Genomic DNA, 72,089 nt, shown 5'->3' on the forward strand with positions numbered 1-72,089 from the left:
ATTGTAATGTTGCCTAGGATCCACCCCACGAAGTCGCCACATTCCCATTGCACGTGTTTATAGATAGGAATCAGACGCTCCCAGACCTCCCTAATCTTCCACCATTTCCTTATTACAATATGATCAGCATCTTCATCAACCTCGGGGCAGAAGACACATGTGCCATCAACAGGGAGAACTCTCTCTTCACATTGCACAGGATGCGTTGATGGTAGAAGGGCGGTGTATTCTGCCCTTCAATGGGCTTGGGATATAATAATAATAATAATAATAATAATAATAATAATAATAATAATAATAATAATAATAATAATAATTTTTATAGAGATATACACAATGTACGTAAATAAACAACTGTATATATATATATATATATATATATATATATATATATATATATATATATATATATATATATATAAACAAATATATACAGTTTATATATAGTTGTACACTTATTTCTTTGAATCTAAATGAAGTCAATAATAATTTTTTTTAAGCAAAACATATTAATCGTATAATTCATAAATACTTTTTTTTTTAAGTATAAAAATGTTTTTAAGTAATCAATTGAGTCATTTCATATGTCAAAACATTCAATCAAATAATTATCAACCAACATATCCATCACTTTGGAAAATACTTTGGGTAAAGTAAAAATAAAACAACCACTTACCGTGAAATCTTATTTTCCCAAATTTCTCTAAGTCTCAATTGTTCAAATCCTCCTCTTCTATCAACCATCATCATCATCAACAATAAAACAACACAAGATACACATAAGCACCCGTAAAATGTTAAGGTCCCTACTTGTATTCTACCCATACTAAATAAAATAAAATAAAGGAATAACACTTACAAAGCACTTGTTGAAAGGAGAGTTCCAACCTTGAAGAAGAAGAAGAAGAAAATATATAATTTTATATTGTATAAAAGTTCATGGCAATGGAGGAAAGAGGAGGAAGACAAATATAATAATATTCTCATCTACATAATTATATAGGTAGTAAACTAATCTTTATGAAATAATTTAATAGTCATTAATAGGGCATAGGAAGAGATTGGTAACTTCCCATCATAATAAATTTTGATTCCAAAATAATAAAGGAATATATATTACATATATATTATTCTTCCCACGTTACACACATTTATTTATATTATATATATACACATGCTAATTATAGAGATTATTATTATTATTATTATTATTATTATTATTATTATTATTATTATTATTATTATTATTATTTTTATTATGAGTTTGGTTTTACAAAAATGCCACTAAATTTTTTGAGGGAAAATTTTATGCCAATCATTTTGCTTTAATATATATAGAGATAGAGATAGAGATGCATGGTTTTACATGGGAAATTCGTTCATTGCAAATTTCCTTAAAATGTTTCTAGACGGTACCACTTCCATAATTATTAAAAAGTTTTTTTTCTTTTTCTTTTTATGGTTTGGAATTTACTCAATATACACTTCAAATAGTGATTGCGTGCATGTTTCTCTTGTAACCTAAAAAGAAATTTATTTTTTTGATACATTATTAGAGTATCGCAATATCTTTCAATATTTATTTTGAGATGTGACTATTACTCGGTATGTTTATTTTAAACACAAAATAGTTGATTTCTATGTATATTCTTTTTCAATTTATGGTGATTGTAGTTAATTTATTGGCAAAAAGCTAGTAAATACAAAGCTTTAGAGTTAATACATCTACGGTCTTCCGAGTATAATGATTTTGTCACGTTTAGTTCTAAATTTTCAAATTGACCATCAATGATCCTTTGACTTTCAAAATTATTACCATCCATGATCCTTTAACTATCAAAATTATTACCATCCATAGTCCTTCCCGCCCCCAGAAGGACGCGGCGTGTTAAATTAAATTTTGTAACATAATATCACGATTTTAATTCTTGTCAGCATTTTTCTGGTCGAGCTCATCCATTGCATGGTTTTTCTAGTACAATTTGCTTCTCAATGGTTTACTCTGTGCACACCCTCAACGGCCTCAAGTAGTAGTTACGAGTTTTCATTGTCACCAAAAGGTTTTATTACTACATCAAAAATAACCTTTAAAGGAAAAATAATAATTTTTCCAAAAAAGAAAAAGAAAAAGAATCTTTTACTTCTTGATTTGCAAGGACATGCAGGAGGCGAATTCTGATTCCAAACAAATGCATGGCTAAAAATATGATGAAATAAAGGAGAAGGTGACATTTCAATGATATTATGATAGTGCATTAATTCCATCTGTTTTTATTTCGTCCACTCATTTACATCACATGATTAAAACTTATGGATAAGATTCGCACCCTTCTGTAAACCAAAATCCATCTAAATACCAATATTCTTATTTTTAATCTAAGAACTCAAATGATGAGCAGATAATTAATCATATTATTTTCTTTAATTCTTTAGTTTGTGCTAATGACTTCTTGACTTAATAATGATAAGGAAGTGTTGAGATTAACAATAACAAGAAAACAAAGTTTATGTGATTAATGTATTATGTTCACATGAGCAGAGTTACTTTTTTATTAATAGTGATGATAGATTCATCCTAAATATCTACCTGTACCAAAATTTCCTGGCTCCGCTACATGAACTTGGTGAGCATAATATATATATATATATATATATATATATATATATATACATAAATGTGCAATCTAACTATCAGTTTAAGATTTTTAGTTGAGATGGGGCACATGTTTCAATTTGGTATCAGAGTCATATCAAAGGTCATGGATTTGAATGTATATCATACTATCAGCTTAGACTTTATTAAACTTTGCTGCACTTCTCCTGTTTCCGAATATATATATATATATATATATATATATATATATATATATATATATATATATATATATATATATATATATATATATTTGACACTGTTCAAAGTCTCAAGTTTTTATTCTTTCCAAGGGGAACTTGATCAGAACGCAGAACATTGATCTGAGAATTATTGCATATTACCAGCAGGGGAACTTTCACAGGGTATGTCTTACTCTTACAACAATTATATGTTAATTACAGTATTAATTAAGTTGCAATTGATGATCTCTTCACTTATGTATTATATCATTTAGCCCCTTCTTTATTTTATTTTCAGAGATCAATCAAAGCTCTCCCATGTCAAGTTTAAGTAATACAAGGAGGAGATTAGCATGTTGCAGTTTTCAAATTGATGTTCAGAATCCACTTAATGCTGGTAATAGCAATGCCCGCATGTATGTATCATGTAAATTGACACCTTAGAATTCATTATTTTTGAGTGATCAAGGAAACTTGCAGTTATTACTGTCGGTGAAAAAAGCCTGCCTAAAAAAACTGCAAACAGGTCAACCTGTTGAGCATGTAGCGATTGATATGCAACCCAACTATCAGCTTAAGCTTTTAGTTGAGATGGAGCACATACTTCAATTAACCTAACTAGATTGGCATAGTTGATCGATTGAAACTAAGAAAATCAAAACTTGTAACCTCAAGTCTACTAACTTGACTGAGGTTACCCAACCTAATAGGGTGGTTTGAATATGTTTTATTGTTTTGGATCAGGTCACAGAACACGGACACTGGATGTTCAGATCCAACGTGCGGCTCTAGAAGGCGACTGGAACACCGGCGAACGTATTCTGAGAAGCAATCGGAATTACAGTCGCGATAGGATTACGAGAAAAGGAGAGACAGTGCTTCACCTGGCGACAGCGGCGAAAAGAACAGGATTTGTGCGGCGGCTCGTCCACGTTTTGGAGGCAGAAGACTTGGAAGTGAAAAATGACGTGGGATGCACAGCTTTTAGTTACGCAGCCATGTCGGGAGTGGTAGAAAATGCTAAGGTGATGAGCGAGAAGAACGGGAAATTATGGAATATCCGGGATGAGAAGGGTGAAACGCCAATCCAACACGCAGTTGTGATGGGGCATAAATCCATGGTTGCATACCTCTGTGACATCACAGACTTCTCCGAGTTGGGGGACTGGGAGATCATTTGGCTCTTGGAAGCCACTATTCAGAATGATATGTACGGTACGTCTGATCTTGATGGGCAGGGCAGGGCCGGTATAAGGGGTCGTGTCTAGTACCTGGTGACTGGGTGAATATTGGGTAGTGGATAGTAAAGCTTTTAAGGGTCAAGTCCAGCACCCAGTCTATCTCGAACAATGTGACGATGCTCTATAGTAAAGAAATAAGTTGAGCTTTCGCTACTAGCTATAGCTTTTGGCGTAAGTGGTAAGTGCTTGATCTAACAAGTGGTATCAGAGTCAGGTCACATGTTTTATATGGGGAATTGTTGAGCAGGGCGGGTAGAAGGGGCGGCTAGGGATTGTTGGGCAGGGGCATGTGAGTGGTAAGCGCTTGATCTAACAAGTGGTATCAGAGCCAGGTCACATGTTCTATATGGGGAACTGTTGAGCAGGGCCGGTAGAAGAGGCGGCTGGGGATTGTTGGGCAGGGGCACGGGAGTGGTAAGCGCTTGATCATAACACATCTCCTTAATTTGTTTTTCCTGTAATGCAGACGTGGCAACGACGATGTTAACACAGTGTACACCTCTGACCCTAACAACGTTAGATCGGAATCAAATACTGTTGGACGTTTTAGCTCGAAAGCGTATTGGTGAGAGCCGCCGAGAAGGAATTATGGAAACATTTTTTCTTGCAACTTCTAATGTGCTTCCCACACTTTGTAAGGCATATATATAGTTCAAGTAATCTTTTTTCACATGTTTGATAAAAGGGGAATCATATCATTGTGGTATAACTTATATTAGGACCAAATATGTTTGTGTTTTGATTATATATAGTGGTCTCAAATTGGATGAAAGAAAAGTGTTTGGGCAAGGAGCAAGGCAGAAGGCTATTTGCAAAGATTTGGTCAGAGTGTACATCCTTAACCAATAGTGAGTTTCTGGAGCTAATGGGGCGTAAAGAGATACTTCACTATGCTGCAAGAGAGGGGAATGTTGAGTTTCTAGACATGATTCTTCACAGCAACCCAGACCTCTTGTGGGAGCTCAATAAAAAAGGACAAACCATTCTCCATGTTGCAGTGTTACATCGACAGAAGAAAGTCGTCCATCTTATATGCAACGTACGAGGTTACAAAGATTTCATCGTTCTCCTCGAAGACCATGACCGCAACAACGTTTTGCACTTGGCAGCCACACTGCAGGGATTGCCAAACCGCACCACCCCTTCTCAAGATCACGATCACGATCACTCAATATTGCTTAAGGTATGGTACGAAGTGTACCATTTTCGTTTACCGATCTAAATCAACCAAGAATTATCACTACTGGAAATTATGGAATTTCCGACCACTTGAAAGTGATCTTAAATTAAGTTAAAACCAAAAAGTGGTCGAAAATAGCAACAAAAGTTTTTCTGGATACCAAAATTGGTCGGAACAAGGCTTTTGGCTTGATTTAGATAACTTTCTAGTGGCCTGAAATTCCATAATTTCCAGTAGTATATATTATTATTATTATTATTATTATTATTATTATTCTAAATTTCATCTATATATTACTCTGTAAATAGCAACTACTTATTATGTTGGACGAGCGGGAGGAAGAGAAGATAATGCCACAATCACTTCTCCAATTATCCACAGCAGCCCTTCAATTTGAAAGAGAGATCTCATGGTTTAATGTAAGAACAAGATCCTTCAATTAAAAGTTTAAGGTTTATCCGATCCGCCCCTGCCAGAAAAAAGCAAAATTCCTCTGTCCTTAGGCTACACATGACAAGATAATGGAGTGGTAAAAGGACAACTGCCTTGCAAAAATCTTGTCTAATCGGTGCCTAAGCACTAGGCACTGACTGCCCACCTAGCGTATCACCATGATCGGTGGTCTAGGCGGCTGGCCGACTTGGCCTAGGCATTCTAGGCGTACTAGGCCTCCTAGGTACCTAGTCGGCCGTTTAGCTATTATTTCCTTTTTTTTTTTTCAATTGGTTATTTCATTCAAAACAATCGTTTTGAGCGAAATAATATTAAATTGTTCAAACTCTAGGGTATGTTTGGTTCATGGAAAATGTTTTCCAAGGGAAAGCATTTTCCTTAAAGTGAAGGAAAATGTTGTTTTCTAGTATTTGGTTCATGAAATTCATTTTCCATTGAAAAATGAATTCCTCAAATTTGAGGAAAACAAAATCCTTGGTTGGACCAAGGATTTTGTTTCATGGAAGATGGGAAGAAAAAGTGAATAGATTGCCTATTTTACCTTTGCTTTCTTTTTTAATTATATTACTTTTATTAATTTGTAGGGGCATATAGGTCTTTATACTCATTATTCCTTACAATTCCAAATCTAACCAAACAATAGAATTAGTATTCCCAGTAATTCTTTTTACACCAACCAAACAATGAAATTCATCTTCCTAATAATTGTTTTTCCATGAAATTCCAATTCCACTACCTTTAAAATATTTTCCGCGAACCGAACAAGCTCTAGATGCTTTTAGGTTAATATCTAATATTTTCGTATTAATTATTAAAGTATTAAATAGTTTATAATTATCAAGTCTTAAAAAATTAAAAAAATTTAAATAAATTTTTAAAAAATAAAAATACACTAGCGCCTAGGCCGATTAATCGGCGCCTAGGTTTCCCGAGCTTCCGAAAAGTGCCTAGCAATTTTTTTTGACCATGGTGCCTAGTACCCTGTTTACCACATTTTGAGTGTAACCACTACACTGTCAGGGCTCAATAATCATGCATGAGTTCTTGTACACAAGAACCAGCTGAACTGCCCGCTACATATATATATGCATCTTTAATTTCATAATTATTATTGTCCATGGATGCCAGGAGGTGGAGAAGATTGTGCCATCATCACTTCACAACATGAGAAATAACGATGACAAAACCGCAAAGCAATTGTTTTCGAAAGAGCACATGGTGTTAAAGATAGAGGGTGAAAAGTCCATTAGAGACACTGCAAACTCATGCATGCTGGTGGCGACGCTAATCGCCACAGTTGCATTTGCCGCCGCCTTCACCTTATCGGGCGGCAACGAAGACGGCACAGGAACTCCGATATTCATAGCGCAAACAACTTTTAGCATTTTCACAATATCGGATGTGGTGGCGATGATCAGCTCGATGCTGTCAATTGTAACATTCTTGTCCATCCTGATTTTGCGTTACACAGAAGATAACTTTCGTGTGGCACTGCGTAGATTGTTGTTTGGACTGGCGGCACTGTGTGTTTCGATAGGTGGGATGCTGGTTGCTTTCACGGCCGCCTTCTTTCTGGTGTATGGGAAGGCATGGCAGACAAGTCTGATCGCTGCGTTTGCGGGTGTGCCGGTTGCGTTGTTTTTGTTGCTAAATTCAAAGCTTTGGTTTGACACTATTGCGTCGGTGTTGCGTTACTAGTTTCACTTCGATTGCTTTCCAGGATAATTATGTTTTTTTTGTTTTTTATTATAAGGACACTACTGGAAATTATGAAATTTCCGACCACCTGAAAGTGATTTTAAATCTATTGCCTCAACTAAGATTTGAACCTTACACCTCCCACTTAGGGGAGCAACCCGATACCAGTGGACTACAAGCCACTTGGTCCAGGATAATTATGTTGTTGAGATATTTACGAGATAGGATTGAATTTGTGGGTTAAAAAAAAAAAAGAGATTTAGGTTTTATTTAAATAAATTTATAAGCTCCTTTGATCTTGTGCTTTAATTTATACTAGTGTTTTACATTATATATGCAATGTGTTGGATTTATGACCACAAGGTAGTAAGGCGGTGGGCCAACACAACCGTAAAATAATTTAAGGTAAAGAGAAGGAGTGCAAATTGACGGAGTAATTGCAAGAGAATTGGATTCTGAACCTCTTTCAATGTGTCCCCAGGGCTATTCTACAAGATTTACATGCCTTGGAAAGGAAAAAAAAAAAAAAAAAGAGTTAACAAATTTGTTCTTAGGAAAGCTTACTAAACTGCCATACTTATTTCCTAATACTAAAAAGGGAAATCTCGCCCATAATCTAGATGAAATCCCTAGACAATCTTCTCTAACCGCCTTTGGGCACGGCACCCGATCGGGCATACCAACCCGACAGCCCCTACGCCGGGCGGGCGGCCGAGCCCGAACGGATCCAACGCCCAACTTGGTTGCTGAGGCCCTCCAGTCTTCTCGGTAGCATAGTCAAGCTGCAAACTTTGAGCACTGAGACATGCTACTGACTGGGTACCCTGCTCAGGAGTATCTATTAATAGTCCCTCATTTTTCCGATGTTCAGCAAGGCGACGACTCGGGAAAGTAAACCTTCACAGCATGGGGGGCTCAATAATCTGAGGGTTGTTTGTGGATTGAAACTTTCAAGCATCTATGTCAATCTTGTAGTGTAGCTAAGAAATATGTTCGCCGCCGGTCGAGCCATCTCTGCCATCGTGGCGGCCCCTAATTCTTCCCAACTGGCTGGCTTCCTGGCTGGTTGCTCGAGGATGTGGTCATTAAATGAGGTGTATTCAATACACCTCCTCGTTTCCCGCCAGTTAGAATTATATTCCAATCTTTTCACCTTCCTTAACCCTAAAGTAACCATCGCGTCAGCCGTCACGTCCGCTTGCCAGCCGTTGGATGCCTGCCACGTATCACCATCCGGGCACCCTTCCTGCCCTATAAATATGCCTTTTACCTCCGCTCCACAACACTTCCACTTTCACCCCTTCTTTTCCGGCGCTTTGCTTTTTTTTTTTGCTTGCTTCCTCCGGCGACCGCAACTTCCCTTTTCCGGTCTTCGTCCCAGCTTTTCGGCCTTCCCCTAAGTTTTCGGTTGCCTTTCCAGCCAATCCTTCTTTCGCGTTAGTTCATGTCAGCGTCCTTTCAGTCCAAATGTCTTCTTATCAAACCCCTTCTTCCGCTTCTTCGCTCTGACAAGGCGTTACAATTAACTCACCGACCACCACTTCCCGATTGGCGATTGCGCTGGGACCCACCTCCTCTCACTAGAAAGAAAGAATGTGCACGTACTACAAGGCACAAAGACGTGCAATCAAAACAATTATGATACCAAAAAGGGAGTTATTCACACTAGTACAGAATGGAGCAAAGAAATTCTACTTTAAGCTACCCTTCTTTAAACAAGGGTAGTGTATTATTTTAAAAAAAAGGGCGGTGTCATAATTATAATTAAATGAATAAGAAACCGCTACCCTTTCTAAAAGAAGGGTAGCGATTTAAACAAAAAAAAAACGAAGACGGAAAGAGTTTCCGCTGCCCTTTCGCGTAGCAAAGGGCAGCGGAAACGATATTATAAAAAAAAAAAAAGATCGAAATTAAATTAAAAAAAAAAACCTAACCCTCGTACAGATCGAACGCGTTCTCCATCCTCACCGCTCACATCTCACAACCGTACCCTCACCTCACAGCCGGCCTCGACTCCCTCGATCACCTCACCGCATCTCCGGCCTCGACTCCCGGCGAGGAAACGGCGACGCTTCACCTCACCATCGACTCCCTGAGCCGTCGCTACAGTACGCGCGTTCTCCTCACCGCCACCGTCTCATCATCGATTCACCGCCCCACGCCCTCATCCGCCGTCTCCACCACCACAGTGTCGCCGCCGCTGCTTCAATCCACCGCTCCAGCCGCTGCTTCGTCCATCAAGTAAGGTTTTTTTTTTGGTTAATTTGTTTTTTGTTGTTATTTTTTATATAATTACAGTAGAATTATTCGGCTAAAACCCTTAACACATCCAGCAACAATGGCATTTACAGAATATCATAGCAACTCTTCTCTTGGGTAGTAGACACATTAGTACTGAACATAAACAAATTAAAAAGGCTACAGAAGAGTGAGTAGATGAGTGACCAAGACTGCCACCAACAGTAAGACACTTAGCTAGAGCAAGCTTTGCCTGTTTCAAAACATAGTATGTTACCCAAGTTTCGATGTGCACATACAAATGACTAAGTCAATAATGCTAGTGTGTGTTTTGTTATGCAATTCGCATTTTGTTATATGTATATATGGATGTGCAGCGAGCAGATCAGAGGTGAGATGTAGCTGGGTAAGCTAGTAACATCTAATCATAATCCTGTACCCAATCCTCCATCCTTATTAGATGTTACTAGGTGAGATGGAGCAAATCACGTACCCAATCCTCCATCTCTCCCTAGCTTATCATCATCATCATCTATCTGCTGCATATATGCGTCATTCACGCCTATATCTTTCATTCAAATGTTGTATAGGCCAGTTGGGAAGATATATGTATGTTCATCACTTTGTTTCACACACAAACTGGATCTTAGCTTGTTTAAGCTCAGGTTTTAGGACTGACTGACAGACAGATCGACTTTACTATGATTACTGTCAACTATAATTAAACTTGTTAATTAATGGAAGGTATCTGTGCTTGAACATGACAAGGGGCGTTTCTGTTAGGTGATGAACAAACTGATGGTTTCAGAGAAGGTATCTGTGCTTGAACTGTGAGCATCAACAGACCCTGATCCATCAAGTTTGATCAGTCAAAAAAAAAAAAGCGATTATGGTCCTATGTGACTACCATAAACACATGATCTGTTAATGTTGGATTTAGGTTTCTATTTGCTGTTAGTTACAAATAATATACAATTTGATGCTACATTTACCATGATCCAAGTCTCCTTCCTTTCCATATAAAAAACTGTTTGTGATTTGTGAATTCTGATTGGATTAAACCAGCCTTAAGGCACATGAATCATAAATGTCTATTATTTGGCCCCACAAATTATCAACTTTGACCTTCACAAAAGAATGATGACATTTGTACTTGTAGGTAAAACACATCAGTTTTCTCTTTTCTATTATTTGTTTATGTTTTCTATTTGTAACTACTATACATGTCATAAATCTTTTCCTGGCAATGAACTAATGAAGTACAAGTTTCTTTTAGGTAGTTACATGAATCCTTTTTAATAATTTTGATGTTTATTCAATTTTTGTTCAAATTTAACTTTCTAATGTTGAATTATTATTATTTTTATGCATAAGTTACTGCAGTTTTTGGGTAAAATTCAGTTTATTTTCCCTTTGGTCTTGTTGTTTATGTGCTATTAGATTCTTTTTGCGATAGTCCAAACATAGATTGGAATTTGTGGATGCATAAGAAGTGAGTTTTAAGTTTTGTAAGCAGTTGTTTCCCATGGAGAATTTAAATCTTTGCATGGAGAGTTTTAAGTGAGTTTTAGGCCTGCTTGGCTTCTTCTTAGGGTTTCTACTCCTCCGATGCGTTATTGATCTTCATGCTCACACACCGACCTGCTGCTCGAATTCCAGGTACCAGAAGCATTATTTCAGTGTGCGTTTTCAACTCCAGATTGCAACTTTAGGATTGGAATGGTTTTTCTTTTCGTGTTGGACGGCGGTTGTCGTTTTCGGAATGGATGGTCTAGATCTGTTGCGAGTCTTCTTTGAACCTCAGTGTGCCATTTCCATTGTAAGGTTCACATTTCCTGAATTCTTTATTGTAGATGCATTGCTCTTGCTTCGATCTGCTTATTTCGTGTCTGCCATTGTGCACTCATTCATGCCTTTTGAAGCTTTTACAGAGCTGACGTTATTATTATTTTTCCCCTGAAATTAGCATCAAAATGATGAAGGAATCATAGCTTTGAATGAATTGTTTGACGTATGAAATGCAACATTTTTTAAAGCAGATGAAACCTGGTGAGGTTGTCTGTCTTGGAATGAGAAATTTTTGCTAATTGTAAGTGAACTTTTGTTTTAAATATTCTAGACATGATTGATGGAATGAACTAGGATTTAGCATTGCCCTTTGCTTCTAGTTCTCCATAATAAGATATATTGTTTTACTGCAGTAGGTATACAAACCCATAATATCCAGTTGAACTCTTGGGCATTGACAGAAGAGATGGCACAGTACAGTTGCCATAAAGGACAGGGTTGATAAATACCTTTGAAATAAATGTGAAGTTCATAATAATGTCCTTAATGTTACATTTCCACGCGGGAATTTAATGTATTAATGTTAGTGTTACGAACAGCAACATGGGCGGGCAAGTGTGCGACTTGTGTTTTTAGTTCTGCAGCATTCTACTTTATTATTCTTCTCCCAACTTGTGCAAGTGTGCAACTTGTGTCCAATTTTGGGTGCATAAATTTTGCATCCATTATGTGGACCCTCCACTTCAGCAGTAGCCGTAATACATATATAGATTGAGTCATTGTTGAAAATTGAAAAGTTGCTTAATTAATCAATTGTTGTTACTGCAGAGCACATTTTAGGTGCATCATCGCAACACGCAAGGCTATTTGGCTGCAAAGCAAGTTTAGAGGTTTGATGAAGACGAGAGCCCAAAAGGAATGCACAGTTGCAAAGCCTCTCATCCAGCAATGATTTCTGCCGAAAACGAGAGCCCAAAAGCTCAGTTTCAGCAGCAACAGCCAGAGTGAAAGCAACTACAAGCACACAACAGCTTGGTGCTTGACTATGGCCATATTAGAAGAAGCTTGGAGACATCGCAATGTAGCTTTTCAAGTTCATCCCGTTAAAGCTCATATAAATATCAAAGACAGAAAGTTAGGCAAGTATACTCTTCAGGGATTAACGTCATAGCCATCAGCATGTATGAGCTTGCGTACGGATAATATTGTATTTATAATATAGTATGTTGATAATATTGTGTTTTGATGGTTTGTTGATAATATTGTGTTGATGGTTAGTATTATGTTGATATGTAGTATATGAATTCCGTATAGGATTTTTAAAAAATTGAGAAATTTAAATATAATAATATTTTTTTTTAATTTATAAAAAACAATCCACTACACGTAGCGGATTGTTTTTTTAAAAATATAATAAATTAATAGTATTCGCTACCCTTCTCTTTAAAGAAGGGTAGCGAATACTTGAAATAATAAAATAAAATAAGAGAATTAGCTACCCTTCTAAAATAGAAGGGTAGCGGATGCTTACATTTCCGCTACCCTTTGACAAGGGTAGCGGAAAGCTCAGGGTTTTCAGCGATCCTAAAATCCGCTATCCTTGAACAAGGGTAGCGGATAGCCCTTTACAAGGGTAGCGGATGTGCAGATCTGTACTAGTGTCAACATCATTGTTATTGAAACAATTACCCTCACAAATCCTTTGTACATTTTGATGTGTTCAACTCACAAATTTCATTTGAAAATTAGTTATTGAAAATACTAAATTCAATCATTTATCTAGGGCAAAAGATATAATAAACAATGTCTTGCTAGTATGTCAACCTTAATGGCATTTACTAATTTGTAAAAATTTTTAAGATTTGATAATTATAAACTATTTAATACTTTAATAGTTAATACTAAAATATTAAATATTAATCTAAAAAACATCTAAGATTTGAACGATTTAGGGATATTTTGCTCAAAAGGCATCGTTTTGAGTAAAATAACTTTTTTTTTTTTAAAAAAGGAAACAATAGCTAAGCAGCTAACTAGGCGACCTACTCGGTGCTTAGGTGGCCTAGTCATCTGCCTAAATCACTGATTATGGTGATATGCTAGCCGGCCCGGCCGGCCTAGACGTGATTTTTGCAACAATTCTCATTTTAAGGTGTTTATTTGGGTTACATCTAACATTTGAACGATTTAGGGATATTTTGCTCAAAAGGCATCGTTTTGAGAAAAATAACTTAAAAAAAAAAATGAATCAATAGCTAATCAACTAACTAGGCGGCCTACTCGGCGCTTAGATAGCCTAGTCATCCGCCTAAATCACTGATTATGGTGATATGCTAGCCGGTCGGCCTAGACGTGATTTTTGCAACAATGTTCATTTTAAGGTGTACGTTTATTTGGGTTTTAGAACTAAATGTCTTGTTTTGTGCTCAAAATCATCCAAATACACTTTGGAGGAAGGAAAATGTACAAGGAAACAAACGTTAATCAATTTGGAGCAAAAACACATGAAAAAGGAACACGTAGAAGCAAATTCAGAAAAATATGCAAAAGGAACGGAATAAGAGTTCATAGCATGAAGTAGTGTTACGCATGGCCGGTGACACGCTTGAGCGCTGCCCGTGCATTAAGCACTAACATAGCCTACCTTCCGCACGAGCATACTGCACCCATGCCCTGCTAGTGCATCCGCAAGGGCAGTGGCACGCCCATGCGGGTGCACGTGTGCCGAACCCTGAAAATCCACTATAAATAAATCTTTTTCCCCTTTTGTATAGAGAGAGCCACTAGAGGAAAACAGTAGCAGTATGAAATTCCAATTTAGGTTATTTTCTTTATTAGGAAAATTGTAAAAAATGCCCCTCTATAATATGCTAATTATCAATGTCACCCCTGAATTATGAGTGGTGTAAATGCTGCCCCTCAATTATCAAAACGGTGCACATATAGCCCCTCCCGTAACAAACATGTGGTTTCCCGTTAGTGTACGACACCGTTAAGTCGGAGTAAATATGTAATTTAGTTGTTTTTCCCTCCTTCGATTCGAAGTACCTGCGATAGACAACGTGGGGGAACCACAGTTCCGTTACGGGAGGGGCTATATGTGCATCATTTTGATAATTGAGGGGCAACATTTAGACCACTCATAATTCAGAGGTGACATTGATAATTGACATATTATAGAGGGACATTTTTTTACAATTTTCCCTTCTTTATTTCTTTGTCATTTCATTGTTACTACATTGTTATCTTTAAATATTTTGTATTTCTTACTCTATATTATCTTGTTCTTGTGTTTAATAGCTTTACCTTGTGAATCTTTATTTGTTTGAAGGATTATTTCTAGTTTGTTTCCTTAATTAATACATTTTATGATGATGTTATTTATGAATGTTCTTGTGCTTTGTTAGTTTATTATGAGTGAGTAGAGTAGTTTAAGGGTTGAATAGTGGTGTTTGTTGTGTTTGATGCCTATTTAATACTTATTTCATACAACGGTTTGAAACCCGACCTAGGGTCTTCTGTAGTGAAATTTTGTGTGTGTTAGTGTTGATGTGTTTGTGCACAATCTTGCCAATACTTGTCTAGTATGGGATTTTGGCAACCAAATGAGCAAGGAGTCCATGAGTATTCACACCCATAGACTCGTCTCTCAACCATTAATCTCCCTTAGACCACCCCACTTACGAGAGTAGAGAACGTTTAAGCCAAGGTTTAGACTACTCGTGCTTATTAAGAGGAACTGGTAGCTTCACGAGAGTGAGACAACCCCCGTGTTCCGATTCGGCCAAACATTGGATCACAAGAGTGCCTTGTTAGTATACCGAATTGGTGTTACGTTGGTGAATCATATCTTTACTTATATTAAGGAATATTTCTAGTTTATTTATTTAATACATTGTTGGATGATGTTATTTATGAATGTTCTTGTGCTTTGTTCTTTTATTATGAGTGAGTAGAGTAGTTTAGGGGTTAGATAGAGGTGTTTATTGTGTTTGATGCATATTTAACGCTTATTTTATACGGGGGATTGAAACCCAACCTAAGGTTCTTGTGTAGTGAGATGTTTTGTGTGTTAGTGTTGATGAGTTTGTGCACAATCTTATTAATACTAGTCTAGTATGGAATTTTGGCAACCGAATGAACAAGGAGTTCACGAGTATTCACACCTTAGGCTTGTCTCTCAACTATCAATTTCCCTTAGAGCACATCTCACGATCTTCAGGTTCACTTACGAGAGTAGGGAACGTTAAAGGTCCAAACTAGTCGTGCTAGCATTGGTAGCATCACGAGAGTGGGACAACCCCCGTGTTCTGATTCGACCTAACATTGGATCACGAGAGTGGCATGTTAGTATACTGAATTGGTGTTGGTAGTTTTGAACCCAAAGATAAAGTTTCGTATCCCTCAATCCTTTGTTTGATAGCATCAGACCAATAAATACTCATTCCAATCCTTACATTTTTATTTATCATTTTCATTCTGTTACTTCCACTTCTACGTTTTTCCTGTTAACATCTTATTATATGTTGCTTAGCTTCTATAAAATGCTCTATGCTTGTGTCTAGAACTTTCTTTGGCTAACCCAACCCCTAATCCTTGAGGATGATCATAAACAAATTTATTTTTGTTTTGTTCCGCAATCCACTATATTGCACCCGAGCGATCAATTGTGTACTGGAAGGCTCACCAATGTGCACTCGAAGGGAGACACTGTGCTAGAAGACTAATCCCTCGAACCCCCAACCTCATGCTTAAAGAACGAGGTACTGAATCACCAAACCAACCATGTTGGTTAAGGATAAAATAATATGAACTTACACAAAGACAAAGTTACCATAATTTCACCGCATTTTTTTTTTAAAAAAAATTATCTTCATTCTGGACCCTTGATATGGACTGAATCAATAAATGAGATTAAATACTAGTTTTTACTTAAGCAATCCTTCGCATTTGATCCATTTTTATTTGAAATTATATTTTTAATATTGCATTATTATTAACTACAAAGTATTTCTTTATACTTATAACAACAGCCCGTCAAAAAAAAAAAAAAGGAATATGGGTTAAATAGGCCATCGAACATACACAATAATGCAATTAGGCCACTGAACTCAAAAAAGCTACAGTTGAGTCCCTAAACTAACATATTTCAAACAATTTCTCCAATTTGCAAGTTTTTTCCCTTTATAACAAGTCACCAAATTTAAAATATTTTTAAAAAATAATTAATTAAAATAAACTAAAATAAATTATTATTTTTTTTTTAAAAAAAAGCGTCTTCTCACTGCCGTGAAACAAGGGGACGGTGAAGGCCCTCGCCGGAGAGGGAGATCCAAGTCCGCCGCTGCTGCCGTCGAAGAGGTAGAACCACCGCCATCCTCCAACGCAGCTCTGCCCGGCTACCGTCGACGGTTGCTCTGTTCGATGCTCTGCCCCCTCGCCGTCGATAAAAGATTGAAGGGTCAGCCGCTACCACGGAAGGGAGAAGCTGCTTAGCTTTCTGTCGCCGTCCGCCGAATCCCACTGCCAAGCTTCACCTATGCTGCTGCTGGCGGAGAACAAAGACACCACCACCGTCTTGCTGCTCACCTACGCCGGAAACGCGAAGGGAAAGAAGGCGCCTTCTCTCTGTCTCCGGCCATGGCGCCTTCTCTCTGCGAACTGTGCGAAGGCGAAGGCGCAAAGTAGAAGACGGAAGTGCGAAACGCCGGAACTGCCTACTGCGAACTCCGAGTCTCCGACCAGCGATCGGTGACATGCGCGCTGCCAGTGCGGTTTGGCCTTCTCAAGTTTTCCCGGTCTCTCCGATCGGCGACCTGCGCGTTGCCAGCTCCGGTCTCTCTCCGGCTACTCCGGCAGAAACGATGCTTTTTATTTATTTATTTATTTATTTTTATTTTAGTTTATTTTAATTAATTATTTTTTAAAACTTATTTAAAATAAAATATTTTAAATTAAGTGACCTATTAGAAATGAGAAAAACCTGCAAATTGGAGAAATTGGTTGAAATAGGTTAATTTAGGGACTCAATTGTAAATTTTTTAAGTTCAGTGGCCTAATTGCATTATTGTGTGCAGTTGAAGGGCCTATTTGACCCTTATTCCAAAAAAAAAAAAAATTATAACAACACTAATGATAAAACAAAAAATAATAATTAAAAATAATTAACAATAACACAACAATAATAATAAATTATAAAAATACTTTAAAAGCTAAGTAGATAACAAAATATACTCATACTCTTATACATTATTTTATATGTAATCAGCTAATAAAAGTAAACACTTAATTTACCAAACACATTTTTATAACCATTTAAAACTATCACTTGGTTAAACCAATTAACACAACCAGTTATAAGCTAAATCAGTAAGCTATCAGCTAACAACTAATTAATTGTTTGACCAACTCGATTTACATTATCCTAATAAGATTTAAACCTCTATCTTCAAAGTTATCAATATTATGTTCAAGCTGAAAGCTCAGAGCTATAATCAAGCTCTCGTGATGAATCATTGGGCAATCACCGTAATTTATACGGAGTAGCACACGGTCAATTTTTGAACATTTGGGATTCCCTTTCTATGATAGAAGATCAAATTGCTCTAAGATATCCCTTTTTAAGGATTTGTTTGGAAATCTTTGGGAAGTCATTTTTTTGAATTTTTTGTGTTTTACTACTAAAAGAAAATAAAATTAAAAGAAAATAAAATTAAAAGAAAATTATCATTTTGGTCAATCGAAAAAAGGTCTAATTTGATAGAAAATGTTTTCCTAAAATTTTTAGCTGGAAGACATTTTTCAAATATGTAAACTTGTAAAACTAATTTAGAAGGAATACATATCTTAAATTAGTTGATATATAATTTTTAATATTTTTTATTTTTTATTTTTAGACCTATGAATCAGATAGAACTAGCTTTAATTTTTATTTTTTTTTAATTGGATCGAGGCGGCTCGATCTAAAATAATAATAATAACAATAATAATAATAATAAAAAACATGTAACATGTTAGTGTCGGACTGGATCAGGTCAGCTCAAACTGACTCGTTTGACACCTCTACTCTGGCATAACGGTTTCTTTGTTGTTAGCTCGGGAGTCTGGATGTTCCAACTTCCTAGTTCCTACATAGTTTTTGTATTTTTTTTTTCTTTTCTTTTTAACAAGAACTTTATACCACACTAAAAAGAGGCACGAAGCCTTACAAGGGACCCCATAAGCCCAAATTGTTCCAACATGTTACGGAGTATAAAATATATGATAATGTGGTATTGTTAATTGTTCCAATATTTTCCCTGCACGTTCATTTAGTTTTGCCTTTCAAAACATTAACAAACTGTTTAATTTGATGAAGATCCACAGGCATGCATGTGATACATAATTTTTTTTTTTTTTTTTTTTTATATTCGTCTTGTTTAATTAATCAACTGAGAAGCTATATTAAAAAAAAAAAAAAAGAAAGAAAGAAGGAATAAGGGTCAAGTAGGCATCCAACTACACACGATAATGAAATTAAGTTATTAAAAAAAAAAAAAAACTACAATTGAATCTCTAAACTAATCCATTTCATACCATTAATTCCATTTGCAGGTTTTCCAGGTTTCTAACATGTCACCCCAAATTTAAAATATTTTTTTTAAAAAAAAAAAAAGAAAAGAAAAACGAAACAGAGTTTCGTCAAACTCAACTGTTGCTAGCAATGTTTTGAAATAAAATTGTTAATTACAGAGTACCCTCCAAACGAGACAATAATTGTAGCAACTATGAAAACCAAAAGCACCATGTTTTTCATTTGAAATTTTCTACCTCATTTCCTCACACTTAGGAACGATTTAGTGGCATATATTTTGTTAACTACCTTCAATCCTTCATGGCTTCAATCAGTAGCTAAATATAATGCTGCTTCGATACTAACAACAACTTACTTATATGACTGCAATTACCTGTTAAAAATTTCGCTGCTTAATCCAATTTTTAAGCAACGTAAAATGAATAAACATCTTGCGCTTAGAAGATAGAATCACAAAATATTACTAAATAATGACTAGCTTACACATTTTCGTCTACACAGACAATTACTTAACCAAAGAAAAGAGGTATTAGTTCACAGAAAAGGACGAAAACTCACGTCAGAACCATACTCGTCATCGTCGTCGACAAAGCTACCGTCATCGTCGGAGTTGTAAGGCGAAAGCACACGGCATGCATGTGATACATAATTTTTTTATACATTTTTTTATATAATTTTTATATTCGTCTTGTTTAATCAACTGAGAAGCTATATTTAAAAAAAAATAAAAAATTAATTAATTGATGTTGACTTTCTCACAGCAAACCCCCAAAAATATTAAAATTAAAGCAATAAATGAAAGATTCGATCGAAATGCACATGAAATAGGATTGTTGTTGTTCCCATTAAAATTAAATTTAAATCTTATTGCACATGAAATAAGATATTTGAATGGAATATGGGTATTCACACCAAACTCATTCAAATTAAACTCTTAGGAAGTTGTTAAAAGTCAGATGATATTTGATTAAAAATTTTAATTTTTTTTTTTTTAAAGTTAGATAGTTGTTAAAACTCAGATGATATTTGATTAAAAATTGTAAAAATTATTTAAAAGTTAGATGGTTGTTAAAATTCCCTAGTTTATATATATATATTCTTTCCAAGAGGAACTTGATCAGAACGCAGAACATTGATCTGAGAATTATTACATATTACCAGCAGGCCAGGGGAACTTTCACAGGGTATGTCTCACTCTTACAACAATTATGTATATGTTAATTACAGTATTAAGTTGCAATTGATCTCTTCACTTATATGTATCGTTTAGCTCGCCCCTTAGCTTCTTTAATTTATTTTATTTTCAGAGATCGATCAAAGCTCTCCCATGTCAAGTTTAAGTAATACAGGGAAGAGATTAACATGTTGCAGTTTTCACTTTGATGTTCAGAATCCACTTCATGCTGGTAATAGCAATGTCCGCATTGGTGTAAATTGATACCTTAGAATTTATTTTTTTAAGTGAGGAGGAAACCCGCGACCACTACTGAGAGTTTGCACTGAAAAAAGCTGGCCTTGTGATTTTAAAGGACTACAAAGAGGTTAACTAGTTTAGCTAGGTTGTCGTAGCTGATCGATTCAAACTAAGACAATCAAAACTTGGAACCTCAAGTCTACTAACTTGACTGAGGTTACGCCAACCCAACAGATGCTTTAGCTAAAGGGCTTAAAGGGAGTTTGAATATATATATATTTTTTATTGTTTTCAGGTCACAGAACACGCACGCTGGATTTCCAGATCCAACGTGCGGCTCTTCAAGGTGACTGGAACACCGCCGAACGAATTCTCAAAAGCAATCGGAATTACTGTCGCGAAAGGATTACGAAAAAAGGAGAAACAGTGCTTCACCTGGCCACAGCGGCGAAAAGAACAGAATTTCTGCGGCGGCTCGTCCACGTTTTGGAACCAGAAGACTTGGAAGTGAAGAATGATGTGGGATGCACAGCTTTTAGTTACGCAGCCATGTCGGGAGTGGTAGAAAATGCTAGGGTGATGAGCGAGAAGAACGGGAAATTATGGAATATCCGGGATGAGAAGGGTGAAACGCCAATCCATCACGCAGTTGTGATGGGGCATAAATCCATGGTTGCATACCTCTGTGACATCACGGACTTCTCCGAGTTGGGAGACTGGGAGATCATTTGGCTCTTGGAAGCCACTATTCTGAACAATATGTACGGTACGTCTTCGGCATTACATTTGTTTTGAATTAACATCATATTTGCTATCTCATCTTGTTGGGCAAGGCCGGTAAAGGGGTCATGTCTAGTACTTGGTTACTGGGGATTGTTGGACCGAGGTGGGTAAAGTTTTAATGGTCAAGTCCAGCACAGGGCCTGTCTCAAACAATATGATAGCGGACTATAAGTAACAAAATAATTCAGTTGTGTCTTCCGTACTAGCTATGGAACGTTATGCTGTGGAACCGTGCCCACCTTACAAAGTGTAAATTCATAATTTTTAAATTGTGGATTCATAATTTCTATACCATAGATTCGTAATTTATATACTGCAGATTCATAATATCTGTACTGTAGATTCATAATTTCTAAACTGTATAGTTATCAAATTATGAACATATAGTTCTGTGATTTGTGAATACAGAGTTCAACAATTGGGAATATAAAAAATTATGAACATATAGCTCTATAATTATGAACATATATTTATAAAATTATGAACATATAGCTCTATCACATGTTCACAGACCTAATACTGTAGATTCATAATTTTTATACTTTAGATTTATAATTTCTACACTGTAGATTCATACTGAAGACGAAACAATGCGATTGTGAAGAGAAAAACGCTATTAACGACAAGTGAACAATACTTTTTTTTTTTAATTAGAAAAATTATGAGTCTGGAATCGTGTCCACCTTGCAAGGTGGGCAAGTTTCCATGGCATAATTTGCCACTAGCTATAGCTTTTGGCTTGAGGGGTAAGCGCTTGATACTAACAAATGGTATCAGAGCTAAATCACGAATTTGATAAGGGTAAATTGTTGGGCAGGGCCGATAGAAGAGGTGGTTGGGGGATTGTTGGATAGGGGCATGTGAGTGGTAAGCACTTGATCCTAACACATCTTCTTAATTTGTTTTTGCTTTCTTGGTTTTCCTGTAATGCAGACGTGGCAACGACGATGTTAACACAATATACACCTTTGACCCTGACAACGTTAGATCGGAATCAAATACTGTTGGACGTTTTAGCTCGAAAGCGTATTGAGGAGAGCCTCCGAGAAGGAATTATGGAAACATTTCTTCTTGCAACTTCTAATGTGCTTCCCACACTTTGTAAGGCCAGCATATATAGTTCAAATAATCTTTTTATTTATTTATTATTATTTTTTTTTACATGTTTGATAAAAGGGGAATCATATCATTGTGGTATAACTTATATTAGGATCAAATTAAATAGGAATAAGGGTCAAATAGGCCACTGAACTGCACACTAAAGTACAATTAGGTCATCGAACTCAAAAATAATGCAATTGGATCCCTAAACTACACAAACTCATGCAATTAGGTCCAAAATGACCTGTTGACCTGAAATTGTGCTGACATGGCGGTTATCAATTTTAAAAATAAATTTTAAATATAATTTAAAATAAAATAATTAATTTATAATTAAAAAAAAAAAAAACTAGAACTGCCGGAGACGAATCGTCTCCGGCAGCTTCGTCTCCATGGCCGGAGACGAAGCTCTTCGTCTCCGGCCATGGAAACGAAGCCTTCGTCTCCATGGCCAGGGAGACGAAGCTTCGTCTCCTAGGCCAGGGAGACGAAAGCTTCGTCTCCGGCCATGGAAACAAAGCCTTCGTCTCCATGGCCAGGGAGACGAAGCTTTCGTCTCCGGCCATGGAGACGAAAGACAGTTTTAGTTTTCGTTTTTTTTTTTTTTTTTTTTTAAATTATATAATTTTAATTAATTATTTTATTTTAAAAAATATTTATAAATTATTTTTAAAATAGGTAACCTGCATTTCAGGTAAACAAGTCATTTTGAACCTAATTGCATGATTTTGTGTAGTTCAGGGACCCAATTGCATTGTTTTTGAGTTCGATGGCCTAATTGCATTTTGGTGTGCAGTTCAGTGGCCTATTTGATCCTTATTCCAATTAAATATGTAATGAAATGGATTATGCATGGATTATTGTAAAAATTAAAGCTTGTGTTTTTATTATATATAGTCTCAAATTGGATGAAAGAAAAGTGTTTGGTCAAGGAGCAAGGCAGAAAGCTATTTGAAAAGATTTGGTTAGAGTGTACATCCTTAAGCGATGGTGAGTTTCTGGAGCTAATCAGGCGTAAAGAGATACTTCACTATGCTGCAAGAGAGGGGAATGTTGAGTTTCTATATATTATTCTTAATAGCAACCCAGACCTCTTGTGGGAGCTGAATAAAAAAGGACAGACCATTCTCCATGTTGCTGTGTTATATCGACAGAAGAAAGTCGTCCATCTTATATGCAACATGCAAGGTTACAAAGATTTCATCATTCTCCTCGAAGATGATGACCGCAACAACGTTTTGCATTTGGCAGCCACTCTGGGATTGCCAAACCGCACCACCCCTTCTCAAGATCAAGATCACGATCACTCATTATTGCTTCAGGTATGGTGCAAAGTGTACCGTTTTTGTTTTCTAAATCAACCAAGAATATAATTATATACTATTATTATTCTAAATTCCATCTATTACTCCGTAAATAGCAACTACTTATTATGTTGGGCAAACGGGAGGAAGAGAAGATTATGCCACAATCACTTCTGCAACTATCCACAGCTGCCCTTCAATTTGAAAGAGAGATCTCATGGTTTAATGTAAGAACAACATCTTTCAATTAAAAGTTTAAGGCTTACTTTGCTTTGTTTCAATTTTCCTCAGTAAATGCATCTTTAATTTCATAGTTATTATTGTCCATGCTATGGATGCCAGGAGGTTGAGAAGATTGTGCCATCATCACTTCACAACATGAGAAATAACGATGACAAAACCGCAAAGCAATTGTTTTCGAAAGAGCACATGGTGTTAAAGATAGAGGGTGAAAAGTCCATTAGAGACACTGCAAACTCATGCATGCTGGTGGCGACGCTAATCGCCACAGTTGCATTTGCCGCCGCCTTCACCTTACCGGGCGGCAACGAAGACGGCACAGGAACTCCGATATTCATAGCACAAACAACTTTTAGCATTTTCACAATATCGGATGTGGTGGCGATGATCAGCTCGATGCTGTCAATTGTAACATTCTTGTCCATCCTGATTTTGCGTTACACAGAAGATAACTTTCGTGTGGCACTGCGTAGATTGTTGTTTGGACTGGCGGCACTGTGTGTTTCGATAGGTGGGATGCTGGTTGCTTTCACGGCCGCCTTCTTTCTGGTGTATGGGAAGGCATGGCAGACAAGTCTGATCGCTGCGTTTGCGGGTGTACCGGTTGCGTTGTTTTTGTTGCTAAATTCAAAGCTTTGGTTTGACACTATTGCGTCGGTGTTGCGTTACTAGTTTCACTTCGATTGCTTTCCAGGATAATTATGTTGTTGAGATATTTACGAGATAGGATTGAATTTGAGGGTTTTTCTTCAATTCCTTAAAAAAAAAAAAAAGATTTAGGTTTTTATTAAATAAATTTATAAGCTCCTTTGATCTTGTGCTTTAATTTATAATAGTGTTTTACATTATATATATGCAATGTGTTGGATTTATGGTCACAAGGTGGTCAGACAGCGGACCAACACAACCGTAAAACAATTTAAGGGAAAGAGATGGAGTGAAAATTGACGGAGTAATTGCAAGAGAATCGGATTCTGAACCTCTTTCAATGTGTCTCTAGGGCTATTTCTACAAGATTTACATGCCTTGGAAAGGAAAAAAAAGAGTTAACAAATTTGTTCTTAGGAAAGCTTACTAAACTGTCATAGTTATTTTCTAATACTAAAAAGAGAAATCTCGCCCATAATCTACATGAAATTCCTTGACAATCTTCTCTAACCGCCTTTGGGCACGGCACCCGGTCCGGCAAACCAACCCAACAGCCTACGCCGGCCTAGCCCAAACAGATCCAACGCCTAACCTGGCTGCTAAGGCCCTCCAATCTTCTCGGTAGCATGGTCAAGCTGCAAACTTTGAGCACTGAGACATGCTACTGATTGGGTACCCTGCTCAGGAGTATTTATTACTAGTCCCTCACTTTCCCGAGGTTCAGCAAGGCGACGACTCGGGAAAGTAAACCTTCACAGGATGGGTGGGTGGGTGGGTGGGTGGGGGGAGGGGGGCAATAGTCTAAGGGTTGTCTGTGGGTTGAAACTTTCAAGCATCTATGTCAATCTTGTAGTGTAGCTAAGAAATATGTCCTCCGCCGGTCGAGCCATCTTCGCCATAGTGACGGCCCTTAATTCTTCCCAATTGAGCGAAACACAAAAGTCTGGGACGATATTAGGTCACCAAAGTCGTTTAGGACGAAATTGAGAAAAACCACTATAGTCGAGGACGATTTTGGGTATTAACTCAATATTATTTCAAGCTGAAAGCTCAGATCCGAGCTATAATCAAGCTCTCGTGATAAATCATTGGGCAATCACCGTAATTTATACGGAGTAGCACACGGTCAATTTTTGAACACTTGGGATTCCCTTTCTATGATAGAAGATCAAATTGCTCTAAGATCCCTTTTTAAGGGTCTGTTTAGAAACATTTGGAAAGTCATTTTTTGAATTCTTTTTGTATTTTACAACTAAAAGAAAATAAAATTAAAAGAAAATTATCATTTTGGTCAATCGAAAAAAGGTCCAATTTGATAAAAAAAATGTCTTCTTAAAATTTTTAACTGGAAGATATTTTCTAAATATGTGAATTTTGTAAAACTAATTTAGAAGGAATACATATCTTAAATTAGTCGATATATAATTTTTAATATTTTTTATTTTTTACTTTTAGGCCTATGAACCAGATAGAATTAGCTTTAATTTTTATTTTTTTTCTTTAATTGGATCGAGACAGCTCTATCCAAAATAATAATAATAATAATAATAATAATAATAATAATAATAATAAACATGTAACATGTTAGTGTCGGACTGGATCAGGTCAGCTCAAACTGACCCGTTTGACACCTCTACTCTAGCATAACGGTTTCTTTGTTGTTAGCTCGGGAGTCCGGATGTTCCAACTTCCTAGTTCCTACATAGTTTTTTTTTTTTTTTTTTTTTTTTTTTTTTTCTTTTTTTTTTAACAAGAACTTTATACCACACCAAAAAGAGGCACGAAGCCTTACAAGGGACGCCATAAGCCCAAATTGTTCCAACATGTTACGGAGTATAAAATATATGATAATGTGGTATTGTTAATTGTTCCAATATTTTCCCTGCACGTTCATTTAGTTTTGCCTTTCAAAACATTAACTGTCTAATTTGATGAAGATCCACAGGCATGCATGTGATACATAATTTTTTATATATTCGTCTTGTTTAATTAATAACTGAAGCTCTCCCTGAAAACTAGGGTTTCCTCCCTACCCCCCTGAGATCTAGGGTTCCGACGGTTTTCTTGCTGCGTTAGTCCGGTCGAACACCGGCGAAAAAGCCATGGATGTAAGAGACAGCACTGCATCGACTGCGGGAATGAGCCTGGATGACGAGGAACTGGGCGTACGGTTTGAGGACGAAGGAGATACGATTGCGGTTCCACAACAAGAACGTCACACATGGACGTTAGTCGGCAGATTCCTAACTGACCGAATTCTGAAGGTGGAGGTGATGAAACGGGTTATGGCCTCGGCATGGCGGCCATTGATGGGAATTGAGATTACGGATGTTAGTCCGAACTTATATCTCTTTACATTCTTTGACGAGACGGACTTGCGTCGGGTGTTGGAGGAAGGTCCTTGGGCGTTTGAAAACGCAACGTTTCTTTGCCAGGTGCTGAATGATGGGGAAGATCCGACGCAGGTAGTACTCAACACGGTGGATTTCTGGCTGCAGGTTTATGATATTCCATTGGGATACCGAACTGTAAAAGTGCTTGAGCGGATCGGGGATTTTGCGGGAGTGTTTTTACGTTGTGATGAACGTAATTTTGAAAGGTCGTGGACTTCATTCTATCGAATACGTATAACACATGATGTTTCGGTCCCGTTGAAACGACGCATGAAGATGATTATGAGGGATGGAACGTGGGTCTGGGTAAATTTCAAGTACGAACGGTTGCATATGTTCTGCTTTTTTTGTGGTGTGATGGGGCATACTGATAAATTCTGTTTAGCTGCTCGTCGTTCGTTATTAACACCGGATCAATATTTATTTGGTGCGGCTATGAGAGCGGGCGGTAATAATCCGGCCAAGACATTGGGTGATAAATGGTTTAAAATGGGGCAAGAACGAAGGAAAGAAATTGGGTTTGGTGTAGGGGGTTACGGACACGGTACGGTAGTCATGAGTGGGCTGGCTACTGCTGGAGTGAGAGGGAGGGTTGCGGTGGGTAATGACGTGAGGGAGAATGGTGATGATCAGGAGGGGATGGCGAGAGAGAAGGGGGTAATGGGGGAGGAAGAGGGAGTTAGGGTGGACCCGAAGAGGCGTAGAGTCGATGGGGAGGTTGGTGGTGGAGTGGAAGTGGGGGTGAATATTGAGCCAGGCAACTCACGTTTGGCAAATTCTGGGATTGAGGGTGGTGGGGGAAATCGGGTGAGGGAGGGAGTGGTGATGGGAGAGGATATAGCAATGTCCGATGTTCAAAAAAACTTGTAGATGGCGGGTGCTGCGGTGCAGACCCGCCCGACCCAATGAGTACATTGAGCTGGAACTGCCGTGGCTTGGGTAATCCACGGACAGTTCGGGAGATTGAGGACGTAGTGTCCCGCAAGAAACCCGATTTTGTATTTCTGATAGAAACCAAGGTTAACCGAGATCATGCAGAGCGACTTCGGATTAAGCTGGGTTTCGAAGGCCTTTTTAATGTGGATAATTCTGGATTGAGTGGAGGACTGGCATTGTTGTGGAGAACGAATGATATTGCAAGAATAATGGGTTATTCAAATAATCACATAGATGTGGAGGTGAGTGTGCCAGGGTTTGCTAAGTGGAGGATGACTGGGTTTTATGGCTTCTCGAAGCGTCCGCAGAGAAGGGAGTCGTGGGACCTTATTCGATCGTTGGCTAGTAGATCGGATCTGCCATGGGTGATTATTGGAGATTTTAACGATCTCTTATATCAGTATGAGAAACGGGGAGGAAATCCCCATCCAGACAGTTTGCTACGGGGGTTTGGAGGAACAATTGAAGAGTGTGGTTTGACGCAGTTGCCAATGTCTGGATATCCCTACACTTGGGAAAAAGGTAAAGGCACACCGAACTGGATAGAGGAAAGACTAGATAAGGTTTTGGCTACTCAAACCTGGAGAGACTTGGTGATTGATGCAAATGTACAGAATATATTAACCCGAAAATCAGATCATTCCTTCCTTTTCCTTGGGATTCTCAATCTTCGGGGAAGGACGGGTGTTCGAAGAAAGGGTTTTCGTTTTGAGATGGCATGGCTACATGATGAGGGGTGTAGGGAGGTGGTGGAGAAATCATGGGGCGAGGGAAGAGTCAGGGGGTTGCAGGAGTGTGTTGCTCTATGTGGTGATCGGTTAACACGCTGGGGTGGAGACCGATTCCATAAGTTTGGCGAAAAAATAATGAAATTACGAAAGGAACAAATGCGCCTAAGGGGATGTACAGATTCAACATCCCTAGCTGAATTTCGGAGACTAGATGAATGTTTGGCTCATGTTGAGCTACAAGAGGATACGTACTGGAGGCAGAGGGCCAAACAGCATTGGCTCAAGGATGCGGATTCAAACACCAGATTTTATCACAGGTATGCTTCTCATCGAAAGAAAAAGAATGCTATTACTAAAATTATGAATACTGATGGGGATTGGATTGAGGGGGATGCCATGACAAATGTAATCATGGATTATTATCGTGGAATTTTTAACTCGAGTACTCCTGCTATTGATGATGAGTTCTTTGGGAGTATACACTCACGTGTGACAGGCATACAGAATGAGAATTTACTGCGCCCCTTTGAAGAAAAGGAGGTTAAAACTGCATTGTTTTCGATGTATCCTGATAAAGCACCAGGGCCGGATGGTATGAACCCTGGTTTTTATCAGCACTTTTGCGATGTAGTGGGTACTGATGTTTCCTCTTATATTCTGAATTGTTTGAATACTTGCTCAATGCCTGATAAGTTAAATGAAACGAATATTATCTTGATTCCCAAGAAGAAAACCCCGGAAATGGTTTCTGATTATAGACCAATTGCTTTGAGTAATGTCGTTTACAGAGTTATGGCAAAGGTAATTACAGCCAGGATGAAACCATTAATGGAGAGTATTATATCAGAATCCCAGAGTGCATTTATATCTGGAAGACTAATTACAGATAATATCTTGATAGCTGCGGAAGTTGGCCATTTTTTGAACAGGAAGCAGTGTGGGCTAACAGGTTGGGGAGCTTTAAAGCTAGATATGGCGAAGGCTTATGACCGTATGGAATGGGCTTTTTTGGAAAGGATGCTAAGGGCACTGGGATTTGATGAAAGATGGATAGAGTTACTGATGATGTGTGTAACCACTGTATCTTACAGTGTAATGGTAAACGGTTCGAAGACTGATGAAATAACCCCGACTCGTGGTTTAAGGCAAGGTGATCCCCTCTCACCTTATTTGTTTATTATTTGTGCTGAGGGACTTTCAATATTATTACAACAGGCACAGGCAAAAGGGGAGATACATGGATGTAGAGTGGCAAGAGGAGCTCCCTCAATTACTCATCTATTCTTTGCTGATGATAGTCTGCTTTTTTTTCAAAGCAAATACTCAAGAGGCCGGTGTGGTAAAACGGTGTTTGTCGGAATATGAAAAAATGTCTGGCCAGGCAGTTAACTATCACAAATCAAACATTTGTTATAGCAAGAATACTCGTGCTGAAATAAGAGAGGAGATTGCTGATATGTTGGGAGTAGTGCAGGCTCAGAATTTTGGAAAATACTTGGGGCTTCCATCATTTGTGGGCAGGAATAGAAAGGTAGCATTTTCATATATTGAAGATAAGATAAGGCAGAGGATTAACTCGTGGAATAAGAAACTTTTGTCACAGGCAGGAAAGGAAGTTTTATTGAAAAGTGTGGCTCAGTCTATGCCTACCTTTTCAATGAGCGTTTTTCTACTCCCTATGACTCTGTGTACTGCCATTGAACGAACCATGAATCGATACTGGTGGAGAGCGAGAGATGACCAGGGTATTCATTGGAAAGCTTGGGATAAACTGTGTATCCCAAAGGAATATGGAGGATTGGGGTTCAAAGAGCTACGTGCCTTTAACCTTGCAATGTTGGGCAAGCAAGCGTGGCACTTTCTGACACAGCCTCATTCGTTGGTCTCAAGAGTGTATAAGGCCAGGTACTATCCCACCAATTCTTTCTATGAAGCATGCTTGGGGAATAACCCAAGTTTTTGTTGGCGAAGTATTTTGGCAGCACAGGATTTAATTTGTGGAGGGGTTAGGCGCAGGATTGGGGATGGCAAATCAACTTTGATTTGGGAACACCCATGGTTACAGGATATGAGTCACCCGAAAATTGTAACAGAAAAACCACCCCAATTGGCACAGGCAAAGGTGATGGGACTGATGGACCAACAGACAGGTACCTGGGACCAAGAGATACTAGCTGATATTTTGGATCCTGGGGATGTAGAGCAAGTTCTAAAAATACCTGTGTCACCAGATTATGAGGATTTGTGGTATTGGTATGGGGACCCAAAAGGTGAATATTCGGTGAAAAATGGTTATAGAACAATCGTGGGTAACTACACTCAAACGGTTGGGACCTTTGATAAATGGAAAGTATTATGGAAGCTTAAAGCCCCCCCAAGGTGGAAAACATTTATGTGGAGAGCTTTACATGATATTTTGCCCACTACGAAGAATTTACTTATAAAGAGAGTTGATATTGATCCAACATGTGCCATGTGTGGAATTGGGCATGAAGATATTGTGCATTCGTTGATCACATGTGATTATTCGACAAACATTTGGGCACAATTCCACCTTCCAATCCCAAATAGTGTCACAAATATTTTCAGTGATTGGTTTAATGATTTGATGAATACTTTAGATAATGATGGAATTATTTATGCAGTGGCACTCTTATACTATATTTGGCGGGCAAGGAATGGGGCTGTATGGGAGGCAGTCTTACCCAGGCCTCAGAAAATAATTGCAATGGCATCATCAGCTGTGAATTCTTGGAAACAAGCCCATCCTGGACTGCAAGTACTGGCCACTTCCTCAGCGGCACCCAGCCGGACTGCCACTGTGGCAGCATCGTCCAACCGGACTGCCACCGTGGTCGACAGCCACGTAGCTACGCCGAACCCCACGGCAAATCGCGTTATTACTGCAGAGCTGCCAGCGCCGATTATGGACTCCCAACCCACACCACATATAAGGAATCAATGTTACTTCGATGCGGCATACGACCCACACACGAACAAAGCAGCGGTAGGAGCTATTATTCTAAATTGGCAAGGACATTATATTTCGGCTATGACTGCCCCAATGATAAATTGTTTCTCACCACTAATGGCGGAAGCCAATGCATGCAAGGAAGTTTTGTCGTGGCTAAGAAACCGCGGAATACAATCTATCGACCTCTTCACGGATTGTTTGGTACTACAACAATACCTATCATCTACGACGCACTCGTCAAGATCGTACTTGGGATATGCCGTTGATAGTTGCAGGACTATTATGTCGTCTTTTGATTATTGTTTACTTCAGTATGTTCCTAGACTAGATAATTATTTAGCTCATACTTTAGCATCTACTGCTTTTACTCAGACAACTAGTATGTACTCGGATTATGATCCGCCAGCATCTATTTCTGCATATTTTCAATAAATGCCGTACAGGCTCCTTTCAAAAAAAAAAAATAATAAAGACGGTTCAAAATCACAAACCGGATCCAGAATCGCCGGTTCACGGTTCATGATCCAGTTTTTTCGATTCATAATTTTAATAAACTGAAATCTAAATATTGAGTTCTAGATCTGAATCATAACCGCAAACTTTCAATTCGATTGATATAGTGTCCGGTTCAGTTCAAACTGAACCGTGGTCATCCCTACGTATAAGGAATAATTTGTTGTTGATGAAAAATAAATAAAATGTTTACTTTAAGGGTAAAAGTGTCAATTTAATATATCAAGAGAGAAAACAACCACTTTTAGAATAATTGAGGGGTTAATGTGCTTACATAAATAATTGATTACTATAGTCCTAGCAAATAGAGAAAATAAAGAAAACGAAAAGACATATTTTTTTGAATGCTACTAACTCTATTAAAATATAGTATCTATTCATAACTACTTTCTCAACTTTGCCTCCAATAAGACTTAAACTCACAACCTCTCATATGGGAGTCCAACCCGGATGACATTAGACGAAAAAGCATATAATAATGAATAAAACCACAAATAATTTTTTTTAAAAACACACACACAAACAACAAAGAAGAAAAATATGTAAGTGTTCAACTCTACGTCATCGATCAGCAGCAAAAAAGTTAAAAATCAATTCGTAGTTTTTTTTTTTTTTTTTTTTTTTTTTTTTTTTTTTTTTTTTTTTTTTTAAATGTTACTCCTCCATCCCAAAATATATGTAGGAGGTGAATAATTAAACTTGACTTATCTCTATACTAAAAAAAAAAAAAAAAAAACTTGACTTATCTTTATAATGAAAATTAAGGGGTTGTTTGGTTAGGGACTTTTGCACCGTGTTATGAGATTTGATTCTCATTATCTTACTATTGGAATCAAATCCTTTAGTAATTACAAAACTAATTACCCTTTTACTCATCTACTTTTGAAATGGAATCAAAAATAAAAGAGAAAAAAATGAAAAAAAAAAGTCATTGTTCATGCATTAAATATGGAATTTTAATTTATATACACATATATGTTGTTAAATACTCGAAAAAGTGTCAAGAACCTTGTGCTCAGATGACATGTAGTGACCTCTCCCACGTAGGAGGTCATGTGGATTTAGGCTAATTCTCAATACGAGAAGTGCCTCGCAGATTAGGGTGTTTTGCCCGAACTGCGTTAAAATTTCTCTGTGTTACATCTAACGTTCTAACACCACTGTGTCGATCCTATCTAACGTTCTAACATCACTGTGTCGATCTTAAATTCTTCAAGTATCAGAGTGGCCAGATTGCTAAAATTACTAGCAGGATCCTACACCATTCAGAGGAACGACACAATGGATTTTCCCAGAGAAGACTTATCTAATAACAGACATCCAACCCTGAATTGTACTATTCCTATTGGAAGACTAGAATGAGAGTTTGCATTATGTCTCAAGGTGAGAGAGTGTGGAGAGCTGTAGAAGAAGGATGGAAACCACCTACTAATGAAACACTACAAGAAAAAAATGCACATAGACAACGGTTAATAACCGTTGTCGTAGGGTAAAACTTCTGTTGTTGAAGCCGGTGTTGTTGTAGGTCACACGCATAGACAACGGATTTTAACCGCTGTCTTTTCTAGAAACGACAACGGTTTTTCAACCGTTGTCTATTAAGTGTTGTTGAAATCAGTGTTGTTAAAAGTCACGCACATAGACAACGGTTTTAAACCGTTGTCTTTTCTAGAAACGATAACGGTTTTCTAACCGTTGTCTATTAAGTGTTGTTGAAACCGGTGTTGTTAAAAGTCACGCACATAGACAACGGTTAAAAATCGTTGTCTTTTTCTTGAAACGACAACGGTTTTTGAACCGTTGTCTATTAAGTGTTTTTGAAACCGGTGTTGTTAAAAGTCACGCACATAGACAACGGTTAAAAACCGTTGTCTTTTCTTGAAACAACAACGGTTTCCGAACCGTTGTCTATTAAGTGTTGTTGAAACCGGTGTTGTTAAAAGTCACACACATAGACAACAGTTTTTAACCGTTGTCTTTTCTTGAAACGACAACGGTTTTCGAACCGTTGTCTATTAAGTGTTGTTGAAACCGGTGTTGTTAAAAGTCAAACACATAGACAACGGTTTTTAACCGTTGTCTTTTCTATAAACGACAACGGTTTTTTAACCGTTGTGTATTAAGTGTTGTTGAAACCGGTGTTGTTAAAAGTCACACACATAGACAACGGCTATAAACCGTTGTCTTTTCTATCAACGACAATGGTTTTTGACCCGTTGTCTATTCAATGTTGTTGAAACCGGTGTTGTTAAAAGTCACACACATAGACAACAGTTATAAACCGTTGTCTTTTCTATCAACGACAACGGTTTTTGACCCGTTGTCTATTCAATGTTGTTGAAACCGGTGTTGTTATAAGTGATGCACATAGACAACGGTTTTTTAACTGTTGTCTTTTCTTTAAAAGACAACAGTTATAAACTGTTGTTTATTGTGTGTTGTTGAAATCGCTGTTGTTAAAAGTCACGCCGATAAACTATTGTCTTTTGTAGCAAAGACAACAGTTTCAAATTGTTGTCTATTGTAAAATAGACAACGATTTTTAACCGTGGTCTCAAAAGAAACTGAACAAGGAATGATCTGAGGAAGAAATCAAAGAAGCTAACTACAATTTAAAAGCCATGAACTCTATATATGGGGCAGTAAGTGAAGAAACATTCAAATTGATATCTAACACTGAAATAACCAAAACAACCTAGGAAATCTTATGTAATCATCACGAAGGCAACACCATTGTCAAACAATCAAAATTGCAGATGATTCACACACAATTCGAAACTCTAAAGATGGAAGAAGACGAAAACATCACACAATTCAATGCAAAAATCCTAGATATAGCCGAAGTCGCATACAATCTAGGAGAACCTTTTCCCGAACCAAAATTGGTTAAGAAGGTACTCAGATCACTGCCCGAAAAGTTTCTCATGAAAGTCACAGCCATTCAGGAAAACACAAACCTAGACACATACAAACTCAGTGATCTAATGGAAAATCTTCAAACATACGAACTTGAGATGCTACAAGGAAACCAAACGTGTCAAATAAAGGATTAGCTCTTCAAACAAAACAAAATGTAGATTCAGATGATGACACACAAAGCATGGAGGAATCTATCGCGTTGCTCACCAAGAATTTCAATAAAGTGGTTAAAAAATTCAACAAATTTAGGAATAAAAATAAGAACTTCTCAAATAATAACGGACACAACTCGAATTCTCAGTCACGCACATTTGAAAACACACAAAAAAAAATCCTCAAAATACCAAAGGGATACAATGCTTCGAATGCAAAGGGTACGGACACATCCCATAAGAATATCCAACATACCTGAAAAGGAAGAATAGAACCTATATCACAACACTTAGTGACGACTCCAACAGTGAGAATGAAAATTCCAACTTTGTTGCTTTCACTATCAGGCACGAAGAGGAAAATACCTCTCAAGCGGACATACAAGAACTATTCGAAGCATATACACTGCAGCAATCAAACAGAAAAAACAGAAATACACTGAAGAAAATTTGCAAAAAACAGAAAAAACACTGATAATAGACATACAGAAAACCCAGAGATGTTGCAACACCACTTACAAGATCGAAGGGTTAGATGCTATTACTGTCACAAACCTGGTTATATTAAAGCATACTGCTGGCTTAGACAAAATCACCTCATGAGAAGGCAAACAAGGAGCAGAAAAATATAGGTCAGAAAATACCAACCACAAACAGTTGCTCTTACCTCCAGAACAGAAAGGAATACAGAAATATGGTATTTTGACAACGGATGCTCACGTTACATGACAGGGAAACCAGAACACCTCAGTAATATTCAACCAAAAGAAGGAGGACATGTGACATTTGGAGATGGAAGAAAGGGTCAAATCATTGGAAGTGGGACTCTAAATGTACTTGGTTTACCAAGACTCAGTCAAGTCTTCTTGGTAAAAGGACATAAAGCAAATCTAATTAGCATTAGACAACTATGTGATGACAATCTTCAAGTAAAATTCTCCAAAGACAGTTGCAAAGTTTATGATCAAAATGAACAGTGTATGATGCTAGGAAATATATCGTCAGACAAATGTTACATTTGGACGAATCAGCTTTCCTGGCATCTTTCCAAAGAGAATTAAGTGCAAATCTAGCACCAAAGAGAATGAAATGCAAATCTAGCACCAACCAAGCCCTCCGATCATTCATATATGCTACGGCCCTGTCCCGACAAAGTCGCCATTGACGAAGGTTCGTCTAGATTGTCGGAAACCGCAGATGACCTCCGATCAGTGGCGAACGACCTAGACACCTCCCTGACTCCATCCCAGCCACCTGATTGTTGATCCGCCGGTTGGATTGCCGGCAAAGGAACGGGAGATGAAGACGTAGGGTTTCTGCGAAACGCCTCTCTTGTCGTACGATCTTTAGATAGCTGATTGTGATGATCATCAGACGGCAAGATGAGGATTTTAGATGCTTTCGAAAGACCGTCACTAGCCTGTAGACGCTTAATTGCTGACCGGGACAACGTGTATACCTTCCGATGTACAGTTGCCTCCATCATCATCGCCTTGTCGTGAAACAACCACATTCTGATTTGTTTGTAGAAAGGGACAAAAATCATAATAATAATAATAATAATAATAATAATATTATTATTATTATTATTATTATTATTATTATATATTTATATAAGGAAAGTTATGTCTTTTACACATATATTCTATTATATTCCTTAAATAACCAATCACTGAAATAACATTCCTAAAATCTATTTCACAAAACCAAACAATAAAATATAATTTCTATTCTATTCCTTAATCACCTATTACTATACATCCCCTCTAGAATAGTATTTCTATTCCCTCAAAATTCATTCGGCTAAATAAACCTGGTGTAAACTGAGGTAGCAATGGATATATATTAGAAAATTAGAATGCCCTCATCTATAAAATCTAATCACGCACGTGGTGCAAGTTGTGCATAAAACAAATTTAGATGGTACAAGCTAAGTTTCTCACTATATATATATATATATATATATATATATATATATATATATATATATAATTGGCGTTTATTGTTTTCTTTCTTTGATATATAGTTTGATGTTTAGATAAATGGACATACAATTGCAGTGAGAATTGGTGAAGAAGATTTCAATTAACACGTACGTATTCTACGTTTTCAACATGGATGTTGAAAATCCTCCACCTTCTCCTCCTTCTCCACCTTCTCCTCCTGCTCCTTCTCGCCTTCCTCCACGTCCTCTTCCTCTGTTTCATTATCGTCAACAACTTCATCTTCAAAAAGGTAATTATATATATATAACTCCAAACAATTACATATAATGCATGAAAACTTATGAATATTATTTTGGATCTCCGATCTACTAATTAACAATACAATGATTTTATTCCAGCAAAATGCAAAGACCTGTATCACGCTGCCATAAATGGGGACTGGAAAACTGCAGAAGATATTCTACGTGAGACACCAAATTACGTTCGTTATAGCATTACAACAAGAAAGGACACGGTTCTTCACGTTGCAGCCTTGGGAGGAAACAAATTATTTGTAAGGAAGGTAGTGGAGATGCTAAAGTCAAGTGAAGATTTGGAAGAGAAAAATGACTATGGATGTACTGCATTCTATAATGCGGTTGTATCTGGAGTTGTGGAAAACGCTAAGTGTATGATAGAAAAGAATCAAAGGCTGCTAAGAATCCGGTCGTACAGTGAGATCACCCCTATCCATCAGGCGGCTTTGCAACGACATAAGGATATGGTTTCTTACCTCTACACTGTCAAACCTTTGGAGGAGTACTTGGAGCGCCAGGAACGCATTAAGCTTCTCAAAATTACTATTTATAACCACATGCATGGTATGCTATCTACATGTTTTTTTTTGAGTGACGAAGAAAATATTTTGTGACTCTAGTTGATCAACTTAAATTAGCTATAGCTGATGACAATCTCAAACAAGAAGGCCAATAGGTTACTCTATTGAATTATACGGAGTAATTACTAAATCACCGGTCTGACCAACTTGGTTGAGGTTGGCCTGTACAGGCTCTTTTTTTTTTGAAAGCTACAGACTCTATTACATTATATTATCTGTTCAAACATACTTTTTCTCAACCTAATGAGGCGCACAAAGAGTCAACAACGTCTCCTGAGACTCGATGAGAGAGGTCACTACATGCCATCTGAGCATAAGGTGTTTGGCCTGTACATGATCTCTTTAGTTTGCTTTAATGTGCTTATTAGGAGTAGGTAGTAAATAAAAAACCATCCATCTGCTCTAGATCGAGCTTCACTACCCAAAATAAAGACTATATAATTGCAGATGTGGCATTAAAGATCTTAAAGGAGGACAGAACATTAGCCTTAACTAAATTCAAAGGAAATCGATCCTTCTTGCATATGTTAGTTCACAAACAACGTATAGCACCTACCGGTGGTGACAAACAAGAAGCAGGAATTTGGCAAAGATTTTTTGGCTCAACGTCTGCACTCTTCTCTACGCGTTTCTGTAAGATTCTTATATTCTGTCTCATTTTATCTGTCATACTTACTATTTATTGGTCAAACCAACTCTTTCTTCTTTGTTTATTTTCTTTAGTATTTTTTATTTATTTTTATTTTTATTTTTTTTGTGTTTAATAGTACTTTTAGTGTAGTTTCTAAATATATAAAATTTGTATACTAATAGTAAACTTAATATTATGAAAAGTTGGATTAGAAAAAAACTTTAGTGAAATCTCGTTAACCGAACCAGATAGATAAAATGGGACGGAGGAAGTATTTAATTTTTAATTTAGTCATCTCACTATTACTATTTTCAATTTTAGTCATTAATTTTTAGAGTTATCAAATTTACTAATTTAGTCGTGAATCCTTTAATTTATTAGTATTGAGGATTAAATTAGAGATGCTTTTTCAAAAAAAAATAAATAAAAATAGAGCTGCTAAAATAAGAATATTAAGACTTTATTGTCCAAGTAGGAGAAACATACAATTGGAGCAATAGTCATGAATTTCCAATTTTTACCCTTAATAATGTTAATGATTCATCATTCATACTAGCTAGGAAAAACTAACGGTACAGTAAATTAAATTGGAAAAGATTCAATACTTATTAATCGAAAACTAAATTTGGTAGATTTAAAAGTCAATGACAAAAATTAGAAGTGATTGACAGTTAGAGGCAGGACTAAATTTGGAAATAACTCAGCTCTTTAATTAATTTAAATGGTGTCTCAAAAATACATGCATTATACAACATATGAATTTATACTACTTAGCTTTTAATTATAGTGCACAATGGAATTGAAGAAGAACGTTTAGCAAAGACAGAAGCGGGAGAGTTACTTGGCATTATTTGGGAAGAGTATCGTAACCTAGCTGATTATGAGTTTAGAGAAGTAATTACGCATGAATATGAGATACTTCACTACGCTGCAAAAGAGGGGAATGTTGGGTTTCTTGACATGATTCTTGAGAGTAAGCCTGATCTGTTTTGTGAGCGCAATAAAAGCGGGCAGACTATCCTCCATGTTGCTGTGTTATACCGACAACAGAATGTTGTGAGTTATATATGCAATAAAACAGGCTATAAAGATATCATGACTCTCCTTCTTGACGATAACAACAACAACATTTTGCATTTAGCCGCAATGGCTGGAAACACATTATTGTGCAAATCTCAGGATAATGCAGCTGATGACTACCTATGGATTGATGAGGTACGTATAGTAGGTAATCCAGAAATAATATAATAATGTAATGGAGCCGAGCTTTTTCGGTGACCAGGGAAACACACAGCTATTATTCGAGGATTGCTTGTGATCTTAGCTGGTAAAGGACCACAAGAAAGTAAACCAGCCTAGGTTGTCCATAGTTAATCGGCTCAAACCAAGAGAATTGGATTTGAACTAGATTACAATGTGTATCCCTAACCATCTTAGCAGGGGTTACCTCGGAGCTAAACTTTTTAGAATGCTTGCTTAATTGCTTTTGTTGAGTTTGTCTCATATATGGATTAGGAATAAGTGGTTGTCTCATACTAGGAGTAGGAGTGAAACGGGTAGACCTATTGTATAGGGATTGGATGCCTATAAATATATTGGTTGTATCCCTAAAGGGTGGTGTCACCACTATCACCATCATTATGAATAAGAGTATTGTTTCACTCCCGTGGACGTAGGCATATTGCCGAACCACGTAAATCTTGTCTTCTTTATCCTTTCTGCCATTATTATTTTTCTTGTTCTTAGCTTGTTAATCTCAACAAATTGGTATCAGAGCATTGTTGAGATGGCCAGTTCAAGTACAAAATTCGAGGTATCAAAGTTTGATGGTATAGGGAATTTTGGGTTATGACGTTCTAGAGTAAAGGAAAGGATTTGTTGGCATATCTGGGCCTTCTGAAAACCTTGAGGGCGGAAAATCCAGCAAATCTAGTTGAAGAAGCAGGAAGCTACGGACGTGGTACATGCTGATGATTCTTATTATAGTGAAGGTGATGTTCTAGCGGTAACTAGTAACAAGTTTGAACATTGTTTGGATTTGTTGGGTGTTTCTAGATGCTAGATGAGAAGTTGGTGAGGGGCGCTGTAGTGTTGGGCAGCGCGGATACCAGGAGGGGTCGTGGACCTGGTATCAATATGGGTCAATATTGTATCGGTATGGGCCAGTATGGCACTGGTATGGGCCGGACTTGGCATAAGTCACGACTAGGGGTGGAAATAGGCCAGGCCGAGCCAGGCTTTAGAAAAATAGGCCTAAGCCTGTTATAAAAATCTTAGGCCTGAGCCTGGGCCTGAGCCTGTAATAGGCTTTTTTTTAGGCTCAAGCCTGAGCCTACAATAGGCCTGGCCTGGCCTAAAGCCTTTTTAAAAGCCTATTTAATATGTAGGCCATTAAAAAGGCTTCATGCCTGGCCTATTATCAAATTTGTTCTTTTGATCTAGTTTATCATGTACATACTATTATACTAAACTAGATCAGGTAGTTCGGATGAATACAGAAAGACATTTCAGAAACTAAAAGCAAATTAAAACTAACTGTAATCGAAAAAATCATATATATCATTGTAGTGCTCTTACATTTTCTTTGACCATAATTAGTAATGGATTAAAAATAGAAGCCACCACTACTACTTGGGAAAAAACACCATACAAACTCAATTGGATATAATTACTTCATCGATTATTTGAACAAAATTACTTGTGTTCAAATTATAATAAATTATATAAAGCAGCATAACGATTAGCTTCTCCAGTTTGCAATAGCTGCTCGAAATGGTGAAGATCCTGAATTTTAACCGAAGTGGCACCAGGTACTAATACTTGTCCAGTCTTTGCATCCTCAACAATTGAGATTTTATCTTTTCATGACCAAGCAAATCTTGTATGGATTCCATGTACAACTGATTGAACAATGAGATTTTCAGTTAACAAAAACTTGATACAGTACAACAAAAATATTCTCATTCACCATAATTTTCATTGTTACGAGTTGATTTCAATTACCTGAAGATAGGAAATTTCCACACTGTCAGTCTCAGGAGATGTATTAACAATTATGTCTTCCAATGCTCTAGCCATGATGCCACCCTTAATCACATCATCTTTAGCCATTACTGTCCCATTATACCCATCCAACACACTCTGCAAAAGCATATCAAATTGCTTTTAATTTCTGAATATTCATGCTAACACAACCAACATTATATATTCAGTACAGGTTTATAATCCACATTTATCTACTGCCATCTAGGTACTAAAAGAAATGTATACTCCTGAAAATACAATGAACAACACTAGACCCAAAGTTTCAATTTATAAGCCCTTCAGAAGTAAGCAAAATGCTAACGATTAGACTTCATTAAGCAACGAACCTGCAAAATTGGAAGTCATTAACAATTCGGTTAGGCTAATCCATCTTCACCCTCTCCAGATGATCTACGCAAAAATAGAATCCTTAACAATTAAATCTACATACGCCAAAATGCAAAACAAAGAGTCAAAGATCCAAAACACCCCAAAATTACCAATAAAATTACAGTGAAAAAAATTAAATAGTCACTAAAATTTTAACCAATAAATAATGTGAAATTTCATTTGTGCTCTAAGATCGAAAAAACTAAAGAAACTAGAGAAGTAATTACCAAGATAATCTACAAGGATTCTTTCGTTACAGAAGCGGCCAGTAGGTTGGAGACTTGGCGAGTGTCGAAAAGTGTGGTTTCCACTGTCGACAGAGGAGTCTCCAATCACGAACAAAGCCAGAACCAGCGGCGGAGAAGAAGGACAGGTGGGAGACGCCGAGACGGAGCAGAAGCATCGTTAATGAAACCTTGAACGTATCTGTAGGCTTGGTCCGGGAAGGAAAGGGAAAGGGAGGGGATCTGTAGGCTTGGTCAAGCAGATGGAAGGAAAGGTAAAGGGAGCGACGGTTTACATATATAAGTAGGGAGTGGAAGGAATCTGTAGGGTTTACATATATAAGTAGAGTTATATAAAAACATGTATATATATATATATATATATATATATATATATATATATATATATATATATATATATATATATATATATAAACAGGCTTGGCCTTATTCATATAGGCCTTAAATTGGGCCTAAGCCTGGCCTATTTATTAAATAGGCCAGGCCTAACCAAGCCCTAAACAGGCCAGGCCATAGGCCCCTACAAAGGGGCCTGGCCTATTTCCACCCCTAGTCACGACTGGTATGGGAGGACTTCTCGGGAGGACGAAGAAGTTCGTGAACATGCACTGGGAAGCGTTTGATGCTGCGTTGTGCGTGTTGCTGGCCAGTGGTAATTGCTGGTTAGTGGAGCATTGGGCAAGGCACACGGGTTTAGTGTGACTTTGCAGGGGCGCTGTTGTGTTGGGGCAGCGTGGATACCAGGAGGGGATATGGACCTGGTATGGGCCGGATGCAGGAAGTCAGCTGAACGGGGCAGTTAGCATGAGTCGCGGCGGTATAACAGGTCGACGGCTGAGGGGCGAATGGCTTGGAACAAAGCGGTTCGTGTACATGCACTGGGTAACGTTTGATGCTGCATATGCATGCGGCTGGCTAGTTGGGATGAGCATGGTTGTTCCTACCCATGTGTATATGTGAGATAAGTTTTTTTCTCCTAAGGGGCATAATTGTGAAGGTGGAGATGGTGAGATAAGTCTTTTCTCCTAAGGGACATATTTGCTAAGGTGGAGATTTGTTGAGTTATCTTTTTCTCCTAAAGGACATATTTGCGAAGGTGGAGATAGTATTTTCTCCTAAGGGGCATATATGTGAAGGTGGAGATGGTGAGATAAGTCTTTTCTCCTAAAGAGCATATTCGTCAAGGTGGAGATTTGTTGAGTTATCTTTTCTCCTAAAGAACATATTCGCCAAGGTGGAGATTGTTGAGTTTGTCTCATATATGGATTAGGAATAAGTGTTTGTCTCATACTAGGAGTAGGAGTGAAACGGGTAGACCTATTGTATAGGGATTGGATGCCTATATAGGGTTGTGTCACCACTATCACCATCACTATAAGGAATAAGAGTATTGTTTCACTCCCGTGGATGTAGGCACTTTGCCGAACCACGTAAATCTTGTCTTCTTTACCCTTTCTGCCATTATTATTTTTTATTGTTCCTGTTAATCTCAACAAATTGGTATCAGAGCACTGTTGAGATGGTCCGTTCAAGTATAAAATTCAAGGTATCAAAGTTTGATGGTATAGGGAATTTTGGGTTATGGCGGTCTAGGGTAAAGGATTTGTTGGCATATCAGGGCCTTCTGAAAACCTTGAGGGCAGAAAATTCAGCAAATCTGGAAGAGGCTGATTGGAAGGAGTTGAAGAAGCCGGAAGCTATGAACATGGTTCAAGCTGATGACTCTTATTATAGTAAAGGTGAGGTTCTAGCGGTAACTAGTAACAAGTTCGAACATTGTTTGGACTTGTTGGGCATTTCTAGATGCTAGATGAGAAGGTGGTGAGGGGCGCTGTTGTGTTAGGGACAGCGTGGATACCAGGAGGGGATATGGACCTGGTATGAGTCGGGCTTGTCATGAGTCACGGCTGGTATGAGCTGGGCTAATATGGCTTGGTGTTACGGATTGCTTGGGACGAAGCAGTTCGTGAACATGCACGGGGAAACGTTTGATGCTGCATGGTGCGTGTTGCTGACCAGTGGTAATTGCTGGTTAGTGGAGCATTAGGCAAGGCACACGAGTTTAGTGTGACTTTGCAGGGGCGCTGTTGTGTTAGGGGCAGAGCGTGGATACCAGGAGGGGACATGGACTTGGTATGAGCCGGATGCAGGAGGTCAGCTAAACGGGACAGTAAGCATGAGTCGCGGCGGTATAACAGGTCAACGGCTGAGGGGCGAATGGCTTGGAACAAAGCGGTTCGTGTACATGCACTGGGTAACGTTTGATGCTGCGTATGCACGTGGCTGGCTAGTTGGGATGAGCATGGTTGTTCCTACCCATGTGTATATGTGAGATAAGTTTTTTTCTCTTAAAGGGCATAATTGTGAAGGTGGAGATGGTGAGATAAGTCTTTTCTCCTAAGGGACATATTTGCTAAGGTGGAGATTTGTTGAGTTATCTTTTTCTCCTAAAGGACATATTTGCGAAGGTGGAGATAGTCTTTTATCCTAAAGGCCATATATGTGAAGGTGGAGATGGTGAGATAAGTCTTTTCTCCTAAAGAGCATATTCGTCAAGGTAGAGATTTGTTGAGTTATCTTTTCTCCTAAAGAACATATTCGTCAAGGTGGAGATTGTTGAGTTTGTCTCATATATGGATTAGGAATAAGTGGTTGTCTCATACTAGGAGTAGGAGTGAAACGGGTAGACCTATTGTATAGGGATTGGATGCCTATAAATATATTGGTTGTATCCCTAAAGGGTGGGGTCACCACTATCCCCATCACAAATAATAAGAGAATAGTTTCACTCCCGTGGATGTAGACACATTGCCGATCCACGTAAATCTTGTCTTATTTATCCTTTACTGTCATTATTATTTTTCTTGTTCTTGTTAATCTCAACAGCTTTTAATTAATTTTATGTTATCCGTTGAGTCAATTGCCAATAACCTTGTGGTCTAGTGGCACGAAGTGACTCTCCCAAATGGGAGGTCATGGATTCGTCCCTTAGTAAAGACAATGGGGGCGGTATTGACTACTGTATTGTAACATAGTCAGTAATCTTAAAAAAATAAAAAATAAAAAAATCCTTAGCTTCTAATAAATTACAGCTAATACCCCTTATTAATTATGCATACAGGAAAAGGAGCCATGCGCAGTGCCACAAAACAAGAAACAGGATGATCATCGGGAGGAGAAGATTATGCCAGAATCAGTTCTTTGGTTATCCACAGCAGCCCTTCAATATGAAAGACAGATTTCATGGTTTATGGTGAGAACCTACCTACTGAACCATATCCTCCTTTAAGCAGTATGCATTTATATATAGCTGTTTGATTGATGATATCATTTGCATTCATGGATCGGAATAGCAAGGTAAGTGTAACAACCATAATGATCTCCGTCTCATATATATATATATATATATATATATATATATATATATATATATATATATATATATATATATATATATATATATATATGTTGCGGATTAGAGGATGAAGATGGATGGAGAGATCGAAAGTAGAAAAGAAGAAGAAAGGAATTATTTCATTAAGTCTCAGCAATCCTCATTACACTGGCTTATATACAAGGCCATTTGAACAACTGGAAAAGGAGGGAAATGAACAGTAAGAATAACCGAAAAATAACCACCAAGGTGATTGAGATGGTGACACGTGGCTTCATCTAACAACACCATCTATCATCATCTGAAAGCCCCCCTCAAGCTGGATTGTACAAGTTGAGTAATTCAAGCTTGGAAACATAAGTGGTAAAAGAACTAGGGCAGTGAGTCTTTGTAAAGACATCTGCAAGTTGATGTTCAGATGGAACATGAAATAGCTTGATCAGGCCATTGTTGAGTTTCTCTCGGACAAGGTGGCAGTCCAACTCTATATGTTTAGTGCGTTCATGGAAGACAGGGTTCTCTGCAATGGCAATTGCGGATTTGCTATCACAATATATAGCCACAGGATCAACTAACTTTACTCCAAATTCTGCTAACAGATAGGATATCCACTGGATTTCACATGTTGTGGCTGCCAAGGCCCTGTACTCAGCTTCGGAGGAAGACTTGGAAATGGTGGGTTGTTTCTTGGATTTCCAGGATATCAATGCATTCCCAAGAAAAGTGCAAAACCCAGTGACAGACTTCCTTGTATCAATGCATGCACCCCAATCAGAATCTGAGAATGCTTTTAGTTGTAAGTCAGAAGATGAAGGGAAGAATAGTCCTTGTCCAGGAGCAGCTTTTATGTATCTTAGCACCCTTTGAGCAGCTTGTAAGTGAAGATGAGTAGGTTTATCAAGGAACTGGGATAGTTGTTGAGTGGCAAAGCTTATGTCAGGCCTTGTGATAGTCAAGTATAAAAGCTTGCCAACTATTCTTCTGTACTGAGTATTGTCTTCAATGATGTCTCCTTCATCTTTGCTTAATTTATGGGATGGTACTGTAGGGCTATAAACTGGTTTTGACTCAAGAAAACCTGTATCTTGAAGTAGCTCAATGGCATATTTCCTTTGACTAATTACAATGCCCTTTTTCTGTCTAGCTACCTCCAAACCAAGGAAGTATTTCAGAGGACCTAAGTCCTTTGTCTGGAAATTTGCATTAAGCTTCTGTTTTACCTCTTGAATTAGACTGAGATCTGGTCCTGCAACCACAATATCATCCACATAGACCAGCATGGCCACATAGGAATGGCCTTCTCCCTTGATGAACAGAGAGTTGTCAGGTAAGGACTGTCTGAACCCCATCTTCTGCAAAGCCAAGCTTAGCTTTGTGTTCCATTGCCTGCTGGCCTGTTTCAAGCCATAGAGGGACTTGTTCAACTTGCAAATTAGCCTTGTATTTGTTACTGGATAGCCAGGTGGTAGTTGCATATATACTTCCTCATCTAAATCTCCATGCAAAAAGGCATTATTGACATCCATCTGATGAACATGTCAATCTTTTGCTGCTGCTATAGCCAATAATGTTCTAACAGTGGTCATTTTTGCTACTGGACTGAAAGTGTCCAAGTAGTCAATGCCAAGAGTTTGATTGTATCCTTTTGCCACAAGCCTTGCCTTGTATCTTTCTATATTGCCATCAGCCTTGTACTTGATTTTGTACACCCACTTGCAACCAATTGGCTTCTTGGAAGGGGGCAATTCCACCAAGGTCCATGTGTTGTTTTTCTGTAAAGCTTTGATTTCTTCCTGCATTGCCTGTCTCCAACACTCATCCATAGCAGCCTCCTTATAGTTTTTAGGCTCAACCTGGGAAGTAATGTTCATCACAAAAGACTGGAAGGGTGTGGCCAGCCTGCTATAATCCATAACCTTGCAGATAGGATGAGGAAATGTCTTTAAAGCTGCATTGTGACAAATATAATCATGAAGATAAGTGGGAGCATTTCTCTGTCTTGTTGACCTCCTGGTGACCTCTGGATGAGATTGGGAAATACCAGGTGAACTATCAGCATGCTCATCTGAGCCAGGATGAGAATCAGCCTGCTCACTATTGTTGCTACTGCCTGAATTGTGTCTGAGTTCTCTGTTGAGCTCAGTGGCATCACTCATAGGAGATTGACTTGTCTCTCCACAAATGTCATGTGTTTGACCCTGAACATCTTCTTGTATGGCTTCACTCATAGGAAAGGATCCCACAGTGGGCAGTATAAGCTGAGTGTTGTCCTTTTCTGTCTTGTTAGCCTGCTGGAAAGGGAAAATGTGTTCATAAAAAATCACATCTCTAGATATAAAAAGGTCCTTGGTCATGAAATCATAGACCTTTAATCCCTTTGTCCCATTGGCATAGCCAAGAAATATGCACTTTCTGGCCCTTGCATCTAACTTTGACTTAGGGCCAACAGTTGTGGCATAAGCTAGACAACCAAAGGTCTTCAAGTGTTGATATTGTGGAGTTCTTTTAAGCAGGACTTGATAAGGAATCTGATTGTTTATGGCAGCAGATGGTAATCTATTTATTATGTAAGCAGCATGCAAAACACATTCACCCCATAACTCTTCTGGTAAATTGGCTTGAAACCTGAGAGCTCTTGCAGTTGCAAGAAGATGGCCATGCTTCCTTTCAACCCTGCTGTTTTGTTGGGGTGTATAGGCACATGAGGTCTGATGTATGATTCCCTTTTGAGAGAAAAAATCAACCATGTTAAACTCTATGCCATTGTCTGACCTGATGCATTTCACCCTGGATTCAAATTGAGTTTCAACCATGTTGCAGAACTCTGTGATCAAGCCCCTAACTTCAGATTTCATCTTCATCAGGTATATCCACACTGCCCTACTGTGGTCATCTAATATAGTAAGGAAGTAATGGTGTCCATGTATTGTAGCAACTCTGTAAGGACCCCATATATCCCCATGTAACAAATCAAAACAATTAGCTTAGTAGACAAAGATGCACTATGTTGAAAAGGGACTCTTTTCTGCTTAGCAAAATGGCAACTGTCACAAATCATTTCTTTATTTATTTGAATTGTGGGCTCCAACATTTTGAGAAACTGAATTTTTGAATGTGAGGCATGCCCTAATCTGATATGCCATAGGCTACATTTATTGAGGGTTGGAATAGAATTACAAACAGATAGAGTTCTAGGAGGGAAAACAAGGTGATATAAACCATTTTGCAGCTTAGCTCTTCCAATCATTTTGCCATGGATAACATCCTGTATAAGGCAGTGATTAGCATGTATTTTCATCTCACAATTGGACTTCTTAATGAAGGCACTCACAGAAATTAAATTGTAGCAGAAGCCAGGAACATGTAGGACATCATGGAGCACAAAATCATCAGATAAGTGAACTGAACCAATAGAGGTAATTTCAGCTTGCTGACCATTTGGTAAACTCACATGGAGATCATGGACTTTTCTTTGATGGCTTAGCAGTTCCAGATTGCACACAATATGGTGTGTGGCACCACTATCTACTATCCAATCACTCCTATCAAACTTAACTGAATTGGTTGAGGGAATCATACCTTCAGTTTGGAAGTCAGTGGATATGATATTGACACTGACTTGAGATGGCTGATCAAAAGGTGAGTTCTGGTTTGCATTGATGGACTTATTTGTCTGCATAAACTCCATAAACCTTTTGACATCATCTTGTGTAAAGGACATTCAACTTTCAGCATTGGATTGAGTTGGAGATGGACCCTGTGCCTGATTAGCAAAACCTTGGTTCCTTGATTTTGGTTTCCACCCTGGTGGATAACCATGCTTCTTATAACATTTGTCATGTGTATGGCCTGTGTAACCACAGTAAGTACACACTGACCTCTTGTTAACAGCAGAATTCTTCTTGAATCCTGACTGGAATTGCCCATCTGTTCTAGTCATCATCACACTAGCTGAGCTGTTTTCACCTGTCTGATATAGTTGACTTGCAAAACCAGTGTTAGCCATCTGAAACTGTCTCTCTTGTTGAGAAATCATGGAGTATGCATCATTCACATCTGGCAGAGGCCTCATAAGCATAATCTGATTTCTGGCCCCTGAGTATTTCTCATGTAAGCCAATCAGAAAAATAGACAGCTTATCCTTCTCAGAGTGTTCATTCAGCTGATCAATCTTCTTTCCACATTCACATTTCTCATTGCAGGCACATTTCAATGGAGGTCAAAGAATAGTCAGTTCATCCCACAGGAGTTTTTGTTTTCTAAAGTATTCTCAATGAACTATCCCCTTGTTTAGTTTGATATATTTCACAATTGATCTCAGCTATCCTGAATAAATCTTGTTGGCTAAATCTCCTTTTCAGATCACTCCATATGCCATACGCAGTGTCAATCCACAAGACACTCCTTCCTACAGTTGGAGTCAGAGTTATTACAATCTAAGAGACAACTATATTATTGCACCTTTCCCAGGCAAGGTACCTTTCTAGGTTATCTCTAGTCGGTTTGGTTATGCTTCCATCAACAAAAGCTACCTTATTCTTACATGAGAGAGCCATAGTCATGGCCCTAGCCCACGGATGGTAGTTCGTTCCATCTAAAGGAACTGACACCAATTCCAGTGCAGGATTTTCGCTAATATGAAGGAAGTAGGGATTCGATTGAGATTGCGGATCAAAAGTTACCTCAGAACCATTAGATCCTGTGCCTGGATTTGATGGAATCTGCGACGTGTTTGCGGTGGCTGGATTCTCGATCGGAATTTCTGCTGGAATAGTCCAATTGCTAATCGGAGGCCATGCGTTCATCGAACCAGAAGCCATTCATGAAGAGCTTTGCGAATCTCAGTCTTCCTGCTCTGATACCATGTTGCGGATTAGAGGATGAAGATGGATGGAGAGATCGAAAGCATAAAAGAAGAAGAAAGGAATTATTTCATTAAGTCTCAGCAATCCTCATTACACTGGCTTATATACAAGGCCATTTGAACAACTGGAAACGGAGGGAAATGAACAGTAAGAATAACCGAAAAATAACCACCAAGGTGATTGAGATGGTGACACGTGGCTTCATCTAACAACACCATCTATCATCATCTGAAAATATATATATATATATATATATATATATATATATATATATATATATATATATATATATATATATATATATATATATATATATATATATATAAGGGAGCATGTTCACATGAGAACAATCTCCCAGGTGATCGATCGAGAACTAATGACAAATATGATCTCTCCATCTGTCATGATTCAAGACTAAAAATCAATGAAAAATGGAAAAAAAAATGCCGTGTTATTTCTGTAATTTTTTATAATTACGATTGTATATTTAAAAATGTTTGATTGCATTTAGAAATACTTGACAGTGTATTTGAAAATGCTTTGAGTGTACGGAATGCACTATTCTTATCCACACACATATAGACACACACACACATATAGAATTAGGTTCAAAGACGGTTGGTGTGGCCAGGTGCAGTCGTGCGGTTAAATATAAGCCATTGATTTTTCTTAAATTAATGTTCAGGATTACCAAAATTTAAAAAAAAAAATGCAATGGTAATTTGGTAATTTTTGCATCTATGTCAAATTTAAGGTGTCTGGTTTTCCTTCTTAAGGTGCATAATATTTGTGCTTAAGGTGCGTGGGTTTAATTTTGTGCTTAAGGTGATGTGAGTATTTATTGAAATTTAAGATGCGTAATTTTTGTGCTTAAGGTGCGTAGGTCTTGTGCTTAAGGTGCGTCGTGTTTCTTCTTCAAATCTGGAACAAAACAGAAGGCGGCAGAGGGCCGGTAACGGAGCACTCCTTGCCCACCACCCTTTTCCCTTTTGAACTAAGGGGTATGAGTCACGGGGCTCCCAGGCCCTTAGCTCAGACCCTCAATAACAAAACTTTTGAACTAAGGGGTCTGCCAGACCTCTAGCTCAGACTCTCAAGAACAAAACTTTTGGACTAAGGGGTTTGCCAGACCCCTAGCTCAAACCCTTAGGAACAAAACTTAAGGTGCACTATTTTAACACTTAAGGTGCGTTGTTCTAACAATTAAGGTGCGTCTTTGTTTCACTTACGGTGCGTCATTGTTATAAACTGCAGGTGCGCGATGTTAATACTTAAGGTGCTCCATTTTAACACTTAAGGGGCACCATTTTTTAGCTTATGCTTCTTTTTTCAAGACACGCATTTTTTTTTTAATTTTCATTGATTTGAGTCGTTGATCTAGATTTGATCAACGGCTCAGATCTAACCGCATGACTGCACCTGGAGCATCCCCGCACCCGAACTCATCCCTGTATATATGTGTGTGTGTCTGTGTACATACATACATACATACATACAGGTATTGAAACATATGAGAACAAGTCTTTAAGAGAAAACTAAAACAAATTCCAACCATACATCTTGAAAAATTGGATGTAATAGATCTGTATTTAAAAAAAAAATGCGGTGACATTTTCATAATTATCACCAATTTTACTATGTAAACTTGAATACTAAAACATATGAGAACAAGTCTTTAAGAGAAAACTAAAACAAATTCCAACCATACATCTTGAAAAATTGGATGTAATAGATATGTATTTAAAAAAAATGCGGTGACATTTTCATAATTATCACCAATTTTACTATGTAAACTTGAATACTAAAATCTACAATTTTTAGAATTTTCTAGATTTTTACATTTAGTATTAAAAGATTGCACTTGCAAAAAAGTGAAAGGAAATTGCACTTAGGGTTTCGATTTTAGAGTTTATGACGGTATTTTTTGTTTTATTTGGTTTAGTGGTTCATTTTTTACTGCTTAACATCTCACACAACAATTATATCGTGGACCATGGTCCACACAGCTTTGTAGACCATGGTCCAAAAACGGTGTCGTTTCTTTAAGTAAAGAAACGGCCGCCGTTACATCTTAACGGAGCCCGTATTTTTTGTGTGTTAGTTACAAAATGAAACTGCAGTGTATCTACAATGAAACCGTCTCAAATATTGTTTTTATATTATCAAATGAAGCTGTAGTTGAATTGAAATGAAACTGTAGTTGTGTTGAAATGAAACTGCAATGTATATAAAATGAAACTGAATAACAATTTCACATATTTGAGTGTATATTATCAAATGAAATTGTAGTTATATCGAAATGATACTGTAGTTGTGTTGTAATTAAACTATAGTATATATAAATGAAACTGAATAACAGTTTCACATATTTGAATGTATAATGTCAAATGAAACTGTAGTTATATCGAAGTGAAACTGTAGTTATGTTGAAATGAAACTGCAGTGTATATAAAAAAAAAAAAAAAAAAAAAAAAACTGCAGCGTATATTGTCCAATGAAACTGTAGTTATATCGAAATGATATTGTAATTGTGTTGTAATGAAACTAAATAATAGTTTCACATATTTGAGTGTATAATGGTCGAATGAAACTGTAGTTATATCGAAATGAAACTGCAGTGTATATAAAATGAAACTGAATATTTTATACAAACAGAACTACTTTATGCGAAACAGTGTGGAACGGGTGCCGTTTCTTTTCATTAAAAGAAATGGCGTCGTTTTGGACCATGGTCCACAATGCTTCGTGGACCGTGATCCACGGTATAATTTACCCATCTAGCATTTATGGTTTAGATTTAAAATTTAACTTTTTCATTGATTTTATAAACTTTACCAGATTTGTATATTTAGTTAGAGTAAATTTCAATTTTGGTCCAATGACTATTTGGGTATTGTTAATTTCAATCCACGACTTTAAAAACTAACAATTGAGTACCTTGACTATCCAATTTTTATCAATTTTGGTCCATCCGGCCAAATTACCGGCCAATTATCGCCGGAATCTTGTAATGGATAAAATTTTGGGGGCAATTTAGTCATTTGCTCTCCTCTTTTCTTCTTCCCCCCGTCTCTTCTATGCCGCCGGTTGCATATCTATGTCTTGAGCTTGTACACCTCGAACTCCAGTGCTTCCTCTTCCCTCTTTACGCCAGGAACATATACTCTTTGTTGCTTCTCAAACATATTAACAAAAACACAAACATTAGTGATAATTATGATAAATAGTATACAAATTCAACCAAAATTTGAGATAATTGAGGACCGTTTTAATTTGAACAGGACTGATTGTGGAGATGCAGATAGAGAATCAGATAGACAATTGATTGATTTGGACTCACCGATCAGCCAAGAGGTTGAGTATTGAGCGGTTAAATCGGAGAAAACACCCAAGATTCAACAGTTTCATGGTCAGAGATTCCTACGGCCGCGAAGGTGGCGTAGAACCATTTGAGTTTGAGCTGACTTGAGGAGAAATTTTATTTTCAGATTGTGTAGGATGAGTTTGTATTGAAAGTATCTCATCTTTTGTTGTTTAGTCAATTTTCAATTTTATGCGGAGTATTGCTGGATTTGCTGCAACTTTTCCTTTTGTTCTGTAGGAAATTCATCTCCTTTTGGCTCACAATTGCGTCGTTCTCTGGATTCACTACTCTTTGGGAGATGGAATTTCTATCGTGTCCATGTTCATGTCATGTTGCCGGAAAATAGGGGACCCCACCCAAACTCTGATGCTCGGCGGCATCGGCTCTGGCTCGCCTGAAGTCCAGTAGAACGGAGAAGAAATAAAAAGGAGAGCAAATGACTAAATTACCCTTAAAATTTTATCCATTACAAGATTCCGGTGACAATTGGCCGGTAATTTGGCCGGATAGACCAAAATTGATAAAAATTGGATAATCAGGGTACTCAATTGTTAGTTTTTAAAGTCGTGGATTGAAATTAACAAGACCTCAATAGTCATTGGACCAAAATTGAAATTTACTCTATTTAGTTATTAAAGATGACATATTTAATGGTTAAAGTTTGCATAATGAAGTTTATGATAATTACGAAAATGTCACTGCAGGCATTTTTTTTTTTTAATCTGATCAAAACCATCAAATATTTACAGATGTAAAACTGATGTTTGTTATTAGTTTTCTCTTGAAGGTGTGTTCTCATGGAATCCAAAGCCTATATATATATATATATATATATATATATATATATATATTCTAATTTCCTAATTATCCTTTAATTTTGAGGTGTTAGAGTGTGGAGAAGATTGTGCCGTCATCATATCATGACATGAGAAATGGGGAGGGCAAAACCCCAAAGCAATTGTTTTTGAAAGAGCACATGGAATTAAAGATAAATGCAGAAAAATCCATTAGAGGCACAGCAGATTCATGCATGATTGTGGCAACCTTAATCGCCACCGTGGCGTTTTCTGCCGCCTTCACCGCACCAGGTGGTAATGATGACAAAACAGGTATTCCCATATTTATAAAACGAGCAAGCTTTACAGTTTTCACAATATCGGATGCTGTGGCAATGATCTTCTCAATGGTCTCAATTCTCACATTCTTATCCATCCTCATTTGGCGCAATACGGATGACGATTTTCATTTGGCATTGAAAAGATTGTTCGTAGGATTCGCAGCATTGGGTGTCTCCATATGTGGGATGCTCTTCGCTTTTACCGCTGTCTTCTTTCTGGCGTATGGAAGGGCATGGCAACCAATTCTTATTGCCGCATTTGTGGCTCTGCCAATTGCTTCCTTTTTGTACCTAAATGATAGGTTGTGGATTGATGTTGTTGGGTCAATGTTGCTTAAGTTGCTTCCCTTCACCAAGCAGACAACTTATGTTGGAGGATAATGAAGCAGACCTAACTGAGAAAGGTGGTGAAGAACAAGGCTTGTTATTGTAGTTTCTTCCTATTAGTTTGTTGTAATCGTTTGTTTTGTCTCCTTTATATATCTGTTGTATCTCTTTCCTCTCTGGATTTAGAACTTTATGCATTCAATAAACTTTCAAGCTTTTCCTCTCGCATGTGATCATGTCGTACTTCATCATGGTATCAGAACAGCAACGAAGCATTTTCACCTTAATGAATCTAAATCTTTTACCACGCACTACGATGAAGTTTGATAAGCATAAAAGAAACGAAATAATTGATGGTTTAGTCTTTAATTTTTTAAAAATGTTTCTTTGATCTCTATTTTTCATAGCAAACTATAACTCCTTGCAAATTCAATTCATTCTTGTTATAATAATATTATTATTATAATTATTAAACCAATGTCTAATTAGTTTGTTAGAATTTAGAAAGCAAATATGTGAGGTGTGTGGACGTGTGGTTGCAGAACGTGGAGCACTTCATGCAGCACTAATTCCCTACACTTTAGCATTCTAGTCATTTCTCTTGCTATAAATATGTTTACTTGCAAAGCATTTCAAAAGCATCCCATCAAATAAACATTATCTGTTTATTTCTCTCTCTCTTCTCAAATATATATTATATTATATTTAATATATCTAACAATTCTACTTCTCAATAGGTAGAATCCTTGTCCAAAATGGGCAAACAACTTCATGACCACAACCATTATCACTTTCAAGTCTTAAAAGCTCTTCAAAATTCCATACATACTTTAACCCAAATTTTGGTTCCCTTCAAACACACCACACAAATCACCCTAGCCATGTCCATTTTCCACTCTCTGATACTGCTTCACCATTAATGGGAATTGAGCAGTCCCATCCGCCTATTCCTTGGCATCAAAACAGGACAAGGTACTCTCAGCGAGCAAGTAGTGACCTACTTGACAAATGTAATAATTATAAATTAAAGAAATTGAATAGAAATTTTACTCTTAGTTTTTAATCTTTTGGGCTATATATGGGATGGATTGGACTTCAATTAAATTTTTATTGTTTATACTAGTCCAACCTGTTCCATATTTTAACAAGGTTAGCATAGTCTAGTTTAAACAATAACTATACAGATGACAAGGTAACATTGGGCATTATTCCAATCGCGCAATGCGCATAAAAAAACTAGTAATTAATTAATAAGAGTAAAATAGAGTACTAATTATGCCAACTTTGATTGGGATGTGGTTCGAACTTGACCTTTCTAATTGAAATCAATGAGTAAGTTAACGGTGAACTAACATAAATTAACGGAAAAGATAATATTTAACGCAAAAGTTAACGGATAATCATATTCATTAAGGATAAATTAGGAAGTCCAAAATAAAAATTAAAATCTGATCAATCTGAGCCATTCATTTGATTAACAAATTTGACCGTCATTTTTTCTACTCATTATAGGCCTAACTCTCTTGGGCTCTTATTAGTATAGTAGAAATAATAATTTAGTAGCTACAAAAAAAATACATATGCATTTCTTTAATTTAGAATTATGTGTCTACAATGTCTTTATTCAAAAAAAAAATTTATTCATTATCAATAAATTAAATAAGATAAATAATTTCATTAGTTATATTGTCTTTATTTTTCTCCAATATAAAAATTCTTTATATTCAAATTCATCAATTGATTATATTCGCTACATTGTCCCTACAATGTCTTTATTTAAAAAAAATTATTCATTATCAATAAATTGATTAAGAGAAATAATTTTATTAGTTATATTGTCTTTATTTTTCTCCAATGTAAAAATTCTTTACATTCAAATTCATCAATTGATTATATTTTCTACATTGTCTATTATTTTTTTTGTGCACTATTTTTTTTAATTAAATATCAAAGGTATAATACAAAACAATGCTATATATTTATTTACCAAGTATTTTATTAATACCATAAAAAAATTTAAAAAATATAATTAATAAACTCAATTATATTAACTACTTGAGGGATTTGTTGACAAAGAGAGTATTCAAATCACACAACAAATTGAAGTGAAAACTATCTCGCAATGTCCTTGTTTGACAATCAGCAGTTAGGGGATTATATTAGCGGATTTGACTAGCGAATTATATCAACGGTTGGTAAAAAGATATTTGAAAAAAATTAGCTGATTAGATTAACATGTAAAATGACCTAAGGGTATAATAATAATAATAATAATAATAATAATAATAATAATAATAATAATAATAATAATAATAATAATAATTGTTTTTTTTTTTTTAGAGTAAGCAACTTTTATTAGCGACAAATAGCCCGACGCGTGGCAAAACCTTTAAGATCAAACAATTAGGCTAGTTTAACCTGATTGGGCAGCGAAAGCAAAGAGCTAAAATTTTTTGAAGTGCTGCAACTAAGACCAGCCGTTGCTAGAGCATCCGCAACCCGGTTGGCTTCCCTGTAAATATGTCGAATGCTCGATCCCCATGAATTCAGGCTTGACCGAATGTAAGAAATGGCAGCTGCAATTCTCCATGGAACCCTCGTATCATGCGATGAGATCAGGGTGGCAAGAGCGAGAGAATCAACTTCCACTTCTAAGGGTCTTCTGGCAAAGGATTCACACCAATAGATTGCAAGTTGGAGAGACAATGTTTCCGCCTCTATGGCCGACTGTGCATCAAAGTGGAAGCTCAACCCCACAATCAGTTATCCGGTAGAGTCCCGAATGCATGCTCCGCCTGCTGCACCAGCTTCCGAGAAGGCAGGTCTTGGGAAATTTAATAACCAACTAATAATAATAATTGTTTTAAAAAATTTAAAAATATATAATTAAGCCAATCATATTAACTACTTGAGAAATTTATTAGTATATATTTAATATTTTATGCCTTAATTTTTATTTGCTCTTCCTTATGTCTCGTATTTGATTTCAATCATACCTATACAATTATTTTATTGAAAATTATAATCAATCTTGACTATATTATCTAGCTTGCATTTGTAAACTTAGAATTACCCATTCGCAAATTCAACATTCAATTATCTATGCATGAACAATTTCAATATAATCTTGCCTTGATATATACTTTGAAGTACTTATTTAAAAAAAAAAAATATTGGGCATTATCCCAATCGCGCAATGCGCGTAAAAAACTAGTATCTACTATCTACTATATATCTACTATACTAATAATCTACTATCTATCTACTATACTAATAAGAGCCCAAGAGAGTTAGGCCTATAATGGGTAGAAAAAATGGCGGTCACAGATTTTAATCAAATGAATGGCTCAGATTGATTAAAAGATTGATAAGATATAAATTTTACACTAAAATTTCCTAAAATACCCACACACCGTTACTAATTCCGTTAAAATTTTAAGAATTGCCGTTAGTTCACCGTTAACTTACTCATTGATTTCAATAAAAAAAAAAAAAAAGGTCTTAGGTTCGAACCTCATCCCAATCAAAGTTGGCATAATTAGTACTCTATTTTACTCTTATTAAATTATATATATATAAATAATAATTTAGTAGCTACAACAAAAAATTATAGATATGCATTTCTTTAATTTAGAATCATGTGTCCACAAAGCCTTTATTCAAAAAAAAAAATTATTCATTATCAATAAATTAAATAAGAGAAATAATTGTGTTAGTTATATTGTCTTTATTTTTCTACAATATAAAAATTCTTTATATTCCAATTTATTAATTGATTATATTCGCTACATTGTCCTTACAATGTCTTAATTCAGTGAAAAAAAAATTATTCATTATCAATAAATTAATTAAGAGAAATATTTTCATTAGTTATATTGTCTTTATTTTTCTCAAATGTAAAAATTTTTACATTCAAATTCATCAATTGATTATATTCACTACATTGTCTATTATCTTTTTTGTGCACTATTTTTCTAATTAAATATCAAAGTTATAATACAAAATAATGTTATATATTTATTTACCAAGTATTTTATTAATACCATGAAAAAAATTAAAAAATATATAATTAATAAAGCCAACCATATTAACTACTTGAGAGATTTTGTGACAAAGAGAGTATTCAAATCACACAACAAATTGAAGTGAGAACTACCTTGCAATGTATTTGTTTGACAATCAGCCGTTAGCGGATTATATTAGCGGATTTGACCAACGAATTTATTTAATTATTAACATTGGGTAGAAAAAATGACCGCCAAATTATTAAATCAAATGAATGGTTCAAATTGTTCAGGTTTTAATTTTTTTAAAAAGTTTTTTCTAATTTATCCTTAATTATATGATTATCCATTTAATTTTTCTGTTAAATACCGTTAATTCACCGTTAGTCTAATTCTAATATTAACGTCTAATATAGAATTATAATTACACCATTAATCTAATTCTAATATTAAAGTCTTAATAGAACTTAACCACAAATCCTAATGTCGAAATCTCCTCAAACAATATTAGTATATATTTAATATTTTATGCCTTAATTTTTATTTGTTCTCCCTTATGTCCCGTATTTGGTTTTAACCATACCTATACAATTATTTTATTGACAATTATAATCAATCTTGACTATATTATCTTGCATTTGTAAACTTAGAATTACCTATTTAACCCGCACGGGCTTAGCTCAATGGTTTAGTGGGCAGTATTTGGGAGAAGAAACCAAGGTTTGAACCTCAGCGGCGGCAGTGCGGGAATTATGTTCAAAGTGGGCAGATTCCTTGTTCGCACCGGCATTTGGTCCTGTCTGCTGAACCATTGAGTCACCGTGATTTACAACTTCCCACAATGCTCTGTCGGGTCGGAGTGTGGGGGTCATTGGGGTTGGGGACTCAACCTTTGGGAGAAGAATTACCTATTTAAATATGCAAATTCAACCTTCAATTATCTATGCATGAACAATTTCAATATAATATTGCCTTAATATACTTTAAAGTACTTATTTAAAAAAAAAAAAAACATTGGGCATTATCCCAATCGCGCAATGCGCGTAAAAAACTAGTATACTAATAAAAGTCCAAGAGAGTTAGGCCTATAATAGGTAGAAAAAATGGCGGTCAAATTTTTTAATCAAATGAATGGCTCAGATTGATCAGATTTTAATTTTTCCTTAACATTTCCTAATTTATCGTTAATGAATATGATTATCCATTAACTTTTCCGTTAAATATTATCTTTTCCGTTAATTTCTGTTAGTTCACTGTTAACTTATTGATTTCAATAAGAAAGGTCTTAGGTTCGAAACCCATCTCAATCAGAGTTGGCATAATTAGTACTCTATTTTACTCTTATTAAATTAAATAATAATTTAGTAGCTACAACAAAAAATAATACATATGCATTTCTTTAAGGGAAAATGGCACTTTTTACCCCTGAGTTATATACTTATAGCACTTTTTCCCCCTCAATTATTTAGGTAAGCACATTAGCCCCCTCAATTATTCTAAAAGTGGTGCTTTTCCCCCCTGATATATTAAATTGACATTTATACCCTTAAAGTAAACATTTTATTTATTTTACTACTCCAACAAATTATTGCGTATACGTAGGGATGACCACGGTTCGATTTGAATTGAACCGGATACTAAAGCAATCGAATTAATAGTTTACGGTTATAATTTAGATCTAGAACTCAATATTTAAATGTCAATTTATTAAAATTATGTATCAAAAAAATTGAATCTTGAACCGTGAACCGGCGGTTCCGGATCTGATTCGCGGTTTTGAACCGTCTTTATTTTAAAATTTTATTTTTTATTTTAAAATAGTCTAAATTGAACAATAAATGTATTTTATTTTTTCAGTTCGGAACATGAACTGTCCGTTCCGGTTAACGATTTTAATAAACTTTAAATATCGAATTTCGATTCTAAATTGTAATTGGAATATTTCGGTTTGGTTGCAATAGTGTTTGTTTAGTTTGAACCAAATTATGGTCATAATTTGTTGGAGAAAAAAATAAATTAAATATTTAATTTAAGGGTAAATATGTCCATTTAACATTTCAGGGGAAAAAAACAGCCACTTCAATAATTTAGGGGGAAAAAATGCTATAGGTATATAACTCAGGGGGAAAAAGTGCCATTTTCCCTTTCTTTAATTTAGAATTATGTGTCTACAATGTCTTTATTCAAAAAAATTTATTCATTATTAATAAATTAAATAAGATAAATAATTTCATTAGTTATATTGTATTTATTTTTCTCCAATATACAAATTATTTACATTTAAATTCATCAATTCATTACTACATTGTCCCTATAATGTCTTTATTAAAAAAAAATTATTCATTATCAATAAATTAGTTAAGAAAAATAATTTTATTAGTTATATTGTCTTTATATTTCTCCAATATAAAAATTCTTTACATTCAAATTCATCAATTGATTATATTCATTACATTGTCTATTATCTTTTCTGTGCACAATTTTTTAATTAAATATCAAAGTTATAATACAAAATAATGCTATATATTTATTTACCAAGTATTTTATTAATACTATGAAAAAATTAAAAAAAAAATTAATTAATAAAACCAATCATATTAACTACTTGAGGGATTTGTTGACAAAGAGAGTATTCAAATCACACAACAAATTGAAGTGAGAACTACCTCGCAATGTCCTTGTTTGACAATCAGCAGTTAGCGGTTAGCATTAACGGATTATATTAGCGAATTTGACCAGCAAATTATATCAACGGTTGGTAAAAATATATTTGAAAAAATTAGCTGTTTAGATTAAAATGTAAAATAACCTATGGGTATAATAATAATAATAATAATAATAATAATAATAATAATAATAATAATTGTTTTAAAAATAATATATATATATATATATATATATATATATATATATATATATATATATATATATATATATATATATATATATAATTAAGCCAATCATATTAACTACTTGGGGGATTTATTGACAAAAAGAGTGTTCAAATCACAAAACAAATTGAAGTGGGAAACTATCTCGCAATGTCTTTGTTTGGCAATCAGTTAGCTCTTCAATATTAGTATATATTTCATATTTTATGCCCTAATTTTTATTTGATCTCCCTTATGTCCCGTATTTGGTTTCAACCATACCTATACAATTATTTTATTGACAATTATAATCAATCTTGACTATATTATCTTGTATGTGTAAACTTAGAATTGCCTATTTAAATACGCAAATTTAACATTCAATTATCTATGTATGAACAATTCCAATATAATCTTGCCTTGATATACTTTAACGTACTTATTAAAAAAAACATTGGGCATTACCTCAATCGCGCAATGCGCGTAAAAACTAGTATATATATACTAATAAGAGCCAAAGAAAGTTAGGCCTATAATAGGTAGAAAAAATGACCGTCAAATTATTAAATCAAATGAATGGTTCTGATTGTTCAGATTTTAATTTTTCCTTTAAATTTCCTAATTTATCCTTAATTATATGTTTAGCGGTCAACTTTTATGTTAAATATTATCTTTTCTGTTAATTTTCATTAATTCACAAGAAAAGCACACAAATCCTAGCTTATAAAATTCTAATATTACTGTCTTAATATAACTCTAACCCACAAATCCTTATAGAATTATAACTCACCATTAGTCTAATTCTAATATTAAAGTATGTTGGGATATTGTTGAATTTTAAATATCATTTTAACTTTGGTAAGTATAAATCAAAATTATTGATCAATTGAGTAAGTCAGTTGACAGAATTTAAAATGGAGTATTATTTTTTGAAGTCAGTTGATAATTTGAAATATGGTGTTTTAATCTCTATACAATCTCTATATAACCTCTTAAAACTGTCCATGTATATATTAGTAATTGGAAAAAATGTTTTGAGGATTGCAAAAATCGAATAATCATATGATATTACTTATTTTTTCATTTGTTCATCTACAATATTAATTAAAAAATATTCTAAATTGCTACTACATTTCAAAAAGTACACCCGCAAACGTAGTAAGTGCTAAATAAGTAATAACTTGCTTATACTTATGACTTGATGAGTTTTTTTAAATTCAAGGAAATTTAATGAATTTTGTTATAATCCATGTTTTGTCTGTTTCGACCAATCGTTATATCCTACACCACGGTGCACATAGCACTGTACGTCGCGCGTCTTCCAAAACGACGTCGTTTTGGGGTAGTGTTGGGAGGCGCGGTAGGAAGTTGCTGAGATTATGTGTATTTGTTTACAACGTTATGTGTATTTGTTCACAACGTTATGTGTATTGGTTCATACAGTTATGTGTATTTTTTATACAATTATGTACATTCTTTTTATACAATTATGTACATCCGAATCAGAAAATTTGTGTGTATTATGTTAAGAGTTGATGTGTATTATGTTAAAAGTTTATGTTTATTATGTATTATGTTAGATTATGTGTATTATCTTTTAAAAAGAGTATGTATATTTTGTTATATAATTATGTACATTCATGTATAACATTATGTGTATTCTAGTATAACATTATGTACATTCTTAAACATCGGGTTTTTTTTTAAGAAAAAACTACTGCCATTCACTGGGGCGGGAAATTTCAAAAAAAAAAAATAATTAAAACGACGTCGTTTTGCATCTGGGCGCATAGTGCAACGCGCACCGTGGTGTAGGATATAAATTGCCCTGTTTCGACATATTATATATTCTAGATCCATAAATTCAGTTTTAGGCCCATTAGCATCACTATTGTTATACCATGAACTGGGGTCCACCTTGCAAGGGGGATCCTGGTCTTAAATTGTGTATTTTTAATATTAAAATTGTAAATATTTAGAATATAAATTTTGATTCTAAATTTTGAAAATTTGTGATACAATATAATGTCATCACAAATTGTGAAATTTTAAAAGGTAAATTATAAACATTTAATATGTAAATTGTGTATCTTTGGACACGGGTCTACCTTGCAAGGTGGACCCAGATCCATAGAATAATTTGCCGAACTCAATATAGGAGGTTTATTTGAAGTTTTTTTCTTTTTATTTTAAGGATTAAGGGGGACGACAATTGTATATATTTTATCTAGGCAAAAGTGTCAAATAGGTCCATTTACTAACATTGATTGTTCATCTAGCACCATGAATCACTATATTATAACTACACAATTAGTCTAATTCTAATTTTAAAGTCTAATAATAAAGTCTTAATAGAATTCTAACTCACAAATCCTTATAGAATATAACTACACCATTAGTCTATATATTAAGCCATTGTCCACTGGTTACAAGTACAAACCTAAATTATTATGCAACACAACATCAACAGGAAATTTTGTGTTAAGGCTTAGTCTGATCAGGCACAACATCAACTAAGAATTATGTATGTTTGTACATCTCCTATCATGTTTCTATAATATTATTTGTATAAACAAATTGTCGCTGCAATATGCCAAATTGCTGGCACCCCTTAAACTCAACCTTCTGCCATAATTCCCTCAAATTATATTAGTATATATTTAATATCTTATGCCATAATTTTTATTTGGTCTCCCTTATGTCCCGTATTTGGTTTCAACCATACTCATACAATTATTAGATTGACAATCTTTATTTTTATTTTATATATATATATATATATATATATAATAAAGCATAATCTAGTCACAAAATTTTCCCTCCAAAGTGTGAATGCATTTTGATAGAAACAAGATTAACAAATATGAATGCATTAATTGTGTGGGTAGATGTATACATATTTTTTTGAAGTTATTATGTGTATTTATATTTTATAAATTATATTTTATTATTATAGCTCTATCTCTATCTCTATATATATTAAAGCATAATGAAGTATGGAAAAAAGTTTATTGTGTTCAAATTTATTGGTAAATTTTTATATTTAATATAATTTGTGTATATATTTATTTAAACCTCAATTATAATTAATTTGACTTCACATATATAAAGAGGAGAAATTAGATATAAAATAAATATAGTTATTACTATACATAAATAATCTTTTTCAAATGAATAAGTTTTTGGTGGAGATTCTCGACAAATATCGCCTGTTATTTTATTTACAAGTTTTATTTAAATACGTTAGTTATATAATTAAAGTAGTTATTTCAAATTCAAATTCCTTTCAAAAAAAAAATCAAATTCAAATAATAATACAAGTAACAATAAACTTTAAAATCAACCTAATAATAGCATAATTAAACTTTTAAAAATATTAAATAGTACATTGTATAGTTATACTTACATTTTTAATCAAACTAATACTGAGCTCAAGAACTCAAGTACGTTTTTCTGTTTCCACAATCATTACTTTCTTTGTTAATTCAGAGGATGTAAAAAATTTAATTGATAAATTTGTTAAATTAATAATAGTTCGTGCATCGCACGGGACAATTACTAGTTATAATTAATATTGACTATATTATCTTGCATTTGTAAACTTAGAATTACCTATTTAACTACACAAATTCAACATTCAATTATAACAACTCCAATATAATATTATCCTGATATACTTTAAATATTTATTTGAAAATAAATATTGGCATTATCCCAGTGTGAAAAACTAGTATATCCAATAAATGGTTAAAACTTCAACTACAATAAATTATATTCAAATACCATGACTCAAATTGGTGCAGTTAATGTGGAGAAAATGAGCCAACTTCAACCATTTTCACATCTCGTTTAAAACTCTTCTGGTGTCTTACGTTCTGAATTTCATCATTGTCCGTCAAAATGTTGACAACGGGTCTTATACCTACTTTAACATTTTTGGCTACTATCTAATGACTTCTGACATCAGTTTCATGGCCAATGATTCTAATCGCACCATCAAAAACTCAGAATGCTCAAACTCGATCAACATAGCAAGGGTGCCAATATGGATCCAGTTCAAGAATTTAAACACCGGAATCCACACAAGAACAAGATGCATGCAATATTTAAAGTAGACTAGAAGTTTCCTTAAGCAGTACAGGCATTCTTAGTGTCTACTACATGAGAGGTCTGTGACGTTTCTTCATTGTTGTTTTGTACAAGAAAAGGCAAATGATGGAAAAAAAATGGTGTTTTTGAATTGGATGATCAAATTCAGGTTGGGAGTTGTCAGTATGGTTATGGCCAGATTAGTTGAAAAATTATGCATTGAAATTCTTAAAGGTAAAGAGAATCTAGGAAATGAAGAAGGAAGTGTAGAGGAAGGTGAATCTATGTATGGATACCATTTGGAATTATGAGAGTAGAATGTCTATTGCAATTACCACTCGAACTTTTTCAATATTGGAGAATCTAGTTTTTCGCTTGTTATTAGTTGGAATTGCACTCCTTTGAATTTTTGTTGAATGAAATTATTTCTCTATGCAATATAAACCTAGTTGATTTGATTTTGTTACGATTTATGTAAGATTATTTTTGTTGTATAAAACAAGAATCATAGATATTAAACGTGACAGAAAACAAGGATATTTCATATTTATTGCTACTTGAATTTTTTCCATTCTTTCTAGATACGTAGTTAGCATGTCCATTCGACATTTATTAAGCATTGGCATGATCTGATTTCTAGCATGCATGCATGAATAGGACATAAGGTCAGCATTTTGATTTTGATTCCTACCTGTAGCTTGCATATATAGACAAAGTAGATATTTTGTGAATGTGGTTATGAGTACAATACATATTCTTTCAATAAATTAATAAGAATAAAATTAGAAAAGTTAACTAAAAAACTCCTAACTTAGTGTCAACCGCTAATTAAAAAAGTTAAATTAAAAAAACTCCTAGTTGTTACCTTATTAATAACTTAAAATAATTATAAACTATAAAATAACACGGGTCAAATAAAGTCTAATAATGACTAATGGAAGGGTTTTAAGTACAAAATTAATGTACTGCAAATGTATTTAATTTTTAAATTTAAAAAATTAGTATTCAAAATTTTCGACTAGAATTGAATTAGTGAGAAGCTAGATAGGATTAAATTATAAGAAAGGCGGATTGAGTCCTGTAATCCTGTATAGGTCAAGCACCGTGCCACCGCCTATCGGATCGTTATGCCATGGAACCTTAGCTTGTTCACCATTCATGGTGAACACGGTCCCAATGATAACAGTGCATTGTTATTCTTTTTTTTTTTTTTTTCCCTTAATTAACCGTGTGAACTTTCTTCTTCAGTTTCACATTTTGCGGTTTCACTTCCTCTTCGCGCAAGCTTCTTCAACATAATCTCATAAAAAGAAAATTCATAATTTCATAACTGCACATTCATAAATCCATGCCTGCACATTCATAATTGCATGGATTTATGAATGTGCTGTTATGAGATTATGAATTTTCTGTTATGAGATTATGAATTTTCTGTTATGAAATTATGAATTTACAGTAAATTCATAATCTCATAACAGAAAATTCATAATTTAATAAATGTTTTTCTTTTATGCGATTATGAATTTTCTGTTATGAGATTATGAATTTACAGTACATTCATAATCTCATAACAGAAAATTCATAATCTCACCAAACGCGCGCCGTTAACACCACATTAGCGAAATTTTTTTTTTCTCGTAAAAACGGCACCGTTTGGACCCGTGTTCACCATTCATGGTGAACACGTTTCCAGGGCATAATTTGCCCCGCCTATCATCCCTTCCCAACCGCAAATTATATCGTGCACCGCGGTGCATGATCGATCATGCATCGCGCATCAAAACGACGTCGTTTTGTTTAATGAAAAGAAATAGAATTTTCGCAAAAAAAATAACTTTGTTCTTCAGTTTCATTTTGTATACACTGCAGTTTCAGTTCAACACAACTACAGTTTCATTTCGATATAACTACAGTTTCGTTCAATATTTTTACACTCAAATATGTGAAAATGTTATTTAATTTTATTTTATATACACTATAGTTTCATTAAAACACAACTACATGATCATTTCAATATAATTATAGCTTCATTGTACAATATACACTCAAATATGTGAAATGTTATTCAGTTTCATTTTATATATACTATAGTTTCATTTCACCATAACTACAATATCATTTTGATATGACTGCAATTTCATTTGATAATATAAAAATAATACGTGAGACAGTGTCGGTTTAGACACACTGTAGCGTCACTCCGTTATAACTGCAGAAACGGCGCCGTTTTGACGCGCGGTGCATAATCGATTATGCACCGCGGTGCACGATATAACGACTGCTTCCCAACACCAGCTGATGCGGCCCAACATAATGAAGATCCATTAAGAATACCAATTAAGTCCATCACAAGGTCCAAGTCCAAACAATTAAGGAAACTCTTCATGGTAAATTATGATGTGCAACCGTGTGCACCATGCATGGTGCACACGAAATTGGATCCATAATTCCTATACTATAGATCCATAATTATTGAACTCTATATTCACAATTACAAACCTCTATGTTCACAATTTTCAATATTCATATTCTCAATTGTTGAACTCTGTATTCACAAATCACTGAATTATATGTTCATAATTTGATAACTATACAGTTTAGAAATTATGAATCTATAGTATAGAAATTATGAATCTACAGTTTAGAAATTATGAATCTACAGTATAGAAATTATGAATCTATAGTATAGAAATTATAAAACTATAGTATAGAAATTATGGATCTATAGTATAGAAATTATGGATCCAATTCCGTGTGCACCACGCACAGCATAACGCTCCACTCTTCATTGGTGATGTTCAAAGATGGTGAAAATCCAAGTCAAGCCCATTTGTAAAATATGAAGAAGAACTCAAGGCTTTTTATAATTGTTTTAGTGCTGATTTTAGAAATTAAATTTAGCCAAATCAGCCTTATTATTTTTTGGTCATCATTATTTTAAATTGTTTGGCATTAAAGAGAAAACACTAGTTTGTATTTAGAAAAGATTTCTTAAATCCTTTTCTAAATAGGACTATATTTACTTGTTTTCTAGATTATGGCAAATTATATCATGCACCGCGGCATTATGCACCGCGCATCAAAACGACGTCGTTTTGTTTAATGAAAAGAAACGGCATCCGTTTCCCGCCGTTCCGCACCCTTCCACAAAAAGTAACTCTGTTATTCAGTTTCATTTTGTATACACTGCAGTTTCAGTTCTACACAACTACAGTTTCATTCGATATTTTATAGACTCAAATATGTGAAAATGTTATTTAATTTTATTTTATATACACTATAATTTTATTAAAACACAACTGCATGATCATTTTGATATAATTATAGCTTCATTGTACTATATATACTCAAATATGTGAAATGTTATTCAGTTTCATTTTATATACACTGCAATTTCATTCACCACAACTACAGTATCATTTTGATATAACTGCAATTTCATTTGATAATATAAAAATAATACGTGACGCAATGTCGGTTTAGATATACTGTAGTGTCAGTTGGTAATTAGCATACAAAAAAATACGCGCTCCATTAAAACTAACGGCGCGCCGTTTCTTTATTAAATAAATGACGCCGTTTTGACCGCGGTCCACGATATAACGACCCCTAGATTAGGTGTAGGACTCTTTTTCCCATCGTATTTAGGATTACAATGCTGCCCTATACCTATAAATAGGGCACATCCATATCAGTTTTAATGAGGCTTTCATTCAATAAAACTCTTAATTTTTCTTTTATACTTGTGTAAGAAACCTTATGGCTAATTGTGGACTCAATTAGTGGGTAGTTCGTGGACTCGACTACTAAATTGATTCGTGGACTTAAATCAATCTTCCTTTCTTCAACCTTAAATTTAGGTTCGTGGACTCGTTCTTGAATCGAAGGAAACTAGATCCGACTCTAGTTGATTGAAGATTGCATCATCGAGGTACTTGAAGCTACAATGGGATTCTTCTATGTCTTTGAGGATTCGGGCCGGGACTAAGGGTTTCTTGTAAGGTCTAAGGTACTTTGATCCATCTCTATCCTTGGATTGAGAGTAATCTTGGGACAATAGTCCGGCCATCTTATTTGAACCTCGGACTAAGTTCATATCACCAGCTAGTCTTAAATGTTATTGTTGGGACTCAATCTCCACTCTCAGCACCAGCTAATCTTAAATGTAATTGTTGAAACTCAAACATGTGACGTGACTCTGATACCATTGTATTTTCTAAAATATGATTTATTTTTTAAAAAATTATTTTTAAAAATAATTTTCTTGTTTTCAAATTAATCCTAGGCAAATATCCATAATTGTTTGGGTCGTGTATAGTATGACAGGAAATACTTGGAATTGAAAGGCACACTTACAAATGACTTCAATTATTTAATTTGGCGTATATTTATATCTCCATGGATGGTGAAAGTCAGATTTGGCGTATATTTATGTCTCCATGGATGGTGAAAGTTAGATAAGGTTCTGATCTCTCTGCCACAATAATGAAATTGTGGAAACAAGAACATTGACATTTGACAAATGTGTAGAAATTGAAACAACGCACCAGACAAAAATATGTATGTTTTTACTACCAAAAGTTAGCCATCTTCCAACGTACCTTACATCCTTACCACATCGAAAGTCGACGTCATAAAATGATTTTTTTTTTCTTTTTTTTTTTGAAACAAAAAAAAAATACAAAAAAACTTGAAACATAGATAAAAATGTTTAAATGGTCTTTTAAATGCGTTTTTATCAAAAATATATTTCCCAAATACATTTTTTCAAAATATGACAAAAATAAATTTATTGAATTTTCATAGTTTGAAGGAAAAGGCAGGAAAACTCTAGTGGGAAAGAGCACAAATGGTATGGTGAGCCAGACCACTAATAGTGTATGGGTGGTTGAGATTCGGATTAAATAAGAAAATCAATTAGATAAATATAAAAAGTTGAAAGAATGGTATGAATCTTAATATTGTAATATTTTTATAGTCTAGCAAAGCATTTGACATTAACGTCATGGCATTATAAATTGTAACAAATCTATCTAGCTAGCTAGGTCGTTTGAGCTTAACCACAATTTTTAAAGCAACAAGCTAAACCATCAAAAAGCCTTTGTTAACTAGGTTGCTTGGGTCAAAGTCCCATATGCTTGGAACTAATTTTTTACATTCAAATTTGATTCATATGATTGAATGCAAAATAAGTTTTAACAATTCATATACAAAAATAATAAAATATTTAACCTAAATTTGTGACTCGTGTAAATCTTATATTAGAGGAGATAGGTCTTAGCAATATAATTTAACAAATCTTCAAAAAAGATTTGATTTGATTTGATTTGATTTTTTTGTCTTTTGTTTTTTGTTTTTATTTATTGTTTGCTTAAAAAATATATATATATAAAGACAACAAAGGCAATTAATTCAACAGTGATCGGATGAAGTGTGCTATAAATCTATAATGCATCTGAAAGCAATTAACTCATGTGACCGGGATTCAATTAGATAATTCAAACCATACTAGATTTCCCAACGGTGAAAATTTATATAAGGAGATATTTGACAATTAGTAGATAAGTGATATATTAGACGGAGAGTGGTACTTTTAGTCCCTCAGTTTTGATATAATTGTAAACTCAATTCGTTAATTATAAGGATGATTCCATTTATATTAGCCCCTCCATTATTCGTGTAGTGATCATTTTCGTCCCTAACATCAAGTATATATGTTAAAACATATAACATTGATGTTAAAACAAATTTGAAAATTTCATTTACATGAAATTACATAGAAGACAAAGAAGAAAATTAATAATATATATTGCAATTATATCCAAGAAATGG

At 35.6% G+C, this 72,089-nt stretch overlaps 4 protein-coding genes and 2 long non-coding RNA genes across 7 annotated transcripts; 5 read left to right on the forward strand and 1 right to left on the reverse strand.

Annotated features, from left to right (window-relative positions):
- The first annotated feature begins 2,920 nt into the window (after positions 1–2,920).
- On the forward strand, positions 2,921–7,559 carry LOC109157178 (ankyrin repeat-containing protein ITN1-like). Its single transcript, XM_019305105.1, has 7 exons — positions 2,921–3,018; positions 3,134–3,232; positions 3,580–4,050; positions 4,543–4,710; positions 4,829–5,259; positions 5,565–5,675; positions 6,838–7,559. Exons 2-7 carry the CDS (start codon positions 3,154–3,156, stop codon positions 7,405–7,407), a joined length of 1,830 nt encoding a protein of 609 aa, XP_019160650.1. The 5' UTR covers positions 2,921–3,018; positions 3,134–3,153; the 3' UTR covers positions 7,408–7,559.
- Positions 7,560–20,175: 12,616 nt separating this feature from the next.
- Positions 20,176–20,761, forward strand: LOC109157180. Its single transcript, XR_002050187.1, has 3 exons — positions 20,176–20,190; positions 20,314–20,412; positions 20,716–20,761. It is a non-coding gene; the product is annotated as an uncharacterized LOC109157180 (long non-coding RNA).
- Positions 20,762–23,212: 2,451 nt separating this feature from the next.
- Positions 23,213–24,520, forward strand: LOC109157063 (ankyrin repeat-containing protein ITN1-like). The gene is made up of 3 exons (XM_019304944.1): positions 23,213–23,626; positions 23,725–23,835; positions 23,951–24,520. The coding sequence occupies exons 1-3, from the start codon at positions 23,213–23,215 to the stop codon at positions 24,518–24,520; spliced, it is 1,095 nt and encodes a 364-aa protein (XP_019160489.1).
- A 4,396-nt stretch (positions 24,521–28,916) lies between these two features.
- On the forward strand, positions 28,917–31,962 carry LOC109157064. Its single transcript, XM_019304945.1, has 3 exons — positions 28,917–29,706; positions 29,873–30,087; positions 30,196–31,962. Exons 1-3 carry the CDS (start codon positions 28,917–28,919, stop codon positions 31,960–31,962), a joined length of 2,772 nt encoding a protein of 923 aa, XP_019160490.1.
- A 5,160-nt stretch (positions 31,963–37,122) lies between these two features.
- LOC109157177 (ankyrin repeat-containing protein NPR4-like) lies at positions 37,123–55,482 on the forward strand. Its single transcript, XM_019305104.1, has 6 exons — positions 37,123–37,349; positions 37,459–37,920; positions 38,385–38,570; positions 39,356–39,783; positions 45,349–45,480; positions 54,740–55,482. Exons 1-6 carry the CDS (start codon positions 37,229–37,231, stop codon positions 55,346–55,348), a joined length of 1,938 nt encoding a protein of 645 aa, XP_019160649.1. The 5' UTR covers positions 37,123–37,228; the 3' UTR covers positions 55,349–55,482.
- LOC109157179 lies at positions 41,302–42,496 on the reverse strand. 2 transcript variants are annotated; one of them, XR_002050185.1, is made up of 4 exons: positions 42,210–42,496; positions 41,940–42,003; positions 41,572–41,709; positions 41,302–41,468 (listed from the first exon to the last, which is right to left on the reverse strand). It is a non-coding gene; the product is annotated as an uncharacterized LOC109157179 (long non-coding RNA). The 2 variants fall into 2 exon arrangements; XR_002050186.1 differs by lacking the exon at positions 41,940–42,003.
- Positions 55,483–72,089: the final 16,607 nt, after the last annotated feature.

This window comes from Ipomoea nil, unplaced genomic scaffold, assembly GCF_001879475.1.
Source record: "Ipomoea nil cultivar Tokyo-kokei standard unplaced genomic scaffold, Asagao_1.1 scaffold2761, whole genome shotgun sequence".
In the NCBI taxonomy this organism is placed as follows: Eukaryota; Viridiplantae; Streptophyta; class Magnoliopsida; order Solanales; family Convolvulaceae; genus Ipomoea; species Ipomoea nil.

What these genes read in the sequence shown, in the direction of transcription:
- LOC109157178 (XM_019305105.1), top strand. Translation starts at nt 3,154, where the DNA reads ATGTCAAGTTTAAGTAATACAAGGAGGAGATTAGCATGTTGCAGTTTT. An exon ending in TATTCAGAATGATATGTACG is followed by an intron (nt 4,051 to 4,542) that starts GTACGTCTGATC and finishes CCTGTAATGCAG; the next exon opens with ACGTGGCAACGACGATGTTA. An exon ending in ATCACTCAATATTGCTTAAG is followed by an intron (nt 5,260 to 5,564) that starts GTATGGTACGAA and finishes CTCTGTAAATAG; the next exon opens with CAACTACTTATTATGTTGGA.
- LOC109157063 (XM_019304944.1), top strand. Translation starts at nt 23,213, where the DNA reads ATGAAAGAAAAGTGTTTGGTCAAGGAGCAAGGCAGAAAGCTATTTGAA. An exon ending in ATCACTCATTATTGCTTCAG is followed by an intron (nt 23,627 to 23,724) that starts GTATGGTGCAAA and finishes CTCCGTAAATAG; the next exon opens with CAACTACTTATTATGTTGGG. An exon ending in GAGAGATCTCATGGTTTAAT is followed by an intron (nt 23,836 to 23,950) that starts GTAAGAACAACA and finishes TATGGATGCCAG; the next exon opens with GAGGTTGAGAAGATTGTGCC.
- LOC109157064 (XM_019304945.1), top strand. Translation starts at nt 28,917, where the DNA reads ATGAATACTGATGGGGATTGGATTGAGGGGGATGCCATGACAAATGTA. An exon ending in GACTCGTGGTTTAAGGCAAG is followed by an intron (nt 29,707 to 29,872) that starts GTGATCCCCTCT and finishes TTTTTTTCAAAG; the next exon opens with CAAATACTCAAGAGGCCGGT. An exon ending in TTGTGGGCAGGAATAGAAAG is followed by an intron (nt 30,088 to 30,195) that starts GTAGCATTTTCA and finishes AGTGTGGCTCAG; the next exon opens with TCTATGCCTACCTTTTCAAT.
- LOC109157177 (XM_019305104.1), top strand. Translation starts at nt 37,229, where the DNA reads ATGGATGTTGAAAATCCTCCACCTTCTCCTCCTTCTCCACCTTCTCCT. An exon ending in ACTCTTCTCTACGCGTTTCT is followed by an intron (nt 38,571 to 39,355) that starts GTAAGATTCTTA and finishes TTTTAATTATAG; the next exon opens with TGCACAATGGAATTGAAGAA. An exon ending in GACAGATTTCATGGTTTATG is followed by an intron (nt 45,481 to 54,739) that starts GTGAGAACCTAC and finishes TTGAGGTGTTAG; the next exon opens with AGTGTGGAGAAGATTGTGCC.